Here is a 72089-nt window from a genome sequence, read left to right on the forward strand (position 1 = left end):
AATTGTAACGTCTGATAGTTTTTCACTAATCTCTTTGCATCTTTTGGATTTATACAGTTTCAGCCAAAAAAATGCAACTTAAAATTTTATTTGACATACTTTGAAGTTTTGGGAATACTGATGACTTGTGAGTTCAGAGAAGAAGGAAATGGATAGCAGATGGAACAGAGGGAAGAGATGGGGGCCTGGCTTCAGTTTCAAAGAAGCATAAATTTAAGGCAGGCCAAAGAAGAACAAAGACCGAGAACAGTGTTGAGGAAGTGGAGCAGTTCGTGTAGGGATAATAAAAGCATACTAGGTAGAACTGGAAAAGAAGATGAATTAAAGATGAATAAAGCACTGAGGCTTTGAACAACGTTAAGTAAGATCCAGTGTAACCAGGCAGGAAAACACCTAACCTAGAAAGTTTCTGGAAAGGAATATTTGAACTTGGTGAGGCTAATTAGCGCTAGAATAAAGAACAAGCAGAAAGAAAGGGGTTAGAAACTGGCAATTGCAGTCACCAGGAGGGAAAGGTGAGTGGGAGGCATGAAAGGGTTAGAAACTAACTTTTCACTATGTACCTTTTTGATTCTTCTAAACTTTATGTAATGCACATGTATGAGCTAGAAATACATAAACACATGCGAATATCAGACTCTCTTTACTGATCCAAAGTGCCCCTGAGTAAAACCAGGCATTTTTTCTCTTACCATGCTTACGAACTCAGGATAAGCTACAACCCATTCTGTACCTCCCAACCTCCTACCTGTAAAACTACTTTGGCCATTTTCTCATTTGTGTAAACATGTCTCCTTTAGCTTCTATCTACCTACCTCATCCTACACCTCAACTCTGGGCCAGTGCACAAGCTATTTTATAGTACTTTTATATGGTTGCCTAACTTGCATGAGAACATACTTCGTAACTGACTCAGAAATCTCATATGATGCAGTCATTCACCCCAAGGATCATGGTCAGTGATAAAGTCACAAGGCAAACACAACTCAAACCAGCTCAGTGTTCCGGCTCCAACGTTGCCTGCCAGCAGGTCTCATCCCCACCAGAATTCCCAGGTTCCCACTTCCTCACCAGTAAACTGGCATCAATATTTATCTTTTCAAATGAACAATGGAAGTTTTTATCACATAGATCAACAGGTAGTCAATTGTAACAGGTTTTTTTTTTTATCTTTAAAAGTTAACTAGTAAAATAACTCAATCATTGGTTTTACAGGAAGATGTTGAACCTTCGTACTTTCTGAATGTGTTTCCCTATGTTTGTATGACTGGAAAGCTCAACAGTCAAAGCAAACACAACACCATGCCAAGGCTGCCAAACTGTTGCACAAATGCTACTGAGGCAAACAGAGGGCTTCTGAGTCCTTTGAATGTTTTGAGGTTTAGGGGAAGGATTGGATTAGAAAACAATTCCCAATTCAAGTTGAGGTACAACTGCATTCAGGGCCAGAGTTCTTGCTAAAAGATTATATTTTCTAAATGATATTATATAAACAAGTACAAGTTGTAGCAGGCATAGGAGAGATAATAAATCAAAACCAAACTGGCACGGCTAGATCCTAAAAGCCAGTTTGATTACTCTTCCCACATTTTGCCAATCGCCATATAGAAGATCACAGGCTATACCGTATCAATGAACGTATTACTTCTGAGTACCCGATCCACCTGGAATATGTTAGTCAGTAAAAGAATATTTAGTAAGCTTCCCAGAGATGAATAATTTTAGAAACAATATTAACAGAAAACATACAGGGTGGAATAATTGCTAAGCCTCTAAAAACTGTTCACTCTTCTTCCAGAACTCCTAGAAAGCAGGATATCCTGTTTTCCCATATGTGCCCGCCCAACATAATATTCATCCTCAAAACAATATTAAACTAAAATAATGACAATTTTAGAGCAAGGCCAGGATCCAAAACTTAATGAACATGTTGGAGTTCATGAAGCACTTGCACATACCTTATCTCATTGACTTCTCCCTGGAACCCTTACAAATGACAAAGATAAGTTTCATAAAATAGGCAATGTGGGTACCAAAATGAAGACTGGGCCTGAAACAAAGCATGGTCCTGTTAACATGTTTTTTGCATGTCTGAGTAAAGCCAAGTATCATAGAATTTTAGAGCCTTTACCCATATACCCACAAGTTGTAAAGAAGAACTTACGTCATAATACTCAACTCTTAATACATTTCATTACTGCAGAGTGCATGAGAGTACGGACCTGATTAACTGCGACTACTGACCCCTTGTAGCTTGCAGGCCTACTAGTGGTACAGAATAATGTGTTTTCACTCTTAGACTTTATAGTCCTCTCTAAAATGCGTCATACAGACTCCAGATGAACTTCCTTCTTGTCTGTAATAAAAAAAAAATGGTTTTCTCTTGTAAATTGCCCTTCTTTCCTTAACTTTATCCTAATCATTTACATCCTGCAAAATACTTCTGATTGAATTCTTTATTCATAACCTCCCTGGTAACTGTCTCACTTCAGCATGAATACTACTGAAACTTTTCATTGTGTTTCTGTTAAATATTTGTGTGCATACACACATATACACTCTGGTATGTCTAGAAGGCAATGCACTTAATGACTAAGATGTTTCATAAAACTTAATCCAAATATGTGCATGAGGTTGGTGGCAGGATACTAGAGATTGAACCTAGGACCTCACACAAGCTAGACAAGTACTCTATCACTGAATTACATCCCCAACTAATTTTGGTTTTGCTTTTTTGAAATAGGTCCTCCCTAAGTTGCCCAGGCTGGTCTCAAACTTGTGATCTTCCTGCCTCCACCTCCCAAGTAACTGGAATTATAGGTATGCTCTACTTGGCTGGCTTCGTATGCATGATTTGAGTACTCACTAAATAGAAATATTACAATACCTTTATTCTAATGAGTTCACTTCCTATTACAAAGCAAATAGAAAGCTGAAAATTTACAATATTTGGCTCTGATGTTTACATGTCTAGGATCAAATTTTTTACTTAACTCTAAGATATCATATCATGAACTAAATTAACAAGGACTTTCTGATAAACCTGAATTAGACTAAGGTTTACTTACAGCTCTATCACTTCCTGCTTGAAGCCAATCACTCTACTTTTAGGCTCAGGATTATCTTCTTTAAGTTGGAAATTGTTGACAAGAACACCTACCACCATCCCTCCATTCTGGACATTTCATTCTAGGAGGAGAGTTTTTTATTGGAGTAACTTCCTGGTCTCTCTCTGCACCATCCATTCCCCACACCTCCCTAGACCCAGTGCTCCTTCCTAAAAGAGGAGGAGTATCTTACCTGACTTGGGAGTTTGGAAACATGGCAGCTCATCCCCTCTTTCTTTGGAATCTTCCTGCCTTCAGAGAGAATGCATTCTGCTTTGCTCCTCAATGCCAGACCTTGACAATGGAAGACTTCCACAGGGAAAGGCCTGGGTTTGTCCTTCCTGTGGTCAGGTAGCAACAGGATTCACAAGCTGGCTTGCCCAATACATCTAAATCATGTTCCCCAAATTTCAGTAATTAAATTCACATTTTTGTCTCCATCCATGCTGTTCTTGCTTGCCTCATTGGTTCCAAACTTAGATAAAGGATATCATTTATTAGCCTCATTATATCACACTAAAGATAAGCTACAAGATTGTATTTAAATATATTGTATTTGGTGGAATATTAAACATCTTTTATATATAAGGAGTTCATATTTCAATTTTATCACTTCTTTAATTTATCTATTTACTTCCTAATAATTTTTTAATATGTGTTTATTCATTCAGTCAAGCAGTAAAGTTTCATTTTCTAAATAGGTAATAGAAAATACACTGCATTTGGATGTAGCCTAGCATTTAGAATATAGTCTCTAAATATTGGCAACAAAACTTTTTAAAATATGGCACTTTTTTTACAACTTTATATCTGTGAATTATAATCATTTTTAAACATGAACTTGGTAACTCTGAGAAAGCTGAGAATAATCATATTACATAAATCTGCATGCTTTTAATCTGAGAATTGTGGTCTTCAAATAGCCATGACATATAGCATCCTCCTACAGCCTAAGGTAATAAAGGTGAATTATTATCACTTTTGTTTATGGTCCTAGGCAGTGATAAACACATAAATATGGTTCTGTCTTCATGGGGCTCCCATTTGAAACAAGAGCATAACATTTCATAAATCAGTTTTGACAATCACCTCGCAAAGTTGATAATTCTCATGCTAAAATTAACAAGGTCACAAATATTTTATTTGAAGAAGGGAAGCTAATATTCATTTGATATAACCTTATGCACATAATCTTAATTCTTAGACTATCCTTAAGAAAAGTTATTACTATCACTAAAAGATGAAGGTAAACGGCTCATTGAGATTACATAATACCAAAAATATCACACACATTAGATAAAGGAGACTAACTCACCTCCATTCAATTCTGAAGTTCTTATTTTTTTCTGCTAAAATTAATCAAATAGCGTCAATTATATCCCAAGTCAAAATTGTTATGATAATGAAAAATATTTTTAAGGGAAAAATGATGTATATGAAGATCTGGTATTATGCCTGTGTAGGTAGCAACATAGAGCTTATATGTCCCTTATAGAATTAGTTCTTTAAATAAAGCTTAAATCATTCCTAACCACAAACTTTTATTACAGACACATTAATACTCTAAGATTACTAGACTGCCCTTCTTTAAAAGACATCCTTGATCATAGATAAAGTAACTCTTCATACAAAAGCATGTTGATTTATATCAAATAATTCACACTCCCATCTCTCAGTGACCTAATACCATTTTATAAGAACAGCTGAATAAATTCAGAATGCAACAATTTGATTTCCTTAATTCAAATCCAGGCATTCTTATAGTTGTGTGACTTCACACAAGTAATTAATCTTTCTGTGCCTCAGTTTCTTCATCTATAAAGCGAGAAAGTAAATAACACGTACTCTATTGTTGTATTAAATGCTATTTTAAGAACATTCCTAGAAGAGTGCCTGACATATGGTAAACATCTTGAAAGTATTAGTTTTATTGCTATTGTTTTTAAGAAATTTAGTATCTTGGGTTCATGTCCCCATAATCCACAAGCAACACGGAGTCTGAGTTTACAATTAGCCACAGTCTTTTCCTCACAAGGTCTGGGTTCTGAAATACCACTAATACCATAGACAAAGCTCTAGAAAAGCCAGAGGAACCAGCTCTCTGCCTAAGACACAGTGAGAGCTCCTACAGGGTAATAACTACTCTATGAACTCATATGTCTTTTAGTCAATGACTAGGAACATATCTGCAGGTCTACTAAGCTGAGTGTATTTATTCATTGCAAGGAGGAGAAACAAATACCATGGGGAACCACAGGGCACCTCAATAAGACAATGTTAGAAAGATCTTTGTATAGGATTTGAGCCTTGGGTGCATTCAAGAAAATAGGGATCCTCCCTGGACTGGATGCTGTCCAGAAGCATGGATGATTCTCTGATTAAGTATCTTAATAATTATTGCCTAAACCTTAGAGACATGAAGAAAAGCTGATGTTATAGTTGGAAAATAAGCAGTAGTCAGCCACTATTAGCCAAGAAAGGGAGGTGTTTGTTCATTTTCATGGTTTGGAAAATGATCTTATATTTTCTGTTTAGACATAATCATGATGATCTTATTTTTGTCTTGCTCCACTACAGTCACAAATGCTCTTATCTAAGGTTGGTGTTCTATTACAGCATTTATAGTCAACAGGAGAACACTGCAACATCATTGTGAGCACCAGGCAGCTCCAGGCTAGCAGAGGTTGCTTTACTAGTTCTCAAAGTAGATAAGACAGTTTCGTTCAAGAGGAAGAACCGGCCAGGAAAATAACTATTATTGTTATTATTTATATATACCGTCAGGCTTACAGTTTTTAAAGTCCTTTTGTATTCACTGTGTAACTTGAGCCTCTCAGAACAATCCTGGAAAATAAGTAAGCCAGAAGGCCTCCTCATTACACAACTGCAAGGGCCTCATTCATAATATATTTCATGTGAATGATACTTGTTTGATGTGAATAACGCCCCCTGCAGTTGTGCAACAAGACTGCCCTGGGAGGGCTGACATTTCTATTACTTTTGACAATTATGAAAATTGGGTCACAGAAGCTTCTGGATTGCTTCTGATTTCTCAATAATCCTTAGCATTTTCCTTAGCAATCTGTTCAGCTGCTGACGTTGAATTGCTGATTCAGTCACAGTTTCCACTTTCAGAAAATTGCACCAGCCTATCCTGTTATGAACTAAACTATACAGGCTACTGCAGTGAGAAAGTTCTGCCTTTTTCCACAGCTATGTCTGCCTGCCCAAAACAGGATGCTTAAATGGGTGTTAACCTTTTATAACCACCTTCACCAAGTAACTTCCTAAAGCAAAAATAAGTATGTGTGTTGCCTAAAAAGTTAATATACCTTAGTATATTTTGCTTACAGCCTGGAAGTAACAAATGATTATGACTTCTGAAAAAGAAAAATTTAAAAAGCAAAATATTCTGCTACATTCCAGGGCTGAAATGTTTACATGTACACCGAGCTACTAGTTACACGTTTTTCCACATTCTTAGAAACCTAACAATTAAATCTCAAAGGAAAATGGAATTTCCCAAGAAATTTCTCTAATAAAAAAATCTTTGCAAGCACAATATTTTTGTAGGTGGGAAATTCCCTCTTTTCATTAAAGTTCTCTCCTAAACATCACATAAAGTGAAACTGAAAGTGGAAACAGCACTGATTATTATCAAACTGAAGCAGTTCCCATAAAGAATGTGGACTTTGATTCAAACACATTTGTTGGGGAATACTGTCTTTGTAATTTACAACTGTAGCTTCCATCAGTTTACCTAACCTCTATGAACCTGGCTTTTATTAAATTAACACATGTTTCTGTCCTCTGTTACAGGGGAATACCCTGGGACTTCTCTTTCAAAACCAAATGTTCTGGTGTCTAGCCCTCTTAGAACACTCAAAGCATTTTGAGGGTAGAGACCACCAATATTTATGTCCACAAAATGTCACTTAAGTTTACTTATTGGCATAGGGTAGGTGGGTTTGTCATCAGACAGGGATCCAAGGAGGTACCTTCAAGAAGGCAGTTGGCCCTCAAGTTTGCCTACACAGGTTCTTGACTTCTCCCACTAAAAAGAATTTCAAGCCACATTGAAAGCAAGACAAAAGCAAGAAGTTATTAAAGGAGTAAAATAAAGGTATATCCAAAGGCAGGGTGTGAAAGTCCCTTAACCTTCAGAGAAAATGAGTGACACCCCCAAAGCTGAGCTCTCTAATTCCATATATGATTTTCCCGTGAAGAAATGTGCAGATTCCCAGGCAAGCTTTTGTGAAAATCAAATTTCGCATCAATCATTTGATCTTTGGGGTTTAGAATTTTGGGGGGTTGGTTAAGCAGTCTAGCCATAAATCAGCCACAGGCACTTTGAATTTGGTGACATTTACACTGATTATGTTTTTGTTCTGGTTGATCTGGTAGACGCATACACTGGAGATTTTGCTCTTGTAACAAAAGACACAAGTGTAGCTGGTCATGCTCACAGATCTGGATCTCCATCTAATAAGGGTCTCTTTCTCTCACTGAGTAAAGATCTGGAATACTAAAAGGGCTCGGTTTTCATTTGCATGTATTTTAAAAATGTTTGAATGTTTTACTATGCCTATTGGGTACGTATATTTCTTTTTAACTAAAAATCAGAGTACATGAATAGAAGAAAATGTTTCTTGGATATATATATATATATATATATATATATATATATATATATATATATAGGCAAATGAACATATAATAATGAGTAGAGGACACTGAACATTGTTCGGCTTCCTTTCTTCTTTGGGCATGGGATTCAAAGTGGTGATTTTAAGACGAATTATTTATTCATCTTCCACATAATAAACCATATGTCTAATTTTGTAGACTAAAATATAATTTCATTTGAATGAAAATTTTTTCTTTTATTATGAAGAAAGGATTAAGGAGTGTTAATCCCCTCAGTTCTATTTTAAATCCAGGACTTTCCAGTTTGAGGAGAGATGAGAAGGGCACAGGACCATAAACTCCCAGGGGATGAATACCAAATTTCCTGGCTTTTCTATTGTATCTTAATTACATAAGGTGCAATCATGAGGGGAACTGGATGATGATACATGGTGCCTCTCTGTATTATTATTTTTTATTTTTTAGTTATACATGAACACAATATCTTTATTTATTTTTATGTGGTGCTGAGGATCGAACCCAGTGCCTCACATGTGCAAGGCAAGTGCTCTGCCTCTGAGTCACAACCCTAGCCCTGTGCATTATTTTTGAACTTCTGTGAATTTATAAGAGCTTTTAAACATTGTCCCTGAGTGTATTCATTTCCTAGATGTTGGCAGGGTTGGTTACTTCTGACAACTGGGAGAGAGAATCTGTTCCACTTCTCACTCCCAGCTTCAGTTTTCCTCGGCTTGGTGGCCTCAGTCATTCCTTGACTTAGAGATGACACTCTCACTGTATCTTTGCAGTGTCTTCCCTCTATGCATTCTTGTCACTGAGATCAAATTTCTCCTTCTGATAAGGACTAGGTCATCTAGGATTAAGGCCTACTACAATGACTTTAACTTGATCATTGCAACGACCCTATTTCAAAATATGGTTAGTCACAGGAACTGGGGGTTAGGACTTCCATTTTAGGGAGGATACACAATTCAGTTCATAGTACTTGGTCTCCTCCCAGTGGCTCAGGAGGCTGAGGAAGGAAGATCATGAGTTCAAAGCCAGCCTCAACAACTTAGGGAAACTCTATAAAAACTTAGTGAGACCCTGTCTCAAAATAAAAAAATGAAAAGGGCTGGGGATGTGGCTCAGTGGTTAAGCACTGGGGTTCAATTACCAGTACCAAAATAATGATAATAATAGAAAAAAACTAAAATGTAACTAATATAGTATTAGTAAATACTATGATTTTAATGTAATCTTTACTAAGAATTCTAAAATGAGAAGTGTTTAGTTTTTTTCCAATTGACATGTGAAACATTTTGTTTAATGCAGCTTAATTATCTTAGAAAAACCATTTTTAAACGACACTATGTCAATTTTAGGATTGAATATGAAATGGCTAAATGTGAAACATAATTGTACTCTAACTGCAAAAATGGTTATTTTTTTGCTCATAAGAAACTCCACATCATTAGATATATAGCAGGTTTGATTTTTAGTTTGGGGGGCGGGCAGAAAGATACCAAATGTACTCCAAAGCATTAGTTTTCTCATGTAGAACATTCATTATCATACAATTATACAGACTTGCTGGCATTTGTGTTTTTAAAATTTCTAGGTACTTTTAGATTGAAAAACAGAACATTTATGAATATGAGATGTTGGGAATTCTTGGATTTGTGTGTTTTTAAGTGGCTTTTCAATTTTTTTGTTCTTGTTTCTAATTGAAGAGATGAGATATTTAATATTGCTACTTCTTAAAATTACACAAACAGGTACAAATTTTTAAAAAGTGAATGGAACACAAATTTTGATGTAATTTTATCAATTTATTTAGCACAGGGGACTGAACCCAGGGGCACTTAACCACTGAGCCACATTCGCAGTCCTTTTTATTTTTTATGAGACAGAGTCTCCCTAAGTTGCTTAGGGATTGGCCTAGTTGCTGATGCTGGCTTTGGACTTGGAAATCCTCCTGCCTCAGTCTCTCCAGTCACTAGGACATGCCACTGGCCCAGTTTGATGTAATTTCATATAATTTCAAACAAATGAATCCAACATATAGATATGCTGTTTGGTTTTAAGAATAATTTGCAGGGCTGGGGATGTGGCTCAAGCGGTAGCGCGCTCGCCTGGCGTGCGTGCGGCCCGGGTTCGATCCTCAGCACCACATACAAACAAAGATGTTGTGTCCGCCGAAAACTAAAAAATAAATATTAAAAATTCTTTAAAAAAAAAAAAAAAAAAAAAGAATAATTTGCATAGCTATTCTATCTTTGTTTCTTGTTTAATCAATGCATTAGTATTCCTTAAGCTTTCTGTCTTTAACCAATTAATTATGGAAACTAAACAATATATGTTATACATTATATATCCCCATGTAGAAAATTTTTCCATTTATATAAATATGTATTCTTAGTAGGAAGTATACAGTTTAATTCATTTTCATATATAACCAAGAACACATATTTTTAACATTGTATACAGGCAAAAACCATGAGGCTTTAAAGTATAGGGGAGGGGTTCATGATCTAGCTCAGCACAAGAGTGTTTGCTTACCATGTGCGAGGTTCTGGGTTTAATCCTCAGTACAACAAAAATAAAAAGGAAAGAAAGAAAGAAAAGGATAGGGGAGATATGCCTAGGTTATATATACTCTACCATTTATACAAGGGACTTAAGCATCTGCAAATTTTAGTGTCCTACAAGTATGGGATGCCAAGAACTAACTGCATTTGCACCACACACCCTGTAAAGTGCATCTAATTAGAAAGGTGTTTGTTTAAATGGAATGGTGGTTGCAGTCTTTTTCTTTTGGCATTTATCACTGCATCTTCCCAGTCCGTAAGAAATCTTGGCAGTCTTACCTAGAGTCAGAGGGATAGATTCTCTCAAGGTTATTTTTTCAATCTCTGCATATGCTTATGTGAGTCAAGAGGTGGGAAAACATTCCCTAGCAGAGGCGCATGTCACGGGAGCTTAACATCTGAACGTGTTCCACCAAGGTGGAATTCTCCTCCAAACTCACTCCTTAAGTGGGAGGAAGTGAGGAAGGCTGGAGTCCAGGTAAGCACGCGAACTGAGGCCTTCATTCAGTGTGGAGAACCTAGAAGTCACCAAACTTGCCTCAAACGCTTCCTCTGCAGGCAGAGGGTCAGGGGTGGGGACCCCACTCCCCACCCGCCGTCCTGGGATTCCAGGGCTACAGGAAGGCACGCAGCCCCGAGGAAAATCCTCCCACGTGTGGAGGCCAGCTGACTAGCCTGACACCGGTCAGCAGGCCTCCGAGAGGGACTTTCCCGAAAGGAAAACTCTTCCAAACCTGGGGGTGGAGGAGAGCAAGCAAAAGGCGCGCCCCGAACTCCCTCTCCCAACCTCCCCCGGAAAACCAGCCGAACCCCTCGAAGTCACCCGGACCGTGGGGGCGGCGAAGGATCCCGGGCTCAGGTTCGGCGAGACCCGCCCCGAGAGCCGCGAGTGGGCGGCGCCTAGCCCCGCCCCGCCCGGCCAGCTGACCACGCCTGGGAAGTTTGGAGCGGGAGGAGCGCGGCTGGCCGGCCAGGCTGCGCGCCGGGGAGGGCCGGGTCCGCGAGAGCAAGCTCCTCCTTGGCGCGACGCGGCGCTGCGTAGTTGACCGGGTTTCCCCCCTCGAGGGTCCGCGGGAGTCTGATCGGCCGGGAAAGCGGTGGTAGCCAGGGGCATGGGCGGCCGGGCGACCTAGCGTCCCACACAGGAAGGAGCTCGCGGCCACTCGGGCAGGCCGGGATCTCGGCGTCCGGAGCCGAGGAGCAGCGGGCGCACCGGAATCCGCCGGCCGCCACCATGAACGGAGAGGCCATCTGCAGCGCCCTGCCCACCATTCCCTACCGCAAGCTCGCCGACCTGTGCTACTTGAGCCGCGGCGCCTCTGGCACCGTGTCGTCCGCCCGACACGCAGACTGGCGCGTCCAGGTGGCTGTGAAGCACCTGCACATCCACACCCCGCTGCTCGACAGGTAGGGCGCCAGCGCGGATTCCAGGCGGATCCCCAAGCGCTGCTGCACCCCCCCCCCCAGGCGAGCGGGTTTCAGAATCCCAACGGCAGAGACCCTTGGGTTTGGCCCCACCCCTCGTCACTTCTAGGTAGACCCCCAAGCCTGTCGCGGTGGAAGGTGGGGAGAAACTGCACTGCTGGAGACGAGTCAGTCGCTTTCCTGCACTCTTCTCTCCGCCGTCCTTTCTCGCCTTCCCTCCTACTCTCCAAGTCGTCTTTTCTCCCTACTCCAAAAATCAGCAATGACAGCCCAACTCGAAAAGCTGTTTATTGAAGCTTATGTGTTTGTGTGTTGGGTGTCGGCTTTGTTTGCTTTTGGTTTTATATTTTTTTAATGGGACTCTTAAGATTGCACAGTTCACTCTGGAGCTAGACACAAGAGCCATTGAGTTGTTGGAACGTGACCCTCCGAATGGAGATAGGCAAGAAATGTGAAAGACACACCTGATTTTTTTTTTAACTTTAGTTTTATTTTATTTATGTTTTAATTTGTTATTATATAAAGCAGAATATATGATATATATTTCATATCTCTGGTTGTACACAGAGTCACGCCATTCATGTCTTCATACTTGTACTTAGGGTAATGATATCCACCTCCCTCCACCGTCTTTCCAACCCCGTGCCCACTCCCTTCCCATCCATCTCCTTTGCCCTATCTAGAGTTCATCTAATCCTCCCAACACACCGGATTTTGAACTCAATAATAATAATATCTCAATAGTTTTATATTGATTACATACTGAAATGGAATATTTGGGGGGGGGGGTTAAATGTAAGATGTTAAAAACTCATCTCGTGCTTCTTTTTTTTTTTAATGTGGCCACTAGAAAATCTAAAATTGTATATTTTCACTGGACAGTGCTACACTAGAGATGTTTGGGTTTGGTTTTTTTGTTTTGTTTGTGGTTTATTACATGTGGTCATGAAAGTTCAAATGTCAAACTCTTTAATAGAAGTTCAGTTTCTCTTACTGTCACAGGGGAACACTGCCCACAGAGGAAATGTGTATTATTTTTGCTAACAATAAATTGAATTAGAAAAATATCAAATGGTCAAAAATTGTGAATATCTCTCATACCCTGGAACAATTTTAGCCCAGTGTTCACACTATTTTTAATTTTTTTTTTTTTTAGTTGTAGATGGACACATTTTGTTTATTTTGTTTATTTATATTTTTTGGTGGTGCTGAGGATTGAACCCAGTGCCTCATAGGTGCTAGGCAAGCCTCTACCACTGAGCTACAAACCCAGGCCCCAGTGTTCACATTTTAAGAAAAAACTGGCATTAGTTTCTCTTTCCATTACAGTCACATACCATGGAACTGTGACTGGATGTTTCATTCATGGTCTAGTCACTAGTACTGTGGAATTTGACTAGAACTTTACTTTCAGTTCTCAGTGAATTAACATCCTTTGCTGTGACATCCTCTTCTTTTGTGTCTATTGTGAGAATATGTCATGATAGATGAGTGCTTGGTCAAAGGCTGTTAATATCAATATCCAATAAATCTCTCAGCTTTACCCCTGCCAAATTCTAGACTTTAATCTGCCTGTGGGGGCTAGATTCCATTGTAGATTTGGAACACCTCTAAAGATAGTTTACACTTTTTTTGTATTATAATCCAGTTCAGCCATGTACCAGGTGTAATGCGTACTTACCCTGGATCTTTATAGTCTGTGGAGCAGATGCTGGGCAGTGTGTGTATGTTGTCACCTTTAAATGGTGGTGGACATATTTTAGAACCAGCTGTATACAAATGCAGCACTGCTGGACCATTATGTATTCTAAAGCCAATTGATCCTGCCATTTTGGATGCTGCTTTTCAAGATTTTAATTTTTCTAAGTTTTGCGCCATTTGAGGGCCAAGGAGTGAGAAGGGAGTTTTCTTCCCATACTCATTAACAGCTTTCAAAGTATAAAATTTGTCACTAAATTGAGTAAGAAATTAATTCTATCCTCAAAAGAAGCCATAAGACCAGTAAAACCCTAACATTTCAATATCACATTCTTTTTCCCACTTGTTGCTTAAGGTCTTTTAGCAGTATTTATGTAGTCTGAGAATAGGACTAAGCTTATGCAATTGACTTGTAGGGTGTCTTATTTCCTCACATAAAAGAAATGTGGATAATACAGTCCATATATTTTTTAGGCTCTGGTGTGGATAATGTTTGCATTGTTCTTTGGGAATCACATGGAATAAAAATAAGTTTATGAGATGTTACATGTTATTTTAGTGATTGGTAATCATTCCTCATAACCTTTCATCCAGTGAGTGGAAATTCTGCAACATCTTCCCCCTTTTGAGGAGATAAATCCCATTGGTTGTTTAAGTACCCTATCGGTAACATAACTGTTTTTTCTATTGAAATTTTGAGTTGGGTAAATTTTAGTGAGCCACCTGTAAAAAGCTATATTTTACATTTTTAATTTTCACATCTTGGCTTTTTAAAAATGTTCCAACTCTCAAAGTCTTCCTAAAATTAGACTTCATGAACTGTCCTTACTTCTCTAATCAAGAAATGCAATTGGAAGAACATTGACTTTAGAATACTATGAGTTTTATTTTAATCTGATTTCCAGCCCTTCTGGTTGTAGTGATATAATCATTAGAAAATTATTCCTTTTTTTTTGATCCCCAGTGCCCTTATTTATAAAGTGTAGATAATGAAGCGAACTTTAGAGGATTGATCTTAGGATGATAGCACACAAGAGGAGGAAAGAATGTATTAGATACCATTGGAACTTCCACAATATTTCCTCTCAGTAGTTCTTAGTATCCAGGAATCGTCAGGTTCATCCTGTGACTCTCTGGAAAGGTACTACCCAGTAACAGTCTTAATGGCTCATGTCCTTTAGGGAAAATACAGAACAGTCTGAACTTAAAGAGTATGAGTTTAATTAAACAGATACACTGATAAAATTGGTTTTCTCACACTTAAGGTATGAGGTGGTTGAGGGACAAGAAGGAGGAGAGACGCTTTTCACTTTGTCTTCTTGCAACTATTGAATTTTAAAACATACAAAGTATATTACCTACTCAAAAAATAAGATTTTTATTTTTGCTTTGTTTTGGTTTTTATGGGTTCTTAAACAGGCTTTATGAGTCTGGTCAGGAATGTCTGTTGGTATTCTTTTTTCAACAACCATTCATCCAGAGCTTGGGTGTTTTAAGAGCCAACTAATCATCACCACTTACCTAATAGACTTCTCCTGGAAGCATTTCTATTTCTGTTATTGTTACCAACACCCACTCGTCCAGGTTAAAAACTGATGACGTCTTCATTTCCCTTCCATTTTTCTAATCCCCCGTAATCAGTCACCACAGCCCAGCTGAGGCATTCTGTTCAGCTCGTGTTTTCCTTTGCAATTCCATGGCTACCCATATAGTGTAGGGCTCCCCTTGATTCACAAGTTGACCAGTATTAAAATCTCCCAACACCTGACTTTCAAACTCTTCCTCTTTCTATTGATCCTGTATCCTGCTGCCAAGTTAACCATCCTAAACTTTTGTTTTACTGATGTCATTCTCCTGCTCAAAACCTTTAATCACAACTATCAAATAAAGAGTAACCACCTAACCTGCCTTTAGGACTCAGTGGTAGCCCCAGCCTATCTTGTTGGCCTTCACTCCTTTTATATACACTGTTGCATATCCTGATCCATTTTAAACAGTTTGCAGTTTCCCAAACATAACCTTCATTTTTACTCCTTGAAATCAGTTGACACATATCTACTGGACATCTATGTTACTATGCCCAAGGTACTCTTCACATCCAGGGGTGCACATGTGAACTAGAAAAGCATGGTCCATCCTCATCCATCTTAACTGCCCTGTCTCCAGTTTTGAAATTCTGTCCATCCTTAAGGTACAGCCAAAATCCTACTTCCCTGCAGACAGTGTGACTTCCCCAGACCAAAATTATTCTTTCCTTGGAGCTCCCATAATTTTTATTTTTTCCTTTTCTTTCTATTTATATATGTTTATATTTTCTTTTCTCCCTTTCTACTTAACTTTAAAAATTAAATACAAATATTCTACTATGTATATATATATATATTTTTTATTTTTGTTTGTATTTTGGTGGCTCTTATCACATTCTGCCTGACATTTTTACTTATTTTTCTTAAAAGATTTTCAGGCAGTTTGAAGGCAAAGAATACATCTTTTTTATTTTTATATGCTTCATAATGCTGAGCACATTTCTTATACTAAAATACTTATTTGTTTTGTTTATGAATAAGCAAATGAACCTGGTATCCAGAGTTATACTTGGGATGTGTTATGAGCATTTACCTGCTCTCAGTGTTCTTTACCTGTATATTAACTTCTAAGCATCATTGACCTTTATGCAGCCATTATCATCTGGTCATTTAAATCTACAACATTTAAATGTTTTAAAATTCAGAATATTTGGGAAAATGTACATTGTATGCAACCATAACATTTAATGTAATATTCTAATTGAATCTGTTTGGTACAAAATAAACATAATTAGTTCAAGCACTAATCATTCTAACATAGATAGGCTTTATAAACTTCTCTAAAACACTGTATTCTTTCCCTTTCCTAGGAAACACAATAATAGTAACCTGGGTATAGCACTTTGACCTGACAGTGGTTTTATTGTTTTGTTTTGTTTAATATTTTTTAAATTGTGGATGGACACAATACCTTTATTTTGTTTATTTTTATGTGGTGCTTCATGCATGCTCAGCAGGTGCTCTATCACAACCCTGCCCCTGACAGTGGTTTTTTAAAAGTCATTTTGGTCTGTAAGCAGACCTGTGGAATATATAGGGTGGATATTACCTGTTTTAAATGTAATGGAACTAAGGGACAGAAAATTTGCAGGGTTTATTTGAGGTCACATAATTAAGGAAAAAATACAGGGTTAATTAATCTTATAGATATGAAAATTGTATATTTTTCATTACCCAAAATATTTATGCTTTTTTTTTCTTAGTGAAAGAAATGACGTCTTAAGAGAAGCTGAAATTTTGCACAAAGCAAGATTTAGTTACATTCTTCCTATATTGGGAATTTGCAATGAGCCAGAATTTTTGGGAATAGTTACTGAATACATGCCAAATGGATCATTAAATGAACTCCTACATAGGGTAAGTATTATACATTTTCATTAGTTACCATTTCTGTTATTCAAACTACATTATATTTTGGCTTTACATTCATTTTGATTATTTGGGTATCTATTAGTGAATCAAAGTAAGAATATTGAAAAACAGTGGCAGTGATAAAGTTCCACTTTTGTGGCTTCATGGTGTTAAGATATACTGTAGAGTCAAGCCTTGTATTCCATGAGATGTTGATTATTTTGTTTAGGTTACTGTTTCTGATGTTGATAATGAATTCCAATATTCCCATATGCGAATGCACACAAGTAGGAAAGAGAAAAGAGAAGCTCTGCATATACTATAATCCACAGTTAAGCCATCCTTTCATATTAATGACATTTAGAGTTAGTGTTAAGTGTTACTAATACCATATACCTACCATAAAGTTCTGAATTAACAGGCCAAATTAATTATTTGAGTACCAGATACTCTAAGTTTGCCAATAAGAGATAGCAGTTTGAGGCATTTATATTTTTTCTCAAGATTTCAGTTTTTCTGGCTTTGAGTTTTGTCAGTAAGCCAGTTTGGGGAGCCCTCATTCTCATAATTCAATTATTATTGTTTGCTTGAATTTACCTTACAATTATCTCCCATCTGCATTTTCTCTTGAGAAATCTTGTAAACCACTTGGTCCATTTTGTGAGAGTTGGCTTAGTTAAAACTGCATAATCTATAAAATCTGGTTAGATAAATCTAATTACGATATATCACATGTTCTGTCAGCCACCAAGGGAAAGTGGACAGCACCATCAGCCACTCATGGAGTAGCCTCCTCTTTGTTTCAGAATATATCGCATTTTGCTCATGACTTGTGACATCTGAAACAAGTCAAGTAACTGTTGTCAGTCTGTGTAACCACCTCAGGAAACAAAATATAAATATTAAAAAAGCAAAAATTGTTTTCCTTGAGAAATGAATATAAGTAGAAATTCTAATGGTTTCTTCCTGCACTCCCTAGAAATACTCTGGAACCCAAATTTGGAGCCCCCTGTAAATTCTGGGTATTGCTAATTCCTGGCGGGGAGTATAAATTTAGAATGAGTGCCCTCCACCTGTGTTCATACCCAAAAGCCTTCATACAGCAAACACTATGCTGATGGGAGGCCTGGTTATTCCTTTAAACTGCATAATTTTTAGAAAAATTTCCCTTTTTACAGATTAAAAGTCATTTACTCCAAGGGATAGGGCCATGTGTATCCCAGAGAAAGTAGCATTGTAGATGTCTTTTAGTTTTCTAAATTGTAACTAATGATCACAAAAGGTCTGAAGAAAGAATTCTCAAGAACAGTTTTGAACTTTCAGTAGCAGCAGATTTTTTCATAGCACTTGGAAAAAGTGTACCAAGCAGTGTGTGCCTGATGATTCATTGTCAATCTTCCCAAATTATTTGATTTTTCTGAGTATGTTCATTCTTCTCAGAAACTTTATGACAGGTATGTTCAGAAAATACTTATTTTAAGGAAGCTCATATAGATATCGCAGTTATAAATATCAGGAAATATAAAACATAATATTCCAAATGTGTCTTTACATAGGTTTACAAACAAAAATGATCTTTGTCTCCTTCACAAAAAGAAAACTCTCAAAGGTTAATTTTTCAAGAAGGAATATAAATTATGATATAAAGTATGAGATATTAATGCTTAATATGCAAAAAATATAACATGGTCATAATTTTTAATTGATGCAAAGATTATTATGATGAAGTGTGGTTTTATACTAGTAGAAAATTAAAATGTAAATTTTTTTTATTGGTTGTTCAAAACATTACAAAGCTCTTGACATATCATATTTCATACATTAGATTCAAGTTGGTTATGAACTCCCAATTTTACCCCAAATACAGATTGCAGAATCACATCGGTTACACATCCACATTTTTACATAATGCCCTATTAGTAACTGTTGTATTCTGCTACCTTTCCTATCCTCTACTATCCCCCCTCCCCTCCCCTCCCATCTTCTCTCTCTACCCCATCTACTAGAATTCATTTCTCTCCTTGTTTATTTTCCCATTCCCCTCACAACCTCTTATATGTAATTTTGTATAACAATGAGGGTCTCCCTCCATTACCATGCAATTTCCCTTTTCTCTCCCTTTCCCTCCCACCTCATGTCTCTGTTTAATGTTAATCTTCTCTTCCTGCTCTTCCTCCCTGCTCTATTCTTAGTTGCTCTCATTATATCAGAGAAGACATTTGGTATTTGTTTTTTAGGGATTGGCTAGCTTCACTAAGCATAATCTGCTCTAGTGCCATCCATTTCCCTGCAAATTCCATGATTTTGTCATTTTTTAGTGCTGCGTAATACTCCATGGTGTATAAATGCCACATTTTTTTTATCCATTCATCTATTGAAGGGCATCTGGGTTGGTTCCACAGTATAGCAATTGTGAATTGTGCTGCTATGAACATTGATGTAGCAGTATCCCTGTAGTACGCTCTTTTAAGGTCTTTAGGGAATAGTCCAAGAAGGGCAATAGCTGGGTCAAATGGTGGTTCCATTCCCAGAATTCCCAGGAATCTCCATACTACTTTCCAAATTGGCCGCACCAGTTTGCGGTCCCACCAGCAATGTACAAGAGTACCCTTTTCCCCACATCCTCTCCAGCACTTGTTGTTGTTTGACTTCATAATGGCTGCCAATCTTACTGGAGTGAGATGGTATCTTAGGGTGGTTTTGATTTGCATTTCTCTGACTGCTAGAGATGGTGAGCATTTTTTCATGTACTTGTTGATTGATTGTATGTCCTCCTCTGAGAAGTGTCTGTTCAGGTCCTTGGCCCATTTGTTGATTGGGTTATTTGTTATCTTATTGTCTAATTTTTTGAGTTCTTTGTATACTCTGGATATTAGGGCTCTGTCTGAAGTGTGAGGAGTAAAAATTTGTTCCCATGATGTAGGCTCTCTATTTACCTCTCTTATTGTTTCTCTTGCTGAGAAAAAACTTTTCAGTTTAAGTAAGTCCCATTTGTTGATTCTTGTTATTAACTCTTGTGCTATGGGTGTCCTATTAAGGAATTTGGAGCCTGACCCCACAATATGTAGATCGGAGCCAACTTTTTCTTCTATCAGACGCAGAGTCTCTGATTTGATATCTAGCTCCTTGATCCACTTTGAGTTAACTTTTGTGCATGGCGAGAGGAGGGGATTCAGTTTCATTTTGTTGCATATGGATTTCCAGTTTTCCCAACACCATTTGTTGAAGATGCTATCCTTCCTCCATTGCATGCTTTTAGCTCCTTTATCAAATATAAGATAGTTGTAGCTTTGTGGATAAGTCTCTGTGTCCTCTATTCTGTACCATTGGTCCACCCGCCTGTTTTGGTACCAATCCCATGCTGTTTTTGTTACTATTGCTCTGTAGTATAGTTTGAAGTCTGGTATCGCTATACCGCCTGATTCACACTTCCTGCTTAGCATTGTTTTTGCTATTCTGGGTCTTTTATTTTTCCATATGAATTTCATGATTGCTTTCTCTATTTCTACAAGAAATGCCATTGGGATTTTGATTGGCATTGCATTAAACCTATAGAGAACTTTTGGTAATATCGCCATTTTGATGATGTTAGTTCTGCCTATCCATGAACAGGGTATATTTTTCCATCTTCTAAGATCTTCTTCTACTTCTCTTTTTAGGGTTTTGTAGTTTTCATTGTATAAATCCTTCACCTCTTTTGTTAGGTTGATTCCCAAGTATTTTATTTTTTTTGAGGATATTGTGAATGAAGTGTTTTTCCTCATTTCCGTTTCAGAAGTTTTGTCGCTGATATACAGAAATGCCTTTGATTTATGCGTGTTGATTTTATATCCTGCCACTTTGCTGAATTCATTTATTAGTTCTAGTAGTTTTTTTGTAGACCCTTTTGGGTCTTCTAGGTATAGAATCCTGTTGTCCGCAAATAGTGATAATTTAAGTTCTTCTTTTCCTATTTTTATACCTTTAATTTCTTTCGTCTATCTAATTGCTCTGGCCAGTGTTTCGAGAACTATATTGAATAGAAGTGTGATTTGCCCAGACTGAGTCAGGAGGATACTCACAACTTAAACAGACCAATATCAATGGATGAAATAGAAGAAGCAATCAAAAGACTACCAACCAAGAAAAGCCCAGGACCGGATGGGTATACAGCGGAGTTTTACAAAACCTTTAAAGAAGAAATAATACCAATACTTTTCAAGTTATTTCAGGAAATAGAAAAAGAGGGAGCTCTGCCAAATTCATTCTATGAGGCCAACATCACCCTGATTCCGAAACCAGACAAAGACACCTCAAAGAAAGAAAACTACAGACCAATATCTCTGATGAACCTAGATGCAAAAATCCTCAATAAAATTCTGGCGAATTGGATACAAAGGCACATCAAAAAAATTGTGCAACATGATCAAGTAGGATTCATCCCTGGGATGCAAGGATGGTTCAATATATGGAAATCAATAAATGTTATTCACCACTTCAATAGGCTTAAAGATAAGAACCATATGATCATCTCGATAGATGCAGAAAAAGCATTTGACAAAGTACAGCATCCCTTTATGTTCAAAACATTAGAAAAACTAGGGATAACAGGAACTTACCTCGACATTGTAAAAGCTATCTATGCTAAGCCTCAGGCTAGCATCATTCTGAATGGAGAAAAATTGAAGGCATTCCTGCTAAAATCTGGAACAAGACAGGGATGCCCTCTCTCACCACTTCTATTCAATATAGTTCTCGAAAATGTAAATTTTGAATGAATTGGTATATATCAGAAACAAATCAAGTGTAATTTTCTGTGTGTGTGCTTGCCAGTGCACAAGTTACTAAATCAGAATGGGATAGTGGATATAGGTGCAGGAATATGAATCTGGCTATAAGTGGTAGAAAATAATTGAGAGCCATGTTACTTGAAAAACAAAAAAAACAATACCATGTGACTGCATATAAATTAAGGTAATATTAATGCTATAAGATTATCATTATTTTCTCTAAAAAGTAAGGAAAGTAAGAACATTAAACAATATCAAATTGATGCTATCATATGAAAATGAGCATATGTCTTGACCTTAGTTCACAGTATTTTTTTCTCGTGGATTTAATTTCCTAAGTGTGAAATGGAGAGAAGTTTGGATGCTAATTTTCTTTTTTTTTTCCTTTTTATATGTATATATAAAGAAAATTGAATATCCTGATGTTCCTTGGCCATTAAGATTCCGCATCCTGCATGAAATCGCACTTGGTGTAAATTACCTGCATAATATGAATCCTCCTCTACTTCATCATGACTTGAAGACTCAAAATATCTTGTTGGACAGTGAATTTCATGTTAAGGTAATTATTTTTTTTTAAGTTTATGTTTTAAAAGTCTTTTTAGTTATTTCTTCCACCTAGCCAATTTAATACCTTTTCCATATCCCTAGTTCCTATGTTGAGTTCCCCTTCTTCCTACTGTAGTGACTTATTTATCCCTCAACTTCAGAAATAAGTAGAATTATGGCACAAAATGCTTTCATCATGTTTCTTAAGTGAAACTGTTATGAATATCTTCTTATTTTTTACTTTGTATCTTGAAATTGTAGATTCATGGTAAGTTGCAAAGAGATCTCATGTACCTTTCACCCAGTTTCCATGTTACATAACACATAACAATATACAGCTTCAAGACCCAAGAATTTGATAGGAATTGATACAATGTGTATATGTCTTTATGTGACATTATCATGTGTATAATTGCATAACCATCACAGAATCAGGGTGTGTAGCACTTATTCCATCACCACAAAGGTATTTGTCAAGCTACCGTTTTATAATTATACCCACTTCATCCCACTCACCATCACATATTCCTGATAATCCCTAATCTATCTTCCATCTATAATTCCATAATTTTGAAAATACTGTAAAAATGAAATTATAAAGTATCTATACTTTGAGATTGGTTTTGTTCACTGAACATAATAGCCTTGTATTATTCAAACTGTTCTTTGTATCAGCAGTTGATTGTTATTAGTTAATGGTATACTATGGTGTGGATGTACTGCAGGTATTTAGACATTCAATGAGGGACTTTCGAGTTTTTACCATGTTTTTGGCAGTTAAAAAGCTGCCATGGATAGTCCTCTACAGGTTTACGACTAAATAGGTCTTCATTCCTCAAGGGTAAATGCTTAAGAGTGCAACTTCTCAGTCATGGTAAGGGTGTGTGTATTTTAAGAAACTATCAAACTATTTTCCAGAGTGGCTGTACCATTTTACCTTCCACCAACAATGTGTGAGAGACCCAGCTTTTCCACATCCTCACCAGCACTTGGTATTATCACTGTTTTTTATTTAGCTATTCATATGTCTATATTAATTTGTATTTTCCTAATAGCTAATTATGTTGAACACTTTTTCTTTTGCTTATTTACCACCTCTTTAACCTCTTTAGTGTAATGTCTTTTCATATCATACGCCCATTTCCTAATTGGAGTTTTTGGCTTTTATTGTTCAGTGTTGAGAATTCTGTATAGATTTAGATTTAGATACAAGTCCTTGCAGTTTTCAAAAATTTCCTCCTAATCCATGGTTTGTCTTTTCATCCTTTCAATAGAGCCTTTCACAGTAGAACTTTTAATCCAGTTTATCACTTTTATCCTGTATGTATCATGCTTTTGCATCAGATCTAAAGCATTCTTCACCAAGCTCTAGGTACTGGTATTCTCCTTCTAGATATCATCTAAAGATTTTGTAGTTTTATGTTTACGTCAAAATCTATGATCTATTTTTATTTTATTTTTGTATGAAGTGTAAGGCTTAGGTACTAACAGCACTCATGTAGTGACTTTAGTTACCCTACATCTAACTAATGACAGCAAATCAAAAGTAGTTGCCAGTACTGAATGCAACAAAATTTATTTTTCCATATTATTTTTCTATACTTTTCCAATAACATAATCAGAAGATTAGCATAAGCATCAAAAATGTTCAAACAAATTAATAATAGAGAAGTTGATGCAATAGAAAAATTAACACAAGGCCAGGAGTGGTGGTGCATATCTGTAATCTCAATGACTATATTGACTAAGGCAGAAAGATCACAAGTTCAAGGCCAGCATGGGTAACTTAGACCTTGTCTCAAAGTGCAAAAAAAAAAAAAAGAGGATGTAGCTTAGCCATAAAGCAATCCCCAGTACCAGGAAAAAAGAAAAGAAATGTGACATAAAATGATGAGAAAAATTAAGTGAACAAAGCATTCTTTATTTAAGACACTTCCTTTCTCTGGAATAAAGTGGTAGGGGAAGTGAGAAAGAAAAGAAAGCTTCTACACAGCATTCAGTTCTCTGAATCCATGTGTAGCAGACCTTGTTTCCCAAGACAACTATGCTATGAAGGAGACTTAACATCCTTACTTAGTGACTGATATTTTCTTATATTATCAGTCAAAAATCAAAATCCCTTCCCTGTTACCTTCACCCATCTGTCCTACTTTACCTCTTTGTTCAAACTGAATAAACCCAATCTACTTACATATATCAGCCCTTCCAATATTTGAATATAGCTATGATTCTTCCACTCCTCACATGCCCATAGATTTTGTCCTTCTTCCTGCTAAATATCCTTAGTTCCTCCTGCAAATTTTTTTATTACATTGGTTTTAATCCCTAGTGCTACTTAGATGCATCTGTTTGTTTGAATCTCCCTTAAATTTTGGTCCTGAAGATGAACTTTTGTGAAATTTTCTAAGCTTTTTTAAACCAAGATTTACTGACAATATCCTACTAGGTATGTAGATTTATAAAATAATCATTTTTTTAAAGTTAGGCTGACATTTACTTTTCTTTTTTGTTTTTAATTATTAATTGACAATATTTTTAATATCTATGGGATGATGATTCAGTACATGTATATAGTGTGTAATGTTCAAGTCATGGTTATTTCCATCTTCTCAAACATATATCATTTCTATGTGTTGAGGACTTTCAGAATCCTCTAGTTATTTTAAAATATTTCCTAAATTATTGTAGTTTACGTTTACCCTGTTGTGCTATTAAAACACAGAACTGATTTTTTTCTATCTGACTGTATTGTGGCACTCTATTTACCCTTGCCCCCTGCTCTTCTTAGTCTGTAGTAACCTCTCTTTTACTCTCTTCTACGCAAGTGTTTGATGCTAACACTTTAAATATGCTATATTTTCTCTTTATTCTGTCTCAGAAGAACACTAATAGCACTGTGGAAGTATTTGTAGGTTTTCTGAGCTTTAAATTATAAACATCCTTGTACCTTTCAACCTCTTGCAACTTGGTTTCCTTTATTATAGTCCATAAACCTGATAAGACAGAAGTTTATGTCCTCCGCTTTTTCTTTTTCATCCATCAATAGGGTACCATTGGTCCTTCTGTGCCATGAGTGTTTTAAATATTATTGGTTTTGTGAATTTTTTATAGTTTTTGTTTTAGCATAAATAGTACTCTGAACTTTCTGATATTTTTCTCATAAATTATTATTTTTCTTATAAATATTTTTCTTATAAATTTCTCTTTTATACAAAGAACATATACTCTTTTATATGCATCCTTATGTATCTCTACCTTTTCTTTATGAATATCCTTTAAAAATCAAAGTTCATCAGGGTCTCATGAAGAAGTCATAGTTTTTTAATCAACCTACCAGTTTGTAGGGCCTTTAAATGAATTACAAAAAATCTTTAAGATAGATAATAAAATTAAATTGAAATTAATACCTTGCTACCATTTTTTGAAGCAAATTTTCTTACTGGAATTCTAAGTAGAAACATAGTACCTAACAGAAAAACATTTACAACCACTTAAGGGCAGTTGAGACTTCTCTGTGTCTGCTTAGTGTCTACAAATACATCCCAGAAAGAGAGAAACCAGTGTTAAGCTTCCTTGAAAAGAAAATAATTATATGTACCATTTCAGCTTTCTCTGCTGTCATATCAATCTTGTGTGGAAACCAGAGTGCTTATTGTTCTTCACAATTTCTTGGAGACAGTAATTTTATAGGTATTCAGATATGAATAGTATTTTTATTTATTTTTTATTTTTACATACATGACAATAGTGGAATGCATCACATTTATAATTATCCATTCACAGCACGATTTTTTGTGACTCTGTATATAAAGTATGTTCACACCAAATTATGCCATTATACACGAACTCATTTTTTTTGTATTACCATTCTTAATACACCTTTATACCACAGTTTATCATATCTCTGTTTGTATATAAGGTATGTTGACATTCACATCTTCATACATGTATTTTGTATAATGATGACCATCACCTTCCATCATCCTTGCTATTCCCCTTCCCCCTCCTTTTCCCTCCCACCCCTCTTCCCTATCTAGAAATAATCTTTCTCCCATGCTGTCCTTCCCTAAAATTAAAGTATTCTAGTAGGGTGATGGGATCATGGATGATTTTTGTGGATAGGATATTTTAATATCTTCAAATCTTTCTATCATCTTTTCCATTAAAGAGCCTTTAGCTTTGAAATACCTGTAAAGATCTTGTCTCAAATAAGAAAGTTCCTATTCTCAATCTTCATTGTTTCTCAAGTCCTTCAAAGATTATATAATTATTTTTTCCATTCATTCTCCCCTTCCCAATGTTCTTGTCTACTGAAGATCAAGATATAGTGAATTTTATCTTACTTATAGCATATTATTTGTAACAGAGAAAAGGGAAAAGTATGGTTGATGTGAAAACCAGACTAAATCATCTAATAGAAAGAATTCTTATTAAGGAGGTTCTCAACCACATTTGAAAGCACAAAGATGAATGTCCAATGTAAAGTAAAAGGAGCACATATAGAAGCAAGACCAGGAATGTGTTTTCTCTAGCATTGCATTCAAGAGAAGTTAGCCCCCAGTTGTTTGGAAATTACGGTTCAGGTGTAAGGTGAGACCACATACTGCATTTTTTTTTTTTTAGCAATTTTAATTATAGCACAAAAATAAACTATGCCATAGTAATGCTTTGTTATCCTAGCAGATATGCAACTAGAGAACGGTTTTTACTTTTTAGATGGCAGGTAGAGGGCAAGTACAGAAGTGGCAAGTAGAGAAGGTAATATTTAGAGTCCTCGCTCCTCAATTGTGATTTGATTCAAGGCCCTAAAACTTTGTTTTGATTTTGTTGGTATTATGTGAATGACAGCAATCTTTATTTAGAAACTTCCTGACTTCCAAATATTAATAATGGTAACCAACATATATAGATCACATATTATATGTCAGATATTATTCTGAATGCTTTACTTAGAATAACTCATTTAATTTTCTCAATATACCCCTATGAGGTAAATTATCCCCGGTTTAGGGTTGGGTATTCTAGGCATAGAGAAATCAAACAACTTCCTAAAGGTCACACAAATAATAAAGCAGTAGAATGGGAATAAAAATTTAATCTAGGCTCCAGAACCCACATTTCCTCTCTCCTTCCCTTCCTTCCTCCCTCTTTCCCACCACCCCCACACTTATTAATTTTTATTAGTTTGTTTTAGTTATACATAATATTAGGGTTCATTTTGATATAATTGTAAGAGCATGGAATATAATCTGCTCTGAATCAGTCCCCAGTACTTTCCCTTTTCTTCTCTCTCCCTGACCCCTTACCTCTACTCTGCTGATCTTTCTTCTACTTAATAATTTTTTAAATTAATCCTTGTCGATATACATGAAGGTAAGATTCACTTTGGTATATTTATATAGGTACCTAGGAAAGTTAGGTCAGGTTGATTCCACCATTCTTCCTTTTTCCTTCCCTCCTCCCTTCCCATCAATCCTATTCTTCTTCTCCCCTGACTTCTATTTTTCATGGAATTTCATACTCCCACTTTTCTCCTCTTTCCCCCTTTCCCTCTTATTTTGATCTAGCTTCCACCTATCAGAGAAAACATTCAGCCTTTGACTTTCTGGGTCTGGCTTATTTCACTTAGCATGATGATCTCCAGTTCCATCCATTAACTGGAAAATATCATAATTTCATTCTTTTTTATGGCTGAGTTAGCACTCCATTGTTTATATATTCCATATTTCCTTTATCCATTCGTCTCTCCGTCAGCACCTGGGTTGTTTGCATAGCTTGGCTTTTGTGAATTGTGCTGCTATAAACATTGATGGGGTTGCATCCATTATATTATTTGGTGATTTTAGATATTTTGGTTATATACTGAAGAGTGGATAGCTGAATCATATGGTAGTCCACTCCTGGTTTTTTGTTTTGTGTTGAGGAATCTACATACTGCTTTCCAGACGGTTGCAATAATTTGCAGTCCCACCAATAACGTATGGGTGGGCCTTTTTCCCACCAGCTTTTTTATTATTTGTATTCTTGATGATTGCCGTTCTGACTGGCGTGAGGTGCAATCTCAATGTGGTTTGATTTGCATCTCTCTGATTGCTAGAGATGGTTAACATTTTTTCATGTATTTGTTGACCATTTATATTTCTTCCTTTGAGAAATATCTATTTAGATATTTTGTCTGTTTATTAATTATATTATTTGGGTTTTTTTTTTTTTTTTTGGTGTGTGTGTGTGTGTAAGTCTTTTAAGTTCTTTGTATATTCTGATATTAATGCCCAAAAGAATAGGTGGCAAAGACTATCTCCCTTTGTATTGGCTCTTTCTTCACACTTAATCATTTCCTTTTCTGTGCAGAATCTTTTTAATTTGACACTGGCCCACTTATTGATTCTTGATTTTATTTCTTTTGTTTTAAGTCTTATTAAGGAAATCATTGCCTATGCCATTGTGTTGCAGTGTTGAGCCTTCATTTTCTTCAAGCAGTTGCAGAGTTTGGGGTCTAATTCCTAGGTCTTTGATCTACTTTGAGTTGACTTTTGTGCAGGGTGAGAAATAGGGGTCAGGTTTCCTTCTTGTACATGTGGATATTCAGTTTTCCCAGCACCATTTGTTAAGAAAGCTATCTTTTATCCAGTATATGGTTTTGGCACCTTCATCAAGTATCAGATGACTATAAATATGTGGATTTGTCTGTGTGTCTTCTATTCCTTTGGTCTCTGTGTCTCCTTTGGTGCCAGTACCATGCTGGTTTTGTTACGGTAGCTCTGTAGTATAATTTGAGGTCTGGTATTGTGATCCCTCCAGAATTACCCTTCGTGCTCAGGATTACTTTGGCTATTTAGGGTTTCTTATTCTTTCAAATGAATTTTAGAACTGTTTTTTTCTAGTTCTATGACGAATGTCTTTGGTGTTTCATTTGATGGGAACTACACTGATTGTGGATGAGACTTTTGATAGTATGGCCATTTTGACAATATTAAATTCTGCCTATGCAAGAACAGGGGAGATCTTTCTATCTTGTTAGGTTTTCTCCAATTTCTTTCTTCATTTTTCTATAGTTTCCATTACACAGGTTTTCATCTCCTTTGTTAGATTAATTCCCAAGTTTGTTTGTTTGTTTGTTTTGAGGTTATTGTGAATGGGATAGTTTTACTAATTTCTTTTTCAACAGATTTATTATTGGAGTTTAGGAAAGCAATTGATTTATGTAAATTGATCTTGTATCCTGCTACATTACTAATTTTTTTTATCAGCTCTTGATATCCTCTGGTGGAGTTTTTTTGGTTTTATTTTATTTATTTGATCAGCAAACAGAGATAATTTTACTTCTTCTTTTCCTATTTAGACCCCCTTTAATTTCATTCTCTTGCCTAATAGCTCTGGCTAGAATTTTAAGAACTATGTTGAATAGGAGTGGTGTGAGTGGATGTCCTTGTCTTCTTCCTGTTTTTGGAGAAATTGGTTTCAGTTTTTCAGTATGATGTTGACCTTGGGTTTATCATATGTAGACTTTACAATGTTGAGGTAAGTTCCTTCTAGCCCCAGTTTCTCTAATGTTTTAAACATGAAGGGGTGCTGTATTTTGTGAAATGCTTTTTCATCATCTATTGAGATAATCATGTAATTCTTATCATTAACTGTTAATTATGTGGTGAATTACATTTATTGATTTGCCTGTGTTAAACCAAATTGCTTCTCTGGAATGAAACCCACTTGATCATGGTGCACTATCTCCTTAATATGGTTTTGAATGCAGTTCACCAGTATTTTATTAAGAATTTTTGCATCTATGTTCATCAAAGATATTGGCCTGAAGTTTTTGTTTCTTGATGTATCTGTTTGGGGTATCAGAGAGATACTGGCATCAAAGAATGAACCTGACAGTGTTCCCTCCTTTTCTATTTAAAGAAATAATTTGAAAAGGACTGATATTATGTCTTCTTTAAATGTCTGGTAGACATCCTCAGCTGAGAATTCATTTGGTCCTGGGATTTTCTTTGTTGGAAGACTTTTACTAAGTACTTCAATTTTTTTTTTTAACTTGATATTGATGTGTTTAAGTTTTCTATATCCTCATGGTTCAACCTGGGTAGGTCATATATCTCTAGGAATTTGTCAGTGTCTTAGATTTCATTACTTGTTGGCATATAAATTTACAAATAATTTCTAGTGATCCTCTGGATTTAGTAGTAATGATATATCTTTTTTGTCTCTAATTTGTTAATTTGGGTCTTCTGTCTTTCTTTTGGTTAGTTTGACTAAGGTTTATCAATCTTGTTCATCCTTTCAAAGAAAAGAACTCTGCTTCATTAATTTTTTATTTGGTCCTTTTTTTTTTATTCTCAATTTCAATGATTTTTGGCTCTGATTTTAATTATTTCCTGTCTTCTGCTTTTGGTGTAAGTTTGTTCCAGGCCTTGAGATGTAACATTGGATTATTTATTTTGGTATCTTCCTATTTATTTAATGTAGGAACTCAGTTCTATAAACCTTCCTCTTAAAACTGCCTTTACCATTGCCCCAGAGATTTTGGTGTGTTGTATCACTGTTCTCATTTGTGTTCTAAGATTTTTTTTTATTTCTCCCCTGATTTCTTCTGCTATCTATTCATCCTTTAGAAAATTAGTATCATCTCCATGTGTTAAGAGTGGTTCCTGGTTTTTATCTTATTTCTCATTTCATTGCATTATGATCTGATTGATTATCTGGAGGTTTTTTATTATTATTTGCTAAGATTTGCTTTGCATCCTAGAATATGACCTATTTTAGAGAACGTTTCACGTGCTGTGAGAAGAAAGTGAATTCAGTTGTCGATGGATGAAATATTCTGTAGATGTCAATTAGGTTCATTTGATTAAGAGTACTTTTTAGTTCTGAAGAATCTTAATTTGGTTTATGTATGGATGATCTATCTAGTATTAAGAGAGGTGTGTTGAAATCACCCAGTATTATTGTATTGTGGCCTGTTTCATTCTTTATATTGAGAAGAGTTTATTTTGTGTACATAGATGCACCATTGTTTTAGGGAATAAAGACCTATAATCACTGTATCTTCTTGTTCCCTTAGCCCTATGACAGGACCATCTTTATTTCTTCTCATAATTTTGGCTTGATGTCCACTTTGACACATTTTCATGGTATATATTTTCCCATCCTTTTACCAGTCTGTGGATGTATTCATCTGTAACTTAAGTCTCTTGTAAACAACATATTTTTGGGTCTTCTTTTTAAACCAGTATGCCAATCTATGTCTTTTAATTGAAGAGTTTAGGCCATTTACATTCAGTGTTGCTATACAGAGGTGGTTTTTTTATCTCTTGCCAATTTGATTTATTTCTAATGCTTAATTTGGACTTAATTTTCCTTTAATTAACTATTTTTCTAATGCAGTTCACCCAGACGCTGATTTTCATTTTTATTTTTTATTGCTTTTGCATGAATATTTCATTGAATATGTTTTGTAATAAAGTCTTAGTGGTTATGAATTCTTTTAGTTTCTGCTTATCATGGAAAGTTTTTACTTCATATTAAATTCTGAAGGATGCTTTTGTTGGATATAGTAATTATGGTTGGCACCCATTTTCTTTCACAGCTTTGTATGTATTAGTCTAAGCCTTCCTGGCTTTGAGGATTTGATTTGAGAAATCAGTTGAAATCCAAATATGACCTCCTGTTTTTCTCTTGTGACTTTTAAAATTCTGTCCTTACTTGGTATAGATGAGTCTTAGAAAGGATCTCTTTTGGTCTTTCCTATCTGGAGTTCAGTATGTGTCTTATATTTGGATTTCCATTTCATTCCTAAGATTTGGATATATACTTTTTTATATACTTTGTCTTCTCTGCCTGAATATCTGTCTTCAAAGTGGTCTTATCTATTGGTGATGCTTTGCATTGAATTTTTTAATTTGATTTATTGAATCTTTCATTTATAGGACACTGTTCGTCTTTTTTCAAAGACTCTCTCTTTATTGAAATGATCTTTCACCTCCTGTATTTTTCCCCTAATTTTACTTCTCATATTTTCTTTTATCTCATTGAACATTTTACCTATGAACTTTTTTACTTCTTTCTTTAACATTTCCTCCACTGTGGTGTCAGTGGAATCAGTTGTTGAAATGTTATGGGCTATTTGAAGTGGTTTGTTCCCTTGGTTTTTCATACTTCTTCCGTATCTACCCATCTATTTATTAGGGTGGTTATTGCTTCTACCTTTATACAAGGGACTTTTTGTGCGCTTCTTTCTCTTAAGAACCCAAGGCTGGGAGAATATCCAGGTATAGATACTTTAACTCAGAGTGTGAACTCTCCTATTCCCAGTATTAGAACCACTTTGAGAGAAGACACTGAACCCTATTTACTACAGTCACTTCAGAGCAAAGCCACATACTATTCAACCTTGTGAAAAATGAAAATTGATTTATATTGTGCTCCACAGGTCCTCTAATCCAGGTATAAACTTATAGTTAAGTTCTGGAATGGGTTGAAAAAAAATATTTATTTATAAATAAAGTAAAATTGCTAGAACATTATGTAGAGGCTGAATGAGGGAAGAGAGAAAAATTGAGCAAAACAGAGAAAAAAGAAAGAAATGATAGACACACCAAGTTAAAAAAGAAATAAAAGAAAAAGATAGAGGGGAGAATTGGAGGTAGTAGCAGGTAAAAGGACTGGGTAAGAGCAGCAAGTATAAACCAGAGCTAGGAAAACAAAGAATGATTCCAATTAATGCTTTAAAACATTATGAGAAATATAATCAAATGGGTTGAAAGCACGGTATTGACTACTAGGGCAACAACTATCAAAATGAGAGATGTATGTATGACCAAAGTTGACATTAGAGCTATTTATAGTAAACCATGCCAAGGTAAAGGACATTCTTATTGAGTCTTGGTTTGGATTTCATCAGGATTTGGGATCTTTAAAAGATATCCATGATCTTTGGCTTTGGATCCCTCCAGGGGTGCTGCAACACAGGAGCCATGCTAGTTGCTATGGACCTCCCACTAGCTGGTGCTCCTTGTCAGCTCTGGGGCCTGAGGCTGGCTGTTCAGAGGGTGCCATGTTGTGTCTGCTGACTCTTTCTGTGCAGAAACTCAGGATGCAGGGCTCTGGGCTTTCTCTCTGATTGCTGTGGGTCACCTTGTACCTGCTCCCCTCCATAGGACCCTTTTCAAAATGGCATGGATCCTGTGGCTGTCTGGAATACAGGTCCTGTAGTTGTGGATTCTCTTTGGGTAATCTGTGGTGCAGAAACATCCACCCTGGCCAACACAACTCATAGGGTACTGTCCCTACTATTAGGTAAAGAGACTCAGTCAGTTTGCCTAGATTCCTGCTTCCACTGCCCCAAGTTGGGAGCCTCAGGCACCTCTTCCTCCTTTGCTGCCTGGCCCACAGGCAGCTTCCAGTTGTGATCAGCTTCCCAGCACTACTTTCCCACTAACGAGGCTCCAGTGGAGGCTGTCTGGTATGCTGGGGTAGGCTGGCCTTTCCCCAGATGCTGCTGCTCCACCATGTTCACAGTGGAGAGGGGGTTTCAGCCACCTTCAGCTAGTAGCAATTTCTCTACAAGTTCTTTCTAGAGGGATTCTTAAGACAACCTACTGCAGAGGTCCTCCCTCTGGTTTAAGTTTTTGCTGTACAGAGGTGGGAAGATGCCATGTTTAATTTCTTCTTGGGTGACTAGTGTGTTGTGGGCTCCACAAAAAGGCTGTCATGTCCTGAATGTCTTTCTGGCTATGATTTTGTTTAAACTTTTGATCTCCCTCAGTGACCCTGCTGTCATGTTTTAATTTGGTCTGCTTTTCTTTCCAGCTGTTGTTAAGGGAGTGGCCTTCTGTGCTTTTTTTCTCCGTGTTTCTCTCTGGGTTGCCCCTTTTACCTTCCCCATCTTGATCCAGGTTTGGGGTTGGGAAACTCTGTCCTTATTTTCTGCTCTAGTAGTTGAACTTCTAAGTCCCCAGGTCTCAGTCAGGGTTGGAGTTTCACATGTTGACACCATGTTTTCTTGCAATTTATTCTTTTTTTTTTTCTTTTTTTGTCTTATACTTGCCTTTTTATTATACTAAAGGTATGAAAGACTCATGTATTCTATCTTCCTACTAGTAATGAGAGGCTACTTTTTTTTTTAATCTCAAATAAATCTAAATGCTTTTAAAACCAGTAAATATATGAGTTAAATAATCAAAATACAGCTGATGTACTGGTTGCAGCTCATTCCATCCTGTCAATTTCTTTTTTTTTTTTTTAAAGAGAGAGAGAGAGGAGAGAGAATTTTTTAATATTTATTTAGTTAGTTAGTTAGTTTTTTTAGGCGGACACAACATCTTTGTTTGTATGTGGTGCTGAGGACCGAACCCGGGCCGCACGCATGCCAGGCGAGCGCGCTACCGCTTGAGCCACATCCCCAGCCCCCTGTCAATTTCTTAAGTAAACATTATAAAACTCTAAGTAAAGTTTTCCCGTAATTCCTTGTCCACTAAATATCATTTCTTTTTGCATTTTGCCTTTTTTTTAAAGAAAAAACAAGGAACCTTTTAAATATTTATAATTATAAGGTATTATGTAACATCTCCACAATATTTGCAATTAAAGTAAAACGGTAAAGGATATATATAAAATGTGTAGGAGGAGAGTGGAAGATGGCTGCGAGGGGAGTGCATTGCCCCCGTGTGCCGCGTCACTGAGTGGGAGAATGACGAGTCAGGACAGCTAAAGTCTATCTTATTAGGAATTTCCAGCAATAGTGGGGTGCTCCGGAACCTGGAGGAATGATTTCCATCGCATGAGGATCGGCTACGGGGACTCAAACGCGAGAGATTTGTCGCACGGAGGGTCACACTGCTTATTCAGCAAATCGCCCCGCGGCTAGAGTCTGCAGCGCGCGCTGGGAAACGAGGAGATAGCGACGCAGGGATACAGCGCTGCAGTTTCTGCCAGCCGTGCAAGCACCGTACTCAGTGCTGAATTCTGGGTTCGAGATGGAGGAAGGAAGTGTTCCAATTCGGTTCTCCACACCGGTCAGACCACAGAGGAGGCCAGCGGCCACCATCTTGGAGAGCTGACGTCACCATCCCTGTTTTCGACTGACCGCAGCTCATTCAGCCATAGAACAAGTAATTTCAGGCTGCCATTCGCCTTCGGCTTGCAGACAGATTACTCAGGCTCAGTGCTAAAGAACCCACGGAAACTGCTTCTTGGAGCCTGCTCTTGTCAGAGCATACACCGAGCACGGAGCGGCCGAGTTCCGGCTCCTGGAACTGCTCTGGCTCAGGGCTAAGGAGCCCGCGGAAACTGCTTCTCCATCCGGGTCCTGCTGAGTATTGTGGAGGTAAATACCAACCGAGCCTTCGTGGGCAGTGGCAACAGGACTGAGACGGGGCCTGTGAGGGCCGGTCAGGACTCACCCGTTGCTTTGGTCACCTGGCAAAGGGAACGAAATGCTGCCATTCGCATAGGATACCAACATGGCAGAGATCTGATGTCATCAGAAAGCAGCGGAGGAGAGAACTTCATCAATACCAGCGGTGACAGAAACAGTTGGTCTCCTGGTAGGGAGGGTGAGTCACAGACACCCGAGTCTCTCTCGCTTTGTCTTCGAGCCAGAGGGGAAGAGCCGGGCCGCCGCCCGCGCCCGGAGCAGGCCCAGCGGCTCGCCGGCGTGGTGGTCGCGTGACCCCAATTGGAGAGGGGGCGGAGCGGAGCCGCCACCCGCGCCCGCAAGGTGGGCAGACCTCCGACCCAGTGGTACGCGAGCGTGGTAGGAGGGGCAGGGCAGAGCCGCCGCCTGCGCCTGCAAGTTAAGCAGACCTGCGACAGACTGGTGGGTCCGGCCCAGCGGCCTGCCAGGGTGGTACACACGTCACCCCAACTGGAGTAGGGGCAGAGCAGAGCCTTCGCCCACACCCGGATCAGGCCCCGCCAGTGGGGTGGTCACGTGACCCCAATTGGAGTGGGGGCGGAGCGGAACCGCCACCCATGCCCGCAGGGTGAGCAGACCTGCGACCAACCTGCAGATCAGGCCCAGCTGTCCGCGGGCGTGGTAGCAGGGGCAGGGCAGAGCCGCCGCCCGCGCCTGCAAGGTAGGCAGACCTGCGATAGACCGGCAGATCAGGCCCAGCGGCCTGCCGGCGTGGTACACACGTCACCGCAATTGGAGTAGGGGCAGAGCAGAGCCGCCGCCCGCGCCAGGAACAGGCCCAGCGACCTGCCGGCGTGGTAGTCACGACACCCCAATTGGAGTAGGGGCAGAGCAGAGCTGCCACCCGTGCCCGAAAGGTGGGCAGACATGCGACCGACCAGCGGGACAGGCCCCCGTGGCCTACCGGTGCGACAGACACGTCACCCCATTTGGAGTAGGGGCAGAGCAGAGCCGCCGCCCGTGCCCGCAAGGTAGGCAGACCTGCGACCGACCGGTGGAAAAGGCCCAGCGGCCGGCCGGGGTGGTAGGCACGTCACCCCAATTGGAGTAGAAGCAGAGCAGAGCCTTCGCCCGCGCCCGGAACAGGCCCAGCGGTCCGCGGGTGTGGTAGACAAGTCACACCAATTGGAGTAAGGGCAGAGCAGAGCTGCCGCCCACGCCTGCAGGGTAGGCAGACCTGCAACCGACCGGCGGATCAGGCCCGGTGGCCTGCCGGCGTGGTAGACACGTCACCCCAATTGGAGTAAGGGCAGAGCAGAGCCGCCTCCCGCGCCTACAAGGTAGGCAGACCTGCGACCGACCAGCAGAACAGGCCCAGGGGTCCGCGGGCGTGGTAGACACCTCACACCAATTGGAGGAGGGGCAGAGCAGAGCCGCTGCCCGCACCTGCAAGTTAGGCAGACCGCTGCCCGACCCTGCAAGGGAGACTTTTCAACTATACAAGAGCAATATAAATATATAGGGGGAAAAAAACATTTCAAAAACACAACAGTTTCACCAAGCAGAAAGAAACGCAAGCAGTATGAAAAGACAAGGAAAGAAAGGGCCACAAGCAATGCAGGTCAACGCAACTTTAGAAGAGGTAACAGCTGCAGCAGATGGAATGTCAGATAAAGAATTCAGGATATACATGCTTCAGATGATCTGGAGTATCAAGGAAGACATTAGACAGCAAAATCAGACAATGAAAGATCACTTCGACAATGAATTACGCAAACAAATCCAGGAAGCAAAAGATCAACTATACAGGGAGATAGAGGTTATAAAAAACAAACAAACAGAAATCCTAGAAATGCAGGAAGCAATAAACCAACTTAAAAACTCAATGGAGAATACTACCAGCAGAGTAGAACACTTAGAAGATAGAACATCAGACAATGAAGACAAAGTATTTCAGCTTGAAAAGAACATAGACAGCTCAGCAAGACTGTTAAGAAACCATGAGCAGAACATCCAAGAAATATGGGATAACATTAAGAGACCAAACTTAAGAGTCATTGGGATACAGGAAGGTACAGAGCTCCAAACCAAAGGAATGAGCAGTCTATTCAATGAAATAATACGAGAAAACTTCCCAGACTTGAAGAATGAGACAGAATCCCAAATCCTAGAAGCCTACAGGACGCCGAATGTGCAAAATCATAAGAGATCCACACCTAGACACATTATAATGAAGATGCCCAACATACAGAATAAGGAGAGAATTTTAAAAGCTACAAGAGAAAGGAAGCAGAATACATTTAGGGGTAAGCCAATCAGGATAACAGCTGATCTTTCAACACAGACTCTGAAAGCTAGAAGATCCTGGAATAACATATTTCAAACACTGAAAGAAAATGGGTTCCAACCAAGAATTGTGTATCCAGCGAAATTAAGCTTCAGGATGGAAGATGAAATTAAAACTTTCCACGATAAACAAAAGTTAAAAGAATTTGCAGCTAGAAAACCATCTCTTCAAAACATCCTCGCCAAAGCATTACAGGAAGAGGAAATGGAAAATAACAATGAAAACCAACAGTGGGAGGTAGGACAGTAAAGGGGGGGAAAATAATCAAAGAGGAAAACAAACCATGTTTAGTAACAGAAATAAACAAATACGGCTGGAAGAACAACCCATATCTCAATAATAACCCTAAATGTTAATGGCTTAAACTCACCAATTAAGAGACACAGGCTAGTAGAATGGATCACAAAACAAGACCCAACAATATGCTGCCTACAGGAGACACATTTGATAGGAAAAGACATACATAGGCTGAAGGTGAAAGGTTGGGAAAAATCATATCACTCATATGGACTTCGGAAACAAGCAGGAGTGTCCATACTCATATCAAATAAAATAGATTTCAAGCCAAAGTTAATCAAAAGGGATAAAGAGGGACACTACATACTGCTTAAGGGAACCATACACCAACAAGACATAACAATCATAAATATATATGCCCCAAACAGTGGTGCAGCTATGTTCATCAAACAAACTCTTCTCAAGTTCAAGAGTCTAATAGACCACCATACAATAATCATGGGAGACTTCAACACACCTCTCTCACCACTGGACAGATCTTCCAAACAAAAGTTGAATAAGGAAACTATAGAACTCAATAACACAATTAATAACCTAGACTTAATTGACATATATAGAATATACCACCCAACATCAAGCAGTTACACTTTTTTCTCAGCAGCACATGGATCCTTCTCAAAAATAGATCATATATTATGTCACAGGGCAACTCTTAGACAATATAAAGGAGTAGAGATAATACCATGCATCTTATCTGATTATAATGGAATGAAACTGAAAATCAACGATAAAAGAAGGAAGGAAAAAGCATACATCACTTGGAGAATGAACAATAGGTTACTGAATGATCAATGGGTTATAGAAGACATCAAGGAGGAAATTAAAAAATTCTTAGAGATAAATGAAAACACAGACACAACATATCGGAATCTATGGGACACACTGAAAGCAGTTCTAAGAGGAAAATTCATTGCTTGGAGTTCATTCCTTAAAAAAAGAAAAAACCAACAAATAAATGATCTCATACTTCATCTCAAAATCCTAGAAAAAGAAGAGCAAAACAACAGCAAAAGAAGTAGAAGGCAAGAAATAATTAAAATCAGAGCTGAAACTAATGAAATTGAAACAAAAGAAACAATTGAAAAAATTGACAAAACTAAAAGTTGGTTCTTTGAAAAAATAAACAAAATCGACAGACCCTTAGCCATGCTAGCGAAGAGAAGAAGAGAGAGAACTCAAATTACTAGCATACGGGATGAAAAAGGCAATATCAACACAGACACTTCAGAAATACAGAAGATAATCAGAAATTATTTTGAATCCTTATACTCCAATAAATTAGAAGATAGTGAAGGCATAGATAAATTTCTTAAGTCATATGATCTGCCCAGATTGAGTCAGGAGGATATAGACAACCTAAACGGACCAATATCAATTGAGGAAATAGAAGAAACCATCAAAAGACTACCAACTAAGAAAAGCCCAGGACCGGATGGGTATACAGCAGAGTTTTACAAAACCTTTAAGGAGGAACTAATACCAATACTTTTAAAGCTACTTCAGGAAATAGAAAAAGACGGAGAACTTCCAAATTCATTCTACGAGGCCAACATCACCCTGATACCTAAACCAGACAAAGACACTTCAAAGAAAGAAAACTACAGACCAATATCTCTGATGAACCTAGATGCAAAAATCCTCAATAAAATTCTGGCCACTCGGATACAAAAACATATCAAAAAAATTGTTCACCATGATCAAGTAGGATTCATCCCTGGGATGCAAGGCTGGTTCAATATACGGAAATCAATAAATGTTATTCACCACATCAATAGACTTAAAAATAAGAACCATATGATCATCTCGATAGATGCGGAAAAAGCATTCGACAAAGTACAGCATCCCTTTATGTTCAAAACTCTAGAAAAACTAGGGATAACAGGAACATACCTCAATATTGTAAAAGCAATCTATGCTAAGCCTCAGGCTAGCATCATTCTGAATGGAGAAAAATTGAAGGCATTCCCTCTAAAATCTGGAACAAGACAGGGATGCCCTCTCTCACCACTTCTGTTCAACATAGTTCTCGAAACACTGGCCAGAGCAATTAGACAGACGAAAGAAATTAAAGGCATCAAAATAGGAAAAGAAGAACTTAAATTATCACTATTTGCAGGTGACATGATTCTATACCTAGCAGACCCAAAAGGGTCTACAAAGAAACTATTAGAGCTAATAAATGAATTCAGCAAAGTGGCAGGATATAAAATCAACATGCATAAATCAAAGGCATTCCTGTATATCAGCGACAAATCCTCTGAAATGGAAATGAGGACAACCACTCCATTCACAATATCTTCAAAAAAAATAAAATACCTGAGAATCAACCTAACAAAAGAGGTTAAAGACTTATACAATGAAAACTACAGAACCCTAAAGAGAGAAATAGAAGAAGATCTTAGAAGATGGAAAAATATACCCTGTTCATGGATAGGCAGAACTAACATCATCAAAATGGCGATATTACCAAAAGTTCTCTATAGGTTTAATGCAATGCCAATCAAAATCCCAATGGCATTTCTTGTAGAAATAGAGAAAGCAATCATGAAATTCATATGGAAAAATAAAAGACCCAGAATAGCAAAAACAATGCTAAGCAGGAAGTGTGAATCAGGTGGTATAGCGATACCAGACTTCAAACTATACTACAGAGCAATAGTAACAAAAACAGCATGGTACTGGTACCAAAACAGGCAGGTGGACCAATGGTACAGAATAGAGGACACAGAAACCAATCCACAAAACTACAACTATCTTATATTTGATAAAGGGGCTAAAAGCATGCAATGGAGGAAGGATAGCATCTTCAACAAATGGTGCTGGGAAAACTGGAAATCCATATGCAACAAAATGAAACTGAATCCCTTTCTCTCGCCATGCACAAAAGTGAATTCAAAATGGATCAAGGAGCTTGATATCAAATCAGAGACACGCCGTCTGATAGAAGAAAAAGTTGGCTACGATCTACATTCGGTGGGGTCGGGCTCCAAATTCCTCAATAGGACACCCATAGCACAAAAGTTAATAACTCGAATCAACAAATGGGACTTACTCAAACTAAAAAGTTTTTTCTCAGCAAAAGAAACAATAAGAGCGGTAAATAGGGAGCCTACATCCTGGGAACAAATCTTTACTCCTCACACTTCAGATAGAGCCCTAATATCCAGAGTATACAAAGAACTCAAAAAATTAGACAATAAAGAACAAACAACCCAATCAACAAATGGGCCAAGGACCTGAACAGACACTTCTCAGAGGAGGACATACAGTCAATCAACAAGTACATGAAAAAATGCTCACCATCTCTAGCTGTCAGAGAAATGCAAATCAAAACCACCCTAAGATACCATCTCACTCCAGTAAGATTGGCAGCCATTATGAAGTCAAACAACAACAAGTGCTGGCGAGGATGTGGGGAAAAGGGTACACTTGTACATTGCTGGTGGGACTGCAGATTGGTGCAGCCAATTTGGAAAGCAGTATGGAGATTTCTTGGAAAGCTGGGAATGGAGCCACCATTTGACCCAGCTATTCCCCTTCTCGGTCTATTCCCTAAAGACCTAAAAAGAGCATGCTACAGGGACACTGCTACATCGATGTTCATAGCAGCACAATTCACAATAGCAAGACTGTGGAACCAACCTAGATGCCCTTCAATAGACGAATGGATAAAAAAAATGTGGCATTTATACACAATGGAGTATTACTCTGCATTAAAAAATGACAAAATCATGGAATTTGCAGGGAAATGGATGGCATTAGAGCAGATTATGCTAAGTGAAGCTAGCCAATCCCTAAAACACAAATGCCAAATGTCTTCTTTGATATAAGGAGAGTAACCAAGAACAGAGTAGGGACGAAGAGCAGGAGAAGAAGATTAACATTAAACAGGGATGAGAGGTGGAAGGGAAAGGGAGGGAGAAGGGAAATTGCATGGAAATGGAAGGAGACCCTCAGGGTTATACAAAAGTACATACAAGAGGAAGTGAGGGGAAAGGGAAAAATAATACAAGGGGGAGAAATTAATGACAGTAGAGGGGGTAGAGAGAGAAGAGGGGAGGGGAGGGGAGGGGGGATAGTAGAGGATAGGAAAGGCAGCAGAACACAACAGACACTAGTATGGCAATATGTAAATCAATGGATGTGTAACTGATGTGATTCTGCAATCTGTATATGGGGTAAAAATGGGAGTTCATAACCCACTTGAATCAAAGTGTGAAATATGATATATCAAGAAACATGTAATGTTTTGAACAACCAACAATAAAAAAAAATAAAAATAAAAATAAAAAAATAAATTGTGTAGAATGTTATCCATTGATAATTCTCTAAATACCCATTGTTGTGGTCTTAAATACGCCTATATGGTAGCTATATTATTTTTTACCAAATATGACACTTTTAGTAGTGAGCATTAGACATATAGTGATAATCTTTACTATTGAGATTTTACTTTTTCCAAAATTTAAGGACTTCTAGGACATTATGAATGAGAACATATAAACCGAAGTTGTGAAAAATGCCTAGTAACAGTTGTATGAAATGTACTTAGCAATTCTGAGATATATGTGAATTTGGAAAGCACATGCTATGAAATTACTTGACTTAAAAATTACTGTTAAGCCAGGCACCAGGCACGGTGACAATGTCTGTAATCCCAGTGCCTGGGAGGCTGAGACAGGAGGATCATGAGTTCAAAGCCAGCCTCAGCAAAGGGGAGGCACTAAGCATCTCAGTGAGACCCTGTTTCTAAATAAAATACAAAATAGGGCTGGGTGTGTGGGTGAGTTCAATCCCTGGTTCAAAAAATAAAATAAAAAATTACTGTTGAGTATATATTCATTCAGAATATAAGGCAAAAACCATTAGATTGCCTTGTAAATTTTGTAATAGTGTGCTAAACTTCAAGTCAGTATTTATTATTTCAAGAATTTGGGGGCATAGCACTATGGAATTTAATTCAGTATGAAACTGGCAGATTAAATAGAAATAAAATATTAACATATATGACACCTGTGTTTAACTAACTACAGTGACTAAACACAAAGAGAGTCAATTCTTGGGCTTTTTAAAGAGCAAATACTTAAATTCAGCTATGTACTCTTTTCTTTTGCAGATTGCAGATTTTGGTTTATCAAAATGGCGCATGATGTCTCTCTCACAATCACGAAGTAACAAATCTGCTCCAGAAGGAGGGACAATTATCTATATGCCACCTGAAAACTATGAACCTGGACAGAAATCCAGGGCCAGTGTCAAACATGATATATATAGGTACTGCATCTTGTCTAAAACATAAGATTAATCAACCAGAATTTTGAAACGTTAAAGTATGATTTTTTCATTCTTCTTCAGTAATTGTGGTGAACATAAATTAGAAACCACAGTAATTAATATTTTTCAAATTAAAGGTGCTGTCCTTTAAGAAACTTTTATATTCTTTAAAAAAATGTTAAAAGTTCTTCTATTAATTTGTAATATGTACTCAAATGTTCTTATCATATGCCCTGGGGAGGCATAGAGAAACTGATTCCTCATAGCTTAGCTTTAAATTTTTCAACCTTTTAATCTCTGTTATCTGTTCATATTTTCAGAAAAATGAATGAGCTTATAAATGTACTGGGGATTTTTCTATTTTAAGAATCCCTGATGTTTGTAAATGTGTGCCAAAGGAATCATTGTTTGATAAAATCGTGTTTTTGTGTTTCAATGCAAATTACTTATAATCTCATAATACAGTAATAAGTATAATACATTGTTCTTGGTAGTGGTTGTTTGACAGGATAAAAGGAAAGTGATAATTTTTAATGCATAGAATTAGGGGTGGGTGCATTCACTTCATGTATAAGTTAAACTAGTGTCTTTTAACATGATAATTTATGCAAAATCAGACATTTACCATGAACACATTTTATGTCCCTTTAAAAGAACTTTTTTCTATCTTTAAAAAATAATCTATCTGATAAATACAAAGATGCTTTTTAGCAATTAATGCTATAGCTCTACAAAAAAAAACTGTAGAGTTAATTAATCTTTTCCAAAAAGATTTTAATTTTTGTTACTTCTAATTAAATCCAATGCCAACCAATCCATATTAGTGACTGCATTAAAACACCAGGTATAAATCTTGTACATTCACACTATTGTATGAATAAATATTCTTTTTATATTCTGTTCCCTGATATTTTTAGCTGATTTTATATATTATTCTGAGGAAAGGGAACAAAAATATTTACATATTCTAGCCAACAATTCTTGAAAGCTGATTTGATTTTGTAAAAAAAAGACCAACTTAAATCTACTTATTCATTTTGTGAATTATGCCATTATGTTCAATTTTGGTATTCCCTGTCAGGGAAAATGAGGAAATATTATTTCTTGATTTGAGTGTGCATTTCCTCTGTAATCTTCACTCCCTCTAAGACTGTGTGTCAGTACCTAATCGATTCAATGTGTCCATTTTGGATGCACAGTTAATTTGGTAGTGCAGTAAAATTTCTATATCCTACTTAATCATTGATCCCAAATATAAGCTTAGTGAACCCTAAGTGATTTACAATCAAAGTTTAATTGTAAGCAGAATATTTTCAGAATAAAAGGTCAACAGAGTAGGGCTACATAAGACAGACATTTTTATGTTCTTTATTTTGTGTAAAAAGTAGAATCATGTAATTAGAGAGCATGGCTTACCTGAGTATTCAGGAATGACAATTAATTGTCCTCTAAAAAGGTAACTTTAAACTTTTATTACAGTAAATTCCTGGATGTTTTCAAGTTAAGATTAATTCCCATTCAAAATAAAATGCTTTGTATGAGCATTCATCCTCTTAGTTGCATGTGGTGATTCTTTAAGCAGCATTTCAACCACCTTCACTTTAAGAAATGTTATCTGCACAGTCTGCTTTTAAATTAGTGCTGTTTTAATTTATTATGCAAAGCTCACATATAACATATAATATGTAAATCACATTTAATTTAAAATAAATGTTTTTATTTTAAACAGCTATGCAGTTATCATGTGGGAAGTGTTATCCAGAAAACAGCCTTTTGAAGGTAACTTACTCTGACTTCCTTATTCTTGGTAGCATCAGGTTGTTAGGCCACACTCAGAACTATCTAAAGCTTATCTTATTTTAAATCTATAACTTATTTCATACAAAAAGCACTATAAAAATATAGCAGTTTATTAATTATGCATATCTGTGTACTCCAAAGTATACTGGATTAAAGATCTGTTCTGATTTCACCATATACTGGAGAGTGTACTGGATTAAAGATCAGAAATATCTAGATTCTAATTCTTGATCTGACAGTAATTAGCTCATGATCAAGCTTCTTGACTTCTCATTTTTTGTCTTCTATAAGAGTTATGAATAACTATTTCCAAGATCCATTCTATAAAAATTTAATTAATATTCCTTTTGGAAAGACTGCTAAACTTTGAAAAATAATGTCTTTTTCATTCTCTGATAATATTGTTTTTATTTGGAGGTTTATATAGGTCAGCTTGCTGTGTAACAATTTCGAAATCTCATTGGCTTACAAAGTAAACATTTATTTCTTATGCACATTAGATATTAGTCACTGTAACTCCTCTTGCCCTGCTAGGTTTCACTCAGCCCTACTGAGCTCTGCCCAGCTCTGCTCTACTCATGTCCCCTTGACAAAATCGCAAAACAGGGCCAAGCCCAGAATTAATGTAATGAGGAAGTAAATTCCTCCCACAGGAGGTGGACAGGTCTGACACTGCCCGGGAATTGCACATATTCCTTTTACAGAAAGGGGTAGGATGAATCATTCCTAGAATTTTAAGATTCCTTCATTTTCATTTGGCTAGATTGGGTGTCTAATATACTGGAGCATAATATCTTTCTACTTAATGACATATTTGTTTTGACAGAAGTCACCAATCCTTTGCAGATTATGTACAGTGTGTCTCAGGGATATCGACCTGACACTACTGAAGAAAGTTTGCCATTTGATATACCTCATCGAGCAGTCATGACCTCTCTAATAGAAAGTGGATGGGCACAAAATCCAGATGAAAGACCTTCTTTCTTAAGTGAGTATACAGTTTTAATCTGGACCCTTTGAATTACAGAAATAACCGAAAGAGTGTGAATAAAATATTGGAAATTATGCAAATTACCTGAGTAGCTCAAAGTTGTCTGAATTCTTTTCACCTTTATTACTCCTAGCACTTATATATAGGGACTGTTTCTAGAGAAGAATAGAGAATTTATAACAGAAAAGAGAAATTTCTGGCAGGAGTAACAGTTCCATTCATGTATTCAGCAAGTATTTGTTGAACACTTAGCATCTGACACCTACTCACTGGAATAAGCACCAAAAACAAATAAACAAAATATAAATTACTAACTTCCCGAGAGCTCACATTTAGTCAAAAAGGCAGAAAACAAACCAGGTACAGATTGTAAATTCTTATGAGACAATAAGCATGATAGTAGACTAGTTAAGGAAAGGGCTTTATAAGGAGCTGATAATTTGAATTGAGATTTGAAGCTTAAAAAAAGCTAGTTATTCAAAAGCTGAAGGAAGAGTGTTTTAGTCTGAGAAAACAGCAAGATTCTGAGCCTAAAAGAAGAAAATGTTTCTATTTGTAGGCAACAAAAAGAAAGTCTATTTAGCTGGAATTTAGTGAGCAAGGAATGAAGTAAAGGAGGTGAGAATAGAGAGGTGATAAAGATGTTAGCCATCATAGAAGGTTAAATTTTTTTTCAAGTGTGATGGAAAGCCATCATAGTGTGTTTTGCAGGGAAGTATGTTCTGATTTAAGACTAGGTGAAATTACTCTTGCTGCTGTGTGGAAACTGGAGAAAGGCAAGAGTAGAAGCAAAGAGACCAGCTAGGAAGTCTTTCATTAATTGTCTAATAAGGTGATGATTCTGGAGATAGAAAAATTATACAGATTTAAGATGTATTTCAGAGGTACAGTGACAAAATTCTGATGAAAGACATCTAAATGTGAATGTAGGAGAAAATCTTCATGGCCTTGGTTTAAGCAGAGTTCAGAAGTTTGACATCAAAAACAGAATTTATAAAAACAATTAGTAATGGGAATTTAAAAAATTGGAAACTTTTACGCTTCAGAATGCACACTGAATCAGGAAAAGACAAGCTACAGACAGGGAAAACATATTGTATATCATGTATCTGATAAAAGGATTTGTATCTAGAAATATAAAGAACTCTGACAATTCAATAATTGGTCAAATAACACAATTTTAAAAATGAATAGAAGATTTGAATTTCACCAAAGGAATTATACAAATGATTAAAAAATGAAAAGGTGATTAACATTATTAGAAAATACAGATTAAAACTACAAGGGCTGGGATTGTGGCTCAGAGGTAGAGCACTTGCCTAGCATATGTGAGGCACTGGGTTCGATTTTCAGCACTGCATATAAATAAATAAATGAATGAAATAAAGGTCCATCAACATCTAAAAATTTTTTTTAAAAAAAACTACATAAAAATACCATTACATATCTACTTAAATAACTGTAACTAAAAAGATACATAATAAGTGTTGACAGTGACATGAAGAAGCAAAACACTCATAGATAGTGGATAGGAATGTAATGTGGTTGTTTTAGTCAGCTTTTGCACTGCTGTTACTAAAAGGATCCAACCAGAACAATTTTAGGGGAGGAAAAGTTTATTTAAGGGCTCACAGTTTCAGAGGTTTTAGTTCATAGAAAGCCGGTTCCATTCCTCAGGGCTCAAGGTGAGGCAGGACATCATGTGGCACAGGGAAGCAGCTCACATAATGATCATGAAGCAGCGAGAGAGGTTTCCACTTGCCAGACAAATATATACCCCAAATGCACTCCCCCAGTTCCCACCTCCTCCAGCCACACCCTACCACTTCAGTTACCACTCAGTTAATGCCTATCAGGGGATTAATTCACTAATTGGGTTAAGATTCTTAAAATCCAATTATTTCTCCTCTGAACCTCTCGCATTGTCTCACCCGTGAGCTTCTGGGGGACACTCACATCCAAACCAGCCATGGGGAAAATGGTTTGGAAGTTTATTAACAATGAAAAATAAGTTTACTGTGCAACCCTGTAATTCCACTCACAGGTAGTTACCTAAGAGAAATAAAAACATGTTCATACAAAGACTTTTATATGAATAATCATTGTAGCATTATTCAGATTGCCAACAAGTCGAAAGCATCATAATTACTGATACTACTATAATAATATGCAAATTTGTTGCTCAAGGGAGAAACTAGGGCTCCTTGTATAAAATTGAACTTCATTCACAGACAGTCTGGACTGAGTAGAGATTATTGACAATAAAGAGTCAAGTACCCATATTAGACCTCTGAGCCATTCAAGCACTTAGAAACATGAGTAGAAGAAGAAGAAAAGAAATTAAAAATTAGAAGAAATAGAAAGTGTAGTCTCTTGTATCTCAGAAGCCACAAGAAGAAAAGTTTCGGGGAGGAAATACCAGTCAGCCATGTTTAATCTGTCAAGAATGTCTAACTTTATGCCAGTAATAAAAATTCTTTTAAAAAAGCTGGCTGTCATTAGTTTAACTTAGGGCTTTATGACTTAAATGTTCACATTTTAACTTAATGATTACAATCAATCTGAACTCAAATTATGATTTGTTTTTTCTTATCTAGAGTGTTTAATAGAGCTTGAGCCAGTTCTGAGAACATATGAAGAGATAACTTTTCTTGAAGCTGTTATTCAGCTAAAGAAAACAAAGGTAAATTGCCCTATGAAATGCTAGAAATTGGAACTTTAAACAACTCTCTGTGACTTATGAAGTTTTTAGATTAGTTTTTATCTATATACTTTACACAGATATGGGTTATAGTTTTAAGATAGGAGAATTTATCAGAGACTTTGAATACTACCTTTCCCTGTCACCACAGGGTTTTTCTGTCTTTTTCAGAAATGACCAACTTCAGATTTAACATGTCCAGAATCTTCATATATCAGCTGTAAATTTAAAATGTGTAATGAAAGGCCATCTATATATGTAATGAGTGTGAATATCACACAGGGGTGGTTGTGTATGTGTGTTTTAATTTACATTTACCTTCCTTAAGTTTTAATATCTACAAAGTAGTAGATACCTGGGTTCTTGGATTTATCATTTTATTCATTATAACTGGGTTTTTTTTAGATTTGTTGTCAAGATAAGTTACAGAATTTTATTATAATTGAAGCCCCAAAATATATCTTTAATTGCTTGGGGTTAAACATGTTTTGTTTGCTTGTTTGTTTTGTTTTGTTTTTATTTTCTCACTCAAATAGTCCTTGTTGCTTGGACAAAAGTAGCACTAGAAGTTAATGTGAATTACCTAGGACAGTTGTTTGATCACTCTGGCTCCTGTGGATCAGAAGAACATAAAGGACTGTTACTCTAGGGTTTTCTGATTATTTAAAATTGTTTAAAAAGCTGCTGTAGTCCTTTAGGGCTGAGTAAGGATGGATTAGCATTTGCTAGGTCTCATTAAATTGCACTTCATATTTGATAATAAAAACCACCAGTTTGGGGCCGGGGATGTGGCTCAAGCGGTAACGCGCTCGCCTGGCATGCGCGGGGCGCTGGGTTCGATCCTCAACACCACATAAAAATAAAATAAAGATGTTGTGTCCACCGAAATCAATCTCTCTCTCTCTCTCTCTCTCTCTCTCTCTCTCTCTCTCTCTCTCTCTCTAAAAAAAAAAAAAAAGACATCAGTTAGCCAAACTCTTAGGTTATGGAACAAGCACAGTCTGCAGTTAACTTTATTACTAAATGAGACTGCTTTCTCCTTGTGATTCACTACATCTTTTAACATAACCTTTAGTTTAGTTTAAAAGGAAATACAAAGGAAACAACTAATCCAACTGAAAATTTGTGGTAGCAATATTCATGCCTGAGTTTTGGCAGGAACTTAAAAAGGAACTACTGTTTTTGAGATCTTTTGATAAACTTTTCACTAACTCTCTCACTTCTTTTTTATGCAGGGATTGGGGGTGGGTACCAGGGATTGAACTCAGCGGCACTCCACCCCTGAGCCACATCCCCAGCCCAATTTTTTTTTTATTTAGAAACAGGGTCTCACTGAGTTTCTTAGCATCTTGCTTTTGCTGAGGCTGGCTTTGAACTCAGGATCCTTCTGCTTCAGCCTCCTGAGCCACTGAGATTACAGGCGTGCGCAGGGCTTGACTCCCTCACTTCTGAGAAATCCTTTCCAGAGCATACCAGTTTCTCCACTTGATAGATACAAACCTCAGAAAATATCTCTTTCTGCCTAATTATTTCAGTTCCTTTTTTTCTCCTTAAAATTTTTTCTTGTCCTTCCAAACAAAGCTGGATGGAAGGGCCTATTGTCTTAGTTATGAAGGGGAAGTTTCAAGAGGATGATGGCCAGTGTCTCACTGGGGGATTCTTCTGCCCAGAGGAATCCAAGCCACCATAAATGGCCACCTAAATCTTATTATCTCAAATAATTAACAAATAATAAAACACAAACACTCAGAATATATATTTACAAAAGTGAAGCCCTTAATAAATCTAGACCACATGGGTTCTTGAACTAGACAAAGACAAAATGGCTCCAGTATTTTATTTAAGGGAGTACGTCAAAGGCAGGGGTAGTTTCAAGGGTGAAGTCTTACTTTCCTGATGTCTTGTGGTCAGCAGATTTATTGACATCTTGGCAGGTCACACCCATCTCAGGTGCCCTGTGGGATCTTGGGCAGAGCTTGAGGGGGAGGTTCACCTGCATCAGTCGATCAGTCCCTGAGGGGTGCTACAGGGAGTTAGCAATGCCAGACCTGTCCCCTCATTAGGCTACTATGCACAAGAGTCCACACACAGCCGTTGGACGGCTCGTGACAGTTACGAGAACCATTCCAGATCATTTTTGTTTCTAGCACTAGGATTCTATATATAACATTAAGTTTTAAAGAAATTTTGGCCTTTAAAGTAAAGTATATATTTTCAGGTACATTAATACCATTTAGTAATAGCATTGCTTTCTTCAGTGTTTTTAAGTTGCAGTATTGCTTTCACTTAGAGTTGTTATAGTTTGGGGTGTTTTGGTTTGGTTTGGTTTTCTCTTTAAACCCTTGTATCATTCTGTGAAGCTGCTAAAGCGAAAATATCATCTGATTTTGACAGATTAGAGATCTAAGGTATAGAGAAGTTGTCACTTAAATAACACCTCACATAGCTAGTTAATAGCAGGGCCAACCACAGAATACAAATATAATAAGATTTTTCATAAAGAAATTTCTGAAAATGAAGATCACTATCGAGAGTGACTTATTTTGTTTGCATTTCCTACATTTTTTTTTCCAATTTTTTGAACCAGCTCTTGTAATTCATGTTTTCACAGATAAATGCTTCCTACATCTTGAATAGTAAAACTTGAATAAAAAAATATTTCATTTCTTAGGGACTGATTTTACTGCTTGATAGGCAATTTGAATTATCACCTGGTCAGTTACTAATGCATATTCGGTTACATTTATAAGAAATGTTTTGTTCAAGTTACAGAAAACCTTACACAATGGACACATAGACTAAAACTAATTTTAAAGTTTCATATAAAAACGAATTTACAGGGGATAAGGTTGTGGCTCAGTGTAGAGTACTTGCCTGGCAAGTGTGAGGCACTGAGTTCAATCCTCAGCACCTCATAAAAATAAATAAATAAATAAACAAATGTCCATCGACAACTAAAAGAAATATTTTTTAAAAAACAAGTTTATGGATGTTTATTGAACTTCTGTGTACCAAATATTATAGTTAATATGTTGTATACACAGTTGAATAGGAATTTTTTACTTCTAATAGAACAGGTAGTCATAACTGAATAATGGAGAGCTGGGTGCAAAACTCAGCAGTTTTTAAAGTTCTGAAAAGCAGTTGGCATTATGTTGGTCTGAGGAAGAAAACAGACATATAGGTTGTTTTTCTGTTGTTTGACTGGTTTTTTGCAGTACTAAGTATTGAACACAGGGGTACTTTACCACTGAGCTACATCCGAGCCTTTTTTGTTTTTTACAAGTAATCATAGGTCCTGTTTGCATATATTACACTTAATTCTCCTTATAGTAATTGTATAAAACAGATATTATTATCTATAATTTATAGATATGATAAATTGAGATACATTCTCATGCTCCAGGTCAAATAGTTAGGCATTCTTGGATTCTGAACCACATCTGATTGGCTACTTGGCCTCCACCATTCCATTATAACATATTAGTTCCTTTACTAAGTCCAAGCCTTAGTTTCTTATCAATAAAACAAAAATAATAGTACAAACCCAGTGCATGAAACAGTTAATGCTAAATAATCATTGATAGAAAATGTGTGTATGTGTGTGCTACACACACACACACACCAAAATTTAATAAGTAATAATTTTTTTTTTTTAGTTGTAGATGGGCATGCTATTTTTATTTATTTATTTTTTTATGTGATGCTGAGGATCGAACCCAGGGCCTCACGCATGCAAGGCAAATGCTGTACCACTGAGCTACAATCCCAGCCCAAGTACCTAATTCTTACCAGGCACTTTATATTTATTATCTCAATTTTTAGGGACAATCCTGCATGCAGGTATTATTTTAAAAATGAAGCCCTGAGACTCTGATCGATCAATAATCTGCTCAAGGCAACCAATTAATATGAGACATAATTCAAGGTCTCTCTATCTAAGGATATTTCCATTTTTTTATACTACCTCTGCCTATAAGTTATATACTGTGTTCTCAACCAATTTAGAGTTTGTTTCCATTGATTTTGTATACATATATAAAATGTGTTAAGTATGGGCTGGGGATGTGGCTCAAGTGGTAGCAGGCTCGCTTAGCATATGTGAGGCACTGGGTTCGATTCTCAGCACCACATAAAAATAAAATAAAGATATTGTGTCCACCTAAAAAAAAACTAAAAAATAAATATTTTTTAAAAATGTGTTAAGTAGGTTGTATTTTACTTCTAATTTCCTAATTGCTTCCAATTAAAGTGCGTGTATGTGTTCATTCCAGTTACAGAGTGCCTCGAGTACTGTTCACTCATGTGACAAGAGGAAGGAGGTGTCTCTGAACATACCTGTAAATCATGGTCCCCAGGAGGTAAAAAAAAAAATGCACACACACACATGCAAATGTACATTTTATACACACACACACACACACACACACAAAAGTGAAAAATCACTAAGTCTAACCCCTTCTTTTAACAATAGGGAACTAAAGCTCTGGAAGCTTTTGGAATTTGGCAGCCCAGGGCAAACTTGAAATCAGCTTCTCTGATTCTCTTTCATCACTGATCCCATCAGATCATAAAATTTTTTTTCTTTGGCATTGACTTCTGTCCCTGTCATTTTGTACAGTTAATAATGATCTAGGGTGTGTTATATGGGCAACTCATTGATTGTAACTCTACTACATTATTTATGCCGCCTAGTCCTTGCCTTTTATAGTAATTAATAAGAGAGAAAGTCTTTTTTTTTTTTTTTCCTCACCAAGAAGAAAGATTTCTTTTGGAGCACTCTTCCAGATTTATTTCATGAGTTGTTTTTTCAAAAATATATATATTCACTTCACAGATTCAGGAAAGTAATAATGCCTTCAAAAAAACCTAAAGCAGAATATGTGGTTTTTTAAGTCACTTTATATAAACCATCTCATTTGATCCTTGAGCCTATGCATGCATATTTGAGATAGACAGTACAAAGAATCAGAGAGCCAGAGAGTTAAATGCCTTGTCAAAGATTAGTCAGTAATTCCATGACAGAGCTAGGAGTAGAGTCAATTTCTCCATTACTTTTTCAAGGGTTTCCACTTCTTCTGATTGAAGGAACCTAATAATAAGCCATTGGGGTAAGTCAGTAGATAACCCAGATTCCAAATTTCTTATCCACTATTCAAGCCACTGGGCAAAGCCTCTGAGATCATATAGATTATACTGAAAAAAAATATTTCTAGTAATTGTTGCCCATCTCCTCCATTTGATAAGAAAATTAAGTTTGTATTTGTTGAGTATTTTATATATGTTCCTTTAATTCTCTAAGTTACAATCTGTTAATAGTTCTGAATCTTTGTAAACCAAAAGCAAGAACTGTTAGAAACTCAAGCTGTATAACTTAAAAAAAATTTTTTTTATTACCCATTAGGAGTAGTCTCCCTAAACCTATTTATCATTTGTTTACTTTAGGAATCATGTGGATCCTCTCAGCTTCATAAAAGCAGTAGTTCTCCTGGAACCTCTAGGTCCCTGTCAACTCCCCAAGAAAACAACTTTTTATCTGGTACATTAATTTTTCAATCAGAATTGATTTCAAGTTTTCCATTTTCTTTCAAGGTCATATTCTTGGCAGGCAGTTATGGTTTGTATTGAATATACTTTCATATGTATTCATAACTCATTTTCTTAAATGACAAGGTCTAAAGATGTGAAGATAGCAGTGGCATGTTCAATACACACATTTAAGTATTAAAGGTGTTGTGTTAGATACTTAAAAAAAAAAAGTTCTTAACAAGAGAGGAGAAATGTTTGTAAGTTACCGCAGTATGAAATAGAAACAGATGTGGGGTTGGTAACTAGGGATTGAACACTGAGCGCCTTACCATTGAGCCACATCTCAAGCCCTGAAACTTGCAATCCTTCTACCTAAGCCTCCCAAATCACTGATATTATAGACGTGCATCACTGCACCTAACATCAAGAGTAACACTCTTTACAGAGTACCACTCTTTACAGAGTACTTCAACAGCAGCTTTGAAAGGGAGGTAGTCTTCATTTTATAGATTAAGAACCCTCTGGATCACAGAGCTAGTAGCAGGCAAACCCAAGACTGGACTGAAGTCAGGTCCTTTAAGGAGGACTTTTATGTCACTCCGATACACCAAATTGTTATGATGACACCGTTTCTGGCCTGGACATCTAGTTATAAAGCAGAAGCATTCCAGACAAAAAGAACAACACAGAGGCCCAAGACCAAGAAGTCAGACAACAGTGAGTACTTTGGTTTGGTTGATGAAGAGGGTGAACGAAAGAAGATAGATAAGTAGGCAGGGGAGTTATATCGTCCAGAATTCTGACACTCAACTCAGCTCCTTGGTATGTTGAATTGAGGAGGGAGTAATGTTGGAAAATTTTTGAGCAGGAATGTGTTATGATAAAATTCTTCAATGTAGGAGACTTTTACCAAAGTACTGGTAAGTGATTATGAAAACTGATCCAGAGTGAAAACAAGCAGAGATGGTGTGAGAATTATTATGGAGGCCTCACTGATAGGAGTTGTAACTTTTCACTTGAAGAAGTTAAGAAAGAAAAAAAAAAGATAAAGATAAACAAGTTGTTAAACCTGGTCCCTGGGTGAATATTAATGCTACTTACAAAAATAAGAGTTGAAGCAGGTCTTAGTGAATGATGATGGAAATTTTTAACTTTTTTTTTTTAATTTGAGGTTCTAGCGTTACATATGGAGGTGATGTCCAGTGGGCTGTTGAAAATGTAAAACCATATTCAACAATGACAGAAAATTTAATTACACAGATCTGAGAACACAGATGGACAATTGAGACTGAGTGAGGCTGGATAGAATTGGGAAAGGGTGGAAGATAAATGTCATATATAGATTGATACATTTAAAAATGTATAATATTAACTACATATTGACACACGTATAGAGCTCATGTTTAAAGTGAAGTGGAAGGAAAAGAAGATAGAGAATAAATATGGGACTATGAGAAGAAATGAAATTCCACAGCTCATAATAAATATAGAATAGACAAGCACAGACAGAAGTATAGTAAGAACATATGGTATATACCCTTATTTGATCTAAAACCTGTTTATTTGCAGAATTAGTTTTCTGAGGCAACTTTATTTAGTTAGTTAGTTATAGATGATGAACATAACATCTTCATTTTGTTTGTTTATTTTTGTGTGGTGCTGAGAATCGAACCCAGTGAGGCAAGAGCCACAACCCCAGCCCCTGAGGCAACTTTAATAGCAGTGAAAACCTAAGAGATTGGGGCCTACCTTCTATGCAACCAGAATGTTGATATTTTAGCTAATAGGAATATCTAAGGAATATTTCAGCCCTAATGAAGATCTTGTGTTTTATAGGAAAAACTCCAGACTACTCTTCTATGAATCTACATCAGTCAGTAAATCACAGTTGGGATAGTACTGTTGCTGCATCTCAGAGAGCTGTATTCTGTGATCACAAGACCACCCCTTGCTCTTCAACAATAATAAATTCATTCTTAACTGAGAGGTATTCAGGTAAATGTTTACCATGAGACATATTGTAAATGATGCCATCTTACCTCATAAGTATATATCCATCAGATGCACTGGACAAGAAATGTTTGTTGTGTTTCCTCAGTAAGATAAATAAATACATACCCTCTTAAGTAGGAAAACACTTTCAAACTCTGCTGACATAGTATCCCATGAACATCTAATTAAGAAGAAAGTGCTAACAGGAAGTATTACTTACTATGTCACTAAAGGTAAAGCTATTTTTTAATTTAACAAATATTCATATATCCTGTATATTTGAAAGAAATCAAAAAACAAAACCCGAAGAATAAAGGAATATTTTCCCCATGATTTATGGCATATAAAAGGGTAGTGCTTTTTCTGAAAGGTGAAGGAAAGATAATCCAGATCTCCATGTTTCCTGAAAAAATATACGGTGTCCCACATTAGCACAATCATACAAAAATTAGGTTTTATGCCTACTTTTTTTTTTTTAGTAATTTTAGTCATTGCTAAATATCCATCCTCACCTTTTTAATTGTTCATCCCTTACCTTTACAGAGCGTCTACAACCTGGTATAGCCCAACAGTGGATCCAGAGCAAAAGGGAAGACATTGTGAACCAAATGACTGAAGCCTGCCTTAACCAATCACTAGATGCCCTCCTGTCCAGGGACTTGATCATGAAGGAGGACTATGAACTTATTAGTACCAAACCTACAAGGACTTCAAAAGTTAGACAATTATTGGACACCAGTGACATCCAAGGAGAAGAATTTGCTAAAGTTATAGTACAAAAGTTGAAAGATAACAAACAAATGGGTCTTCAACCCTACCCAGAAATACTAGTGGTTTCCAGACTACCATCTTCAAATTTCCCTCAAAATAAAAGTTTATAAGTAAGTCTTTTTCAAGAAGAAAAGTCAGTTTATAGAAGATTATTTATATCTCTGTTACATTGACATTGTTTTTACAAAATCCATATGAGTATTACAAGCTTTACTGAAGATTTTTTTTTGGAGGGCAAAAGTTATCTCCTTCCATGATATTGCAGTATTTTTTTAAGTTATCATAAGTAAAAAGTCTGCATTTTTGCTACATGTTTCAATTTTACATGTCTCTTTCATTAATTAGAACTATGTTTAGTGTAATAATGTTCTTGTACTTAAAAGTTGTCTTAAAGTATCGTGTGTTTCTGATAGAAGCCATTTGCACACTCATTTTCTCTGTGGATTATTTATTACTCATCTAAGATTTGATCTTTATGAAGTGTAGACCCTCTATAGACAAACCAGAAATAGCAAAGCATTCCTACTCTGTCTTCCCAGATTCAAATTCTGTCTAAAAAATCATTCATTCTAAACTCCATGTTCCAGGTTACATTTTTCCTATAAAACAGGATTATTTCAAGGAATACTCTTAATAGCATTATCTGCCCCGACTTTTTAAAATTTTTTTGGGGGGGCCTTTATTTTATTTATTTTATTTTATACGCGGTGCTGAGAATCGAATCCAGAGCCTCACACATGCTAAGCAAGTGCTCTACCGCTGAGCTACAACCTCACCCCCCTGCCCCAACTTTTAACCTCAGCCCTACCCACTGTCAATAACAACCAAGTTCACTAAGATTAGCAGCCTGATGTGTATTCTCATGCACCTCTTCTTGCTCATAACAAAGTATATGCTAATTTGAGAGAAGGTCATTTCTTAATATTATTATCTTTAAACATCATCCTGCAGCCTACTTTTTGCATTTAGTAGAACAGCATGTATAACTGTCCAGATCAAATATAGATCTAACTATTTAATTGCTGCACAGTATTCAGACTGCTTTTTTTCTTTTTTCTTCTTCACCCCAACTGTAGCCCAATCAGTAAAGGTACAATGTGAACGTTTTTTTAATAATGGGCTATATCACTAAATGAAAACCTACAAGGAATAGTAGCCTTTTCCTGAAAAACATCTAACAAAATCAGTAAAAAGTAAGATACAAGATAAATTTGAAAGTACAAATTTTCAAGAAACCCCAGACCCATAACTTGAAAAAAAAAACAATAAAAAAATAAAAGAAATTAACTGGAAGAAAAACGAATAAAAGAAATTTGATGGCATTAAGGCAATTAAAAAATTTTTTATTTAAAATAACTCTTTCAATCTCCTGTAGTATTTCATTAACCTTTGCTGTCTCCTTATGTGCCTTTGAGAAGTATGGAAGTTGATAGGGAAAAATGAAAACTAATTAGTTAATTAACTGCACAGCTACCTAGTAACTCTAAAAAGTGATAATGTAAAGGTTTAATTTGGGAAACATTAAGTAGAAGAAAAAAAATTTCTTTTGGAGGCTTTCCCTTTCTTCTCTATATATTCTTTTTAAAATTTTTTTTATATTGATGGCCTCAAACTGACTTATGTTGATTTGGGGGTGGTATATGTGAGTTGATAAAATGAGCTTTGCCCTGCATTTTCCATTTTCTTCAAAGATCTAAAACCTCATCAACTCTCTGCTACGGCTGTGTGCTTACCGCACACTTTCTCCCATGGATCACTGTGTGAAGGACACAGATATAGTCATCCATCATCAGCTCTTCAAACTCTACATGAATAACAACATATTGATTAATAAGAAGATGGTGTCAAGGATCAGAGTGAATCTGCAATGAACTTGCATCCTTTCATAGAATTGTTAGAATCTCCGCAACTGATTTTCATGATGATCCATATTTAAAAATATAGTGATGCTTTGGGAGAAGGTGAGACAGTATGCTCAAGGCCAGTCAATACAGAACAGGGTCAGGCACATACAGTGGCCCCTTTCTAAATAACCCTTTAATGAATAATTAATCAGTGGAATAAAAGCTGGAGAAGAAAAGAGGGCATTTCACTTTAATCACATTTCCCAAAATGTAGTACAAGTACAGCTAATAGTGAATGGGGTTAAGAAGTACACAGATATAACACTAAACAACATTTGAATCATACAGTAAATGAGTTTCATTCAGTCCATTTTGGAGCCTTCTGATCAAGAGAAATGTCTTAATTTTGTGCTATCATCTTTTGATCTCCCTTAACAGAACTTCAGAAATAATATTAGCAAGGGCCTGGGGTTACAAATTACAGCTCAGTGGTAGAGCGCTTGCCTACCATGTTTGAGGCACTGGGTTCGATCCTCAGCATCACATAAAAATAAATAGAACAAAGGTATTGTGTCTATCTACAACTTTAAAAATACTTAAGAAAAGAATAATAGCAAGAATTTTGTAATTATTTTAAACTGTATTTCCTTTGAAAACAAATCACGTTTGACAAATAGTCCTGGTTTTTATGTTTGTAATATATAAAGTTTTATAATATTCAAATAAAAAGACATTTTGAAATAGAAATTGTAAATAGGTGGTACATGAGTATGCCAACAATCACACAGAAGTAGTAGAACAATGAGTTGGATTCAGTCTCTAGGACATTGACACCAGATTTTTTTTTTTTTTTTTTTTTTTTTTTTTGGAGACAGGGACTTGCTAAGTTGCTGAGGCTGTCCTAGAACTAGTGATCCTCCTGTTTCAGCCTCCAGAGTTGGTGGGATTACAGGTGTGTGCCACCAGGCCCAGCCAGATAATCCTAATTAGACTAGAAAATAGCATTCTTTACATTGTGTTTTATAGCTGTGCTGTCTGGACGTGTAGTCCACACATCAGCTGCATTAGCATCACCTGAAGCTTGTTAGAAATTCAAGTTAAGGCTTCTCTATAGAGGTGGAGTCCAGAAATCTGTTTTAACAAATCCTCCTGGCAATCTCAAGACCATAGTTTTAAGAACTACTATAGGTAGAACTGTGTATAACATAATTTCTCTTTAGCCTTACAAATCAATTTTTCTTACTTCTGATTGCCATGTTTGTCTTCAGAATGTATAGTCTCTGAACTGAGGTTTGATTGGAAATTTTTACTTTTGCATCCAACCTGAATTCCCAAAGCATTTTAGTCATATATTGCATTTTGGAAAGATTGCTTAACATGACCCTCAGATCAGATTAGAATCTAAAACTAAGTTTTTTAAGAAGAACTTCAGAAGGAACACTTAAATGATGACAGCAGGAGAGCTGAGTTGACATAGGAAGAACAACCTAAGAAGCAATACCAGGTTGTATTAAAAGTTATACCGAAGAAACAGGTAAGATTGAAAGAATGGGGTATTGGAGTAAATCTAATTTCTCCATATGATAGCCCTTTATGTGTATTTTAGGCAACTCTTCTGTTCCTGATGTTTTGTTTTATTTGGCTCTTCTGTAGAATAATCCCTGCCTGCCTCAATGGTTATTTAAGAGAGATTCTGTATGCCTCTGAAAGCATGGTTCCCTTAGCTAAACATCATGCTCCTAATTCTAGTTGGCTTGCCAATACAACTGAAATATCTCCTCCCTTGCATTTAAATAATATCATGCAGTGGGCGCTCGTCATTCTTCTCCATCATGCATAGTTTATCATAACTTTACCTAGAAATTGGGATGATCTATTGTGTTAACTGATTTTCTTTGTCCAAAGGAAAGATGATCATTTTTAAAGGAATTAAGAGTACAATTTGAAGTCAGGCAGCCTGCTGAAGTTAGACTGTAACCCTCAAGGACAAAGTGGGGGGGGGGGGGCGGTTAGGAGTGGGGAATCTTCCTGGATGATGACATTACAAAGAAATGGCTCCTGGGTTTTGAGAAAGACACTTCTGAGTAATAAAGCTGCTTAAAGACCTTTCTCCAGGAGGATTTATATGTTTTGCAAAAAGATGAGAAAATGCTTACAACCAAAAGTTTTCTAAAATGCTGACTCCAAAATAAAATAATGCGATAAAAAGAGGAGGAAAACATTTTTAACAGGGACTTCAGCTTTGTATTTTTAATTTTATTTTTTAAGGCCTTGCTAAGTTTCTGAGGATGGCTTTGAACTTGCAATCCTCTGCCTCAGCCTCCTACACCAATGTTGTTATAGGCATGCACCACCACACTGGGCATTTAATAATTTAATACCATCTTTTTTTGGTACCAGGGATTGAACCCAGGGGCATTTAACCACTGGGCAACATCCCCAGCCCTTTTTTTATATTTTATTTGGGACAGGTTCTCCTGAGTTGTTTAAGGCCTCGCTAAGTATTGAAAGGAGTCTACCCTCTTGAAGAGGACTCTACCCTCAAGAAAATCATCTTTTCACAGCTGAATGGAACAGCAATCTATTAACAAGCAAAAGAAGATAATTATAGATTATAGAGCTAGAAATGAAACAAACAAGTACTATTGATAGAATTTGCTTGTGAGGTGGAAAGAATGAATTTGCATGGGGTGGTAGGGAACATCTCTCTCTGAAGGGGATGCTACAGTGCATCACTGGAGAATGGGACAGCCATGATGAGGGGTGGGGAAAGGACTTTAGTGATAAAACATTAGTGGGCAGTGAGGTTGGAAGACAATAGAGATGATGAGAGATGACAGGAGAAAGAAACACAGCCCAAAAGGTGACATATGATTAGGCCTGGTAAGAAATTTAATCTTACTCTAATGTATCATGTAACATGCTGAAGGCTTCATTTGAAAGGGATTCTTTGTGGGGTGAGAGGCAAGAGTTGACTGTGAGACTCCATTTAAAAGGTTTAGACTGGAGTAGGCCATTAGACATGTGAAGAGATTTGATATATAGTCCAGAGCGAGAAACAGCACAATATGGCAATGGACTAGATATGAGAGAAGAAAAGGACTAAGGATTACTCCTGACCTGAGTAATTTAGCAGATGGAAAAAGAGTATGAAAAAGTTTTGTTTTATTTTGATTGGTTTGGGGGAACTGGAGAGATTTGTTTTGGATACAATATATTCAAGATGCTTTTTCGGACACCAATCAGAACAAGTTGATCACAGAAGAAGAACACAGACGGGCACCAGATCAGAGATTTAAGTGTAAGTCATTAGCAAAAAGATGGTTTTTATATAACTGGAATTGCTTAATATAGTAGCTATCATCTTTTAAATGTTTGCTCTGTATTAGACTAACCAACCCATTCAAGTGTTTTTGCAAATATCATCTAATGTATTTCTGAAAACAATATTGTGTGGGTGATATTCTTATTATCCTTATCATATAGATGAGAGAAAACTGAGGTTTTAGTGACTTGTCCTAGGTGACCCAGCTAGTAATTTGCAGAGTCTAGAAAGACTTCTGAGCCCACAGTGATTCCATTAGCCACCATAACCTTTTTAAACCAGCTCTTATATCCTGTTACTAAATAGATTCTAGTTTCATTTGCTGAATCCCAGATGATACATTTCAAGTAGCTACTATAATGCCCCCCCCCAGCATTGTGTTCTTTTACACTAAAAGAAACAATATAATTTTAATCAGGTTAAAAGAAGCTTTGAAAGTGGCACTGACAGAGCAAGATAGAAAAGTCAGTCATGGATCACATTAATTGATCTGCCTTTATTAGATCCCTTGTGTAGAATTTTCTGTGATTGAGACTATCTGGACTAGTAAGAAGAATCATGATGTGAACCTCTATTCTCAAGTTGCCCATACTGTAGTCATAGGGAGAAAATATACATACAGAATAGCTAAGAAGATAGAGCTAGAGATACACAATCATACAGAGATAAGCCTGCCAATCAGCAGTGGAGACAAATCATTCATTCATTGAACAATATTTACTGAGCATCCTCTGTGTACCAGAGATTTTCAAGAACTTGGTATATAGGTATGTCAGTAGACACAGCAGACATTTGACATGTCTCTTTAGTCTCTTGTCATTCTTGATTTCTAACAGCCTACTATCCCTACTCATTCCACAGCCTTTATTTATTTATTTGGCTATAATCCACTTAGGTATTGTTGAAGGTATAAATTGATACAGACTTTTAAAAGAGAATTTGCCAATATTCATTGACATTTAAAGTTTTATACTCTTAGACTCAAGAAGTTAAATTTCTAAGACATGTGCCATAATATATATTATATGATTAGGCCTGGTAAGAAATTTAATTTTACTCTAATGTATCATGTAACATGCAGAAGGCTTCATTTGAAAGGGATTCTTTGTGGGGTGGGAGGCAAGGGTTGACTGTGAGACTCCATTTAAAAGTTTTAGACTGGAGTAGTCCATTAGACATGTGAAGAGATTTGGTATATAGTCCAGAGCGAGAAGCAGCACAATATGGCAATGGACTAGATATGAGAGAAGAAAAGGACTAAGGATTACTCCTGACCTGAGTAATTTAGCAGATGGAAAAACAGTAGGAAAAAGTTTTGTTTATATATATATATATATATATATATATATATATATATATATATATATATATATATATATATTATGGCACATGTCTAGAAATTTAACTTCTTGGGTCTAAGAGTGTGTGTGTGTATATATATATATATATATATATATATATATATATATATATATGCCTGTTCATACTGTTTCTAATAGCAGAAAGTTGGGAAAATAAATGAAGGAAGGAAATAAATAAATAAATAAATCTGGCTTCTATCTGAACCACTCCCCTGAAATTGTTCTTGCCTAAAATGACTAACACATCTTCCCAGTTTCTAAGCCCAGGGAAAACTATTTGTTCCTTCCCTGTCTGATGTAGCTGGCCATTCTCTCCTTTGTAAATAGTTCTCTTCCCTTTCATGGAACCACACATCACTGGTTTTTCTACTAGGTCTTGGTACTGTTCTAGTCAAGTACTTTAAGTAATGTACTTACTCCAGGTACAGTCTGGACCTTCTCATGTTCCTAACCCACTTACCTCTTGCCACTTCCCTGATCTACCACATCCCCCTCCATGGTCTTAGTTATCACCTAGATGTCCATGAGTCCAAAGTCAGCTCATTCTCCTAAACTCGAGATTCACTTCCTACCAGCCCAGCCCTCTTGACTGCTCCACAGGAAACTCCACATTCCAAGCCTGACCTCCTCATTCCTCTCTGCAACATCACACAAAACTTGATTTCCTTCTCCTATGTCTTCTCTCAGCAACTAAGACAACCCTCTACTGATAAGACCGGCTCCTCCCTCCCTCTGCTTCTTCTTACTCTACTCTCAAGGTCCTCACCATTCATACTCACTTAATCTCAAGTCCTATGAGTTCTACCTCCAAAATATATCTACGGCCTGACCACTTTTTCCATCCTCATTGATGGATATCATACTGCAGGTCAACAGCTTCTCTTTCCCAGACAACTCTATCATCAGGTTGTTAAAAAGTAAATACTCTCAAGTCAGCTTCTGGCTTAAAACCTGCCCCCCCCCGCCACCTTTTTTCAGTTGTAGATGGATACAATACCTTTATTTTATTATTTATATGATGCTGAGGATCGAACCCCGTGCCCCACTCATTCGAGGCAAGCGCTCAACCACTGAGTCATAATCCCAGCCCAAAACTTCCTTTTTTGTTGTTGTTGTTCTAATTAGGTATATATGACAGCAGAATGCATTTTGATTCATTGCACAAAAATGGAGCAAAACTTTTCTCTGGTTGTACATGATGTAGCATTGCACCATATATGCAGTCATATATGTACCTAGAGTAATGATGTCCATCTCATTCCACCATCTTTTTAACCCCCATGCCACCACCCCTTCCCTTCCTTCCCTTAGCCCAATTAAAGTTCCTCCATTCTTCCTATGCCCCCTCCGTTATGGACCAGCATCCACTTATCAGAACATTCAGCCTTTGGTTTTTTGGGATTGGCTTAATTCACTTAGCATGATATTCTCCAACTCTACCCATTTACCTGAAATGCTATAATTTTATTCTCTTTTATTGCTGAGTAATATTCCATTGTGTATATACACCACGGTTTCTTTATCCACTCATCTATTGAAGGGCATCTAGGCTGCTTCCACAGCTATTGTGATTTGAGCTGCTAAAAATATTGATGTGGCTGTGTCATTTTAGTAGGCTGATTTTAAGTCCTGTGAGTAAAGACTGAGGAGGGATAGCTGAGTCAAATGGTGGTTCCATTCCAAGTTTTCTAAAGAATCTCCATACTGCTTTCCAGAGTGGTTGCACCAATTTGCAGTGCCACCAATAATGTATGAGTGTACCTTTTCCCCCCACATTCTTGCCAACACTTATTTTTGCTTGTATTCTTGATAATTGCCATTCTGACTGGAATGAGATGAAATCGTAGTTTTAATTTGCATTTCTGTAATTACTAGAGAAGTTGAACATTTTTTCATACATTTGTTGATCAATTATATATCTTCTTCTGAAAAGTGTCTGTTTAGTTCCTTAACCCATTTATTGATTGGGTTATTTATTTGGTTATTTTATTTATTTATTTTGGTGTTAAGTTTTTGAGTTCTTTATGCATGCAAGGCCAGCACTCTACCAACCGAGCTATATCCTCAGCCCATGTTTAAACTCTCTTCATGCTTAAGGGAAAAGAAATCTACAAGATGTGAGCATGCTGGTCTTTGATCTCATGTCATATCCCTCTCCTTGCAGGCTCCTCTGGAGCTCACCTTTGCCCTTTCAAAATGGGATCTTTCTTGACATGAATCTTCTGGGTCTTTCAAAATCTCAGCTCACATCTCATTTTCTCAGAACGGCCTTCCCTGGTCACTATATCTAAGTGGATTCCCAGTTACTCTCAGCCCTATGTATTCCTTTTGTACCGTATCTCAATGGGTAAATATTTCATTTATTTATTTTCTACTTGCTTTATCTTCAACAAATAAATCTCATAAGGATAGGTGGGAACCATGGCTATTTTATTCTAAGTATCTTATTACCTAGCATATCCTACTAGTCCAAAAAAGTATTTGTTGAATTTGAATGAATGATTCAATGCTCCATTCCTCAATACATTTTTTTAACATAGGAACCAAAAATAATGGTGTGTAGTCTGTTTCTTCCCTTTTTCTACCCTTTGATGGTTTTTCATTGTCCCAGACCATAAGAGGCCTCCAAATTCTGCTTTAGCTTTACTTTCTTTCTTCTCCTTTCTCCAAATCCTTCTGTTGAATTTAATTCACCCAAGCTTTCAGCAGTCCACATAACCTCAGCTACCTTCTCTGACTCCTGCTATTTTAATTAGACCCTTCTTCCTTTTCCCTTTCAGGCTATTCTAAGCTTTTCTGAAAGGTCTTGCCTTTGAAATCTACCATTGAGCCTTACCTGATCCTGAGTCATTGGTCTCTTCCCATAGGCCTAGATCTTTTTCTTTACCTACTGCTAAACAATGGACAACAACAAAGATGCCCAAATCCTAATTCCTATAACCTGTGAATATTATCTTGTGTGGCAAAAGAGATTTTTACTGATATGGTGAAGTGTGAGAATCTCAAAATAGGGAAATTATCCTGGATCGTGGGAGTGGACCCTAAACTTAATCACAAACATCCTTACAGAGGGAAGGTGGTATCATCACAAAAGAAATATAGCATGTGATCAAGGAAGCAAGGAGATTTGAAGATGATATGTCTTTAAAATAGAGGAAGCCACCAAAAGCAAAGAAATGCAAGTAAGGAAGCTGTAGAAACTGGAAAGGACACCCTGACCCTCTACTCAGAACCTCCAGGAGGAACCAGCCCTGCAAACACCTTGACGTTAGCCCAGTAAAACTGATTTTGGACTAACAGCCTCCAGAACTAGAAGAGAATAAATCTGTGTTGTTTTAAGCCACTAAATTCATGGTACTTAGTCACAGCAGCAATAGAAAATTAATAAACCTGCCTCTTCACAGTTTTAATTTCCTGTCTTATAGTTGCTTACTATTGGACTAAATCCCCCATTAAACCTTGGGGACAAGAAATATGTTTTATTTTCCAGGCATAGTGACACATACTTGTAATTCCAGCAACTCGGAAGGCTGAGGCAGGAATATCTCCAAGTTCAAGGTCAGCTTCAGCAATTTATCAAGACCCTTTCTCAAAATAATAAAAAAGACTGGGATTATAGCTCAGTAGTTCAATTTTCAGTACCATTTACAGTGGTGTTCATCCTAAATGAGCCTACTCTTTTTTTATTTTTCATTTGTTATATTCATACATTCACACAATAAAACAGTATAATTTGATCAATTTTAAACAAGACTACTGTTACCTAAGATATGAAAGTAGGAGCAGATTGTATGTTCAAACCCCAAAATAGTATTACTCATCAGACTGCAATGCTAATTAAATGTCTATGTGTTTATCAAATCTTTTTTAGACAATTTTACAAATTCTTTAGTGCCATAATCAAGAGATGGCATAACATAGTAAAAATGTAAATGTATAAGCATAACATAGTAAAAATGTAAATGTACAGATGTTGGAGTAGTATAGATCAAAATTACTGTGCTGAAAAAAAAATCAAATGACTTTGGAATAAAGTGAGGGTGCTATTATCACTTAATAGATATTTATTGAGTACTTTTATTTATTTCTAAGTCCTGTGGCTCAATGGTAATAAGGAAAGGGGGCATCTCTGCCTTTAATGAGCTCACATGATTATGAAATAAAGAGACAATAAATGGAATCAAATATCAAATAATTACAGATTGTTATTAAAATGTTGATGCCCAAGGAGGAGGAGTAAGAATGACTAATGAAGAAACTTACATTAAATAGAGTAGTTGGGGAAGACCTCCGTAAAGAGGTGTCATTGAAACTGAATTTTAAATTGGAGTCAGGAGCTAGCTTTCCTGGGTATGACTATCTAGTTAATCTGGGAGAACCAGAAATGCAAAATAGCAATGGAAAAAGTTGTTTTGATTTTTGTTTTTGGTGTAACTAGAATAGTTCATAAGAGGAGGTAGGGAAGATCAAGATCATACAGGGCTTTACAGAGCAGGGAAGGAGTTTGCATATAATCCCAAGTGCAAAAGGAACTTCAGAGAGGGTTTATAGGAGAGTAAAAGCATAATTATTTGAATTTTTAAATATCACAAAGGCTGCTACATGCACATATGGAGTGAATGTAGGAGCATCAGTTAGGAGGCTGGTCTAGGTGGGAGACTGTGGTGACTTAGACCAGGGTCTCCACAGTGGGGACAGAAAGCAGAGTTGGAGTTTAGGCTTATTTTAGAGATACAACAACATGATTTGCCCACATATTGGGTATGATAATAGTGGGTAAGAAGGGAAAGAGGAATCAAGACAAGCCCCAAAGTTTTAGCTGTGAAATGGAAGGAAAACAATCCAATTTTCTGAGAAAATTATAATTCCTCAAGGTTTGAAGTGAAATATACCAAGAGTTGAGTTTGGTATTAAGTTTCAAAATGCAATAATAAGTCCAAAAATACAAAGCACAAGTCTGTGATCAGAAAAGTCTGAGCCAGATAAATAAATTTGATAGTCATCAATATATAAATAACATAGATTTTACTTAATTTCATGAATACGGATGAAATCACCAGAATGGTAATAAAAAAGACTATAAAAATAAAAGTGTATTGAGATACAGGAAATGATAGTTACTATCCAAATGCTAATACATAGACAAACCAGAAAATTATCACTTATTTATTTTTAGTATATACTTTAGATTTGTTTTAAAAATTTTAAGTTACTCATGATGATTCTGGAACTAAATCAGTACATTTTTAAAACAATGATATTAGTGCTGGGACTGGGGCTCAGTGGCAGAGCGCTTACCTGGCCCATGTGAAGCACTGGGTTTGATCCTCAGCACCACATAAAAATAAAAACAAAGACATGCTGTCCATCTACAACTACAAAAAAAATTTTTTTGTTAACGATGTTACCTGTAATAACGTGCTCTTTAAAAGAAAATCTATGTAAGGAGGAGGCATTGATGTTCATTGGAAAAAGAGATCTTTTTTTTCTGGTTAATAAAATTAACTTTAATAGTAGATTGTATACATTTCAAATGTTGATTAATTATATCAGTTTCTAACTTGAGTAATTGAATTATTTTGTTAAATATTGATGCTTCTAACATATACATTTTATATCTGCCCCAAAGTATTAAATATATGAGTGTAGCCATTTCTAAGCAGAAGTGAGCACATATATTTCAAAATTTTTAAAATACTTTTTTCCTGTTTTTTTATAATGCTTTTATGGAGGCATGAGTGGACATACAATTTTATTTATTTAATATATACAACTTGATAGGGAGTCTGAGGCAGGAAGATCACGGGTCAAAGCCAGCCTCAGCAACAGTGAGATGCTAAGCAACTCAATGAGACCCTGTCTCTAAATAAAATACAAAATAGGGCTGGGGATGTGGCTCAGTGGTTGAGTGACCCTGAATTCAATCCCCAGTACCCCCAAAAGAGATGAATCTTGAAGAACTTTTTTTGCTTCTTTGTGTTTTGAGTCTCCCCGACACACACACACACACACACACACACACACACACACACACCTTCCTTTGGTTTGTTTTTAGTTTTCACCCCACCTTCACCCCCCCCCATGCCTTTTTCTTTTCTCAGTTTGCTTTTAAATATGTTGCTTGGTCACAGTTAATGAATGATGACTGAACACACCCTTTCTAAGTTAGTAATCTGCAAATAGAAGATCGGTAGCTTCTTTGTGGTAAGAAATCATCAATACTTATTATTTCAAATCTCTTTAGATGAACTCTTTAGGAATTCAGATCTCTTTACCAGCAAGGAAGAAACATCCCTCTTTCCTTGTATCTCTTTTATCTTGTGTGTCTGTAATAATCACTAGGGAATAGCACTGGAGCACTTCACACTAAAATGGTCTTGAGTAATAGATAACAGGCATATTGAGAAGCCACCAAAGGAGTTTGGCTTCTAGAAGTCTACTCAGTAGGACCAATACTGACCTGATAAAGCTCTCGGGAAAGAAAAAAAAAAGGCCAGTGGCCTTATCAGAAAAGTCTTCAGATTCCCAAGGAAATAATTTGACTATTACACTTCTTCATACTGGTAGAATCCTTCCCTAACCATATAACTACTTTCCATACACAAAAATCTCATCTCTTTTGCCTCCTTTTTTTACTTCCTGTCCCAAACTACAGCCACCCTCTCTGACCCCTTCTCCCTAGATATAGATGCAGGATTCTATATGCCCTGGTGCATTAAAAGTACTCTGGGCTTTCCAACCATATCATGGGCAGAACTTGTGCTTTTCTCAGATCATGTTTTGAAAGGACAAGTTCTTTTCAGCCAATCAGAGGTCTCTGCTGAGGGCACAAGATTGCTCTCTGACTCAGCTCAGGGCATACTTAAATTAGTTGGGCAGATGGAGCATGACTGGGTTTTCCCCAGGAGAAGGAAGTTTGTTTCTAGCAACTTAACTGTTCAATTATCTGAACAGAAAGAGAGTGCAAGGTGTATGTACTTTTTTTGCCTCAGCCTGCCAAGTTGCTGGGATTATAGGTGTGCACTGGGATAATAGGTTTGCACCACTGAGCCTGGCTAAGGGGTATTCTTTTTCTTTCTGGGATTTCTTACAGCTTTCCTTTAAAAATCCAAACAGCATGTCCAATATATGTATGTAACTTTTGCTCATCTTTCAAATGCATAGCTCTTTACATCTTTCAAATACATAGCACTTTAGAAGTCAGAGATAACTTTCGATCCTGTAGATCTGGTATTTTATTTATTTATTTTATTTCAAATAAAACTGAACCTTAAGCTAGGCTGTCAAACTTTAATTTTTATCTTAATAAAATGGAATAGGAATTATATTCCTAAGACTGCTATGTAGAGAGTGGCTGGTGGTGGCTCAAACAGAGAGGCTGATGGCATTCTAAAGCATTTGCACATACTTTATCTGCTGTTTGCACCACTCATGCCCACCCCGCTGCATGTGGTTCAAGTTCTTAGTTTATCATCAATTCCAGCAAGCCTTTCCAGAGCCCACATCTTAGAACCATCCATGCCCCTCTTTTGTGCTCTCATGGAGCTGGGTGTTACCTCTATCATTCTATATTATGGGTATTCATTTACTTGTCTCAAGTTTCATGTAAACAGTAAGCCCCAAGTTTCTCTTGCTTGTTGTTACAGAACCCAAAGCAATGCCAGCACTTAGCTGTTACTCAACATTTTCTGAATAAATTCAGCAAAGTTAAATGCAGCCAATGACTGGGAATCTTCAAGGTTATAGTGAGAATTAATATCTTTGCCAGGAACAGTTTAGCAAGGGAGCCTAGAATCCATGCATGAAGTCCGGCTTTTGTGAATGGTATTTGGGACCAACGACCCACACTTAGCATCTAAAACAACCCACATTTGCTATTTCACATTTCTATAGGTCAAAAGTCTGATTCTGACACAAGTAATAGAGCTAACATCTAAGTGTGGTAGGCAGCATTCCTTTGCAGAGGCTCTAGGGGAGACACCATTGTCTTGCTTGTTGGAGGTATTGCTAGAATTTAGTTTCCTTACAGTGATAGGACTGATGTCCCCTTTTCATGCTGCTGACAGCTAAGTGTTGTTTGCAACTTCTAAGGGCTGCCCATACCTGTTGGCTCCTGGCTTGCTACCTCCAGGTTCAAAGTCCCCAGGAATGTGTAGAATTACTCTCACACTTTGTACCTTTCCTGCTCCTTTTTAAATAATTGCTTGTGCAACTGTAACTTCCTAATGCAACACATTAACCATAATGTGATATATTCATGATCACAGCAGCAGGATGCAAATCATGGGGTCCCCATTC

At 36.8% G+C, this 72089-nt stretch overlaps 1 protein-coding gene across 1 annotated transcript; it reads left to right on the plus strand.

The window, feature by feature from the left end:
- The first annotated feature begins 11271 nt into the window (after positions 1 to 11271).
- On the plus strand, positions 11272 to 58617 carry Ripk2 (receptor interacting serine/threonine kinase 2). The gene is made up of 11 exons (XM_046458639.2): positions 11272 to 11731; positions 16737 to 16890; positions 22060 to 22215; positions 43320 to 43477; positions 45207 to 45256; positions 46104 to 46265; positions 48866 to 48951; positions 53244 to 53330; positions 54415 to 54508; positions 56335 to 56493; positions 57034 to 58617. The coding sequence occupies exons 1-11, from the start codon at positions 11559 to 11561 to the stop codon at positions 57369 to 57371; spliced, it is 1617 nt and encodes a 538-aa protein (XP_046314595.1). The 5' UTR covers positions 11272 to 11558; the 3' UTR covers positions 57372 to 58617.
- The last annotated feature ends 13472 nt before the right edge of the window (positions 58618 to 72089 follow it).

Source organism: Marmota monax, unplaced genomic scaffold, assembly GCF_021218885.2.
Source record: "Marmota monax isolate L192 unplaced genomic scaffold, Marmota_monax_Labrador192_F-V1.1 WCK01_AAM20220418_F8-fsc00147, whole genome shotgun sequence".
NCBI classification, from domain to species: Eukaryota; Metazoa; Chordata; class Mammalia; order Rodentia; family Sciuridae; genus Marmota; species Marmota monax.

What these genes read in the sequence shown, in the direction of transcription:
- Ripk2 (XM_046458639.2), top strand. Translation starts at nt 11,559, where the DNA reads ATGAACGGAGAGGCCATCTGCAGCGCCCTGCCCACCATTCCCTACCGC. An exon ending in CAGAAAACAGCCTTTTGAAG is followed by an intron (nt 45,257 to 46,103) that starts GTAACTTACTCT and finishes TTGTTTTGACAG; the next exon opens with AAGTCACCAATCCTTTGCAG. An exon ending in TAAATCATGGTCCCCAGGAG is followed by an intron (nt 53,331 to 54,414) that starts GTAAAAAAAAAA and finishes TGTTTACTTTAG; the next exon opens with GAATCATGTGGATCCTCTCA.